The sequence below is a fragment of the Salvelinus namaycush genome, chromosome 7 (genome assembly GCF_016432855.1).
Source record: "Salvelinus namaycush isolate Seneca chromosome 7, SaNama_1.0, whole genome shotgun sequence".
Classification (NCBI taxonomy): domain Eukaryota; kingdom Metazoa; phylum Chordata; class Actinopteri; order Salmoniformes; family Salmonidae; genus Salvelinus; species Salvelinus namaycush.
This window is the reverse complement of record NC_052313.1, coordinates 59049835-59102034: the sequence shown is the minus strand read 5'-3', so window position 1 is coordinate 59102034 and position 52200 is coordinate 59049835. Positions and strand designations below refer to the sequence as shown.

At 42.8% G+C, this 52200-nt stretch overlaps 1 protein-coding gene across 4 annotated transcripts; it reads right to left on the bottom strand.

Moving 5' to 3' along the window:
• Positions 1-13239: 13239 nt before the first annotated feature.
• LOC120051533 (OX-2 membrane glycoprotein-like) lies at positions 13240-41574 on the bottom strand. Of its 4 annotated transcripts, none has more exons than XM_038998465.1 (8): positions 41382-41574; positions 36812-36978; positions 36611-36719; positions 36079-36402; positions 31926-32255; positions 26080-26355; positions 22070-22171; positions 13240-13836 (listed from the first exon to the last, which is right to left on the bottom strand). In XM_038998465.1, exons 3-8 carry the CDS (start codon positions 36684-36686, stop codon positions 13832-13834), a joined length of 1113 nt encoding a protein of 370 aa, XP_038854393.1. In that variant the 5' UTR covers positions 36687-36719; positions 36812-36978; positions 41382-41574; the 3' UTR covers positions 13240-13831. The 4 variants fall into 4 exon arrangements, with proteins under 4 accessions (XP_038854393.1, XP_038854394.1, XP_038854391.1 ...); XM_038998466.1 differs by having other exon boundaries at positions 36611-36692; XM_038998463.1 differs by having other exon boundaries at positions 36812-36888.
• Between the last annotated feature and the right edge of the window lie 10626 nt (positions 41575-52200).

The window sequence follows — 52200 nt, the reverse complement described above, 5'->3', positions numbered from 1 at the left end:
GTGGTTCATCAACATGACTTGGTGTTTTTAAGAGAGTGTTGTGAAAACCCTTTCATGTAAAAGTCAGCATCAAAACACAAAAACTGTTTTTCTCATGCAATTAATAGTTTAGAAATGCAAATGGTTAATAATCCTAAATATTGATTGATGATAAGGACCTATGGATAATATTTTTTTTATAATATTGATAATAGTTCTACCTTTATTTTTTTCAATGCTTTATTTAGACAGATTAGAATCAGGAGGTGCAGGCAGACGGTACATTTTGTTGGAATTTTACCCACTCGCCCACACAGCCACACTGTAAAACAACACGGTCCCGTGTGGCTCAGTTGGTGGAGCTTGGCGCTTGCATCTTGCAACGCCAGGGTTGTGGGTTCATTTCCCACGGGGGGACCAGGATGAATATGTATGAACCATCCAATTTGTAAGTCGCTCTGGATAAGAGCGTCTGCTAAATGACTTAAATGTAAATGTAAGAAATTATTCGTGAGGGAATTGAAATTGAACCCCCCCCCCCCCCCCAAATACATATACTTAATAAAAATGAATGCAAGTTGTGCAGAGCACGAAGAACGGGGTTCAATTCTCCACTCCAACCCTTCAATCTGTTTCTCCCACCTATCTGTATCCTCTCTGTCATTTCATAACTGTCTCAATAAAAAATACCTCAAAAAATATGAAAGTATGCAATCATATCAATGATTTGTTAATTTCATTTCAACAAAATAATGTAAGAATAAATCCAATTTAACATGTTGCTCAAAATGTCAGTATCTTTCATGACTATAACCAAAGAGAGAAAATTAGTGATTGAACTCATTAGAAGTCTGGTTTTAATCACGTTGCATTTTCTATCATGTTTTTTTTTATACTTTATGATTTTTTCACACGATGATTTATGCATGTTTGATGAAATCCAAGTATATTTCTATATTAGTATTGAGCTTGTGCCATGAAGTGTAATGGATCATGATATCTAAACCGTCAGGCAAATTGACGTTCAATGAGGACAGCACCCATTCCCACATTCAAGATTATTAATGGTGGAGATTATTAATGGGAGAGATTATTAATGGTGGAGATTATTAATGGTGGTGTAGAATCCCACATTTTTGCAGTTCAACCTCCAGTTACTGCTGGGGATTTGAACACTGTGCTTGACAATGCCTGCCCAAAACGGTATATAAAAGGCAAATGATCAAATACATAACAACGTTAAACATTAAGACACTTCAGACAAAGGGATCTAATTCTGCACTAGCCAGGATTCAAAACATCAGAATGGAGTTTAGAAGCTTTAAATAGAGGAAACGGCACCAAAAGAGAAGGGATCTAATTCTGCACTAGCCAGGATTCAAAACATCCGAATGGAGTTTAGAAGCTTTAAATAGAGGAAACGGCACCAAAAGAGAAGGGATCTAATTCTGCACTAGCCAGGATTCAAAACATCCGAATGGAGTTTAGAAGCTTTAAATAGAGGAAACGGCACCAAAACAGAAGGGATCTAATTCTGCACTAAACACGACTCGAAACACCAGAATAGTGTTTACAACCTTTTCTGTGAGTGCTCTCAGTCTCTGGCAAGGTGTTGCACAGCACTTGATTAAGTGGTGTTACAACACACCGTGTCGTGTTTCAAAATATCTCAGGATGATGTGTTGCAATACTCCAGCAACGTTAAGGTTTCGTCTCCTTCAATTTGGTGGCAGCTCAGTTGCCACAAGTTTTGGCATTACAAAGTACTTCATTTTAACCGTGTTGATTGATAAATTAAGGTCACTAATTAGTAAGGAACTCCCCTCACCTGCTTGTCTATGGCTTAATTGAAAGGAAAAAACAAAAACCTGCAGACACTAGGCCCTCAATGGAATGAGTTTGACACTCCTGCAGCACAGTATTGTAGATGAGGTGTACCCTAGGTGCACTGGTCATCTGACACCATGATTTAAAAAACAGGAACCACTTAGCTGACTGGCATGTTTAGGCCAGTAATGGGACTTTATGTCACGTTCTGACCTTTATTTCCTTTGTTTTGTCTTTATTTAGTATGGTCAGGGCGTGAGTTGGGGTGGGCAGTCTATGTTTGTATTTCTATGTTTTGCTATTTCTGTGTTTGGCCTGATATGGTTCTCAATCAGAGGCAGCTGTCAATCGTTGTCCCTGATTGGGAACCACATTTAGGTAGCCTGTTTTGTGTTGGGTTTTGTGGGTGGTTGTTTTCAGTCTTCGTGTGTCTGCACCAGACAGAACTGTTTCGGTTGTCACTTTTGTTGTTTTGTATTTTGAGTGTTCACCTTTATTAAAACAAGATGAACAATTACCACGCTGCGCATTGGTCCTCCGATCCTTCTAACTTATCCTCCTCAGACGAGGAAGACGACAGCCGTTACACTTTACCTCTCAATACCATCATGCACATTTTCGGAGACACTCTTATCCAGAGCGACTTACAGTAGTGAGTGCATACATTTTAAAAACTTTCTTTGTGCCATGTTCTACCAACTGAGCTGCATGGAACACATATATGATAATGTTGTGTGTGTGATCACTTGCACCATAAAGGCTGTATTGTGAACACAGTTAACCCCACAAGGCATTGTACTCTGACAAGACTTGTTTCATTTGTTCTTTTTTCTTTTATAGCAATTCTAACCTGAGAATCTGCATTGTCTCCAGGTCTCTCTTGAAAAATAGATTTGTTTAATATCAACGAGAGTAACCTGGTTAAATACATTTGAAATAAGTGTTAACCCTTCCATGGTGCTGCTTGTATAAGACACTGCTTTGCTGTTCTCTCACTGAATGTACTGGAACAGAACTGCAATGATTGCCATTGACTGGCTATTTAAAAGGAGACTTTTTATAAAATGTGTTGTTGCTTTTTTTAATGTATTATTCAAATCTATGATATTTTCTGAACGTTGAACTGTCCTAAATGATAAACTGTACATGACTTAGGATGAAGCTATGTATTATGTTTTGATTAACTGCATCTGAACTGCATATACAGTTAACCTGATTATTAAGCCTATATGTTTTTTCCCAACCCAAACATCAGTGACATTTAAGACACTCAGATAGGGAAGCACCTGTTCCCCTACAAGACCATGCTCCCCCATGCTCAACGTCTCAACGTCCCACTGAATCCAGGAAATGAGCCATTTCAGTTCAAAACAGTGATCCAAAACGTAGACCACGTGGTGATTCTCTGGTCTCAACCACTTCAGTCCCGTGGTGTGAGGTGGACGTAGGTTGTTCCCGCCACCTCTCTGTGGTCTGTGAGTGGAACGAACTGTTGAAGCCTGACTCTGTGATAGCACCCTCCCTCCCCCACACACAGACACCTGGATGGGGTTTTAGGCTGGGTTTCTGTAGAAGCACTTTGTGACATCTGTTGATGTAAAAAGGGCTTTATAAATACATGTGATTGATATGTGTTACACATATCAAGTGCTACACCTACAGCAACACCCAGACTGTGTGGCTGACCCCTGACCCCTGACACTGAGGAGGGGAGGATGTGTAGACCTACACCGACAGTAGACTGTGTGGCTGACTCCTGACCTCTGACACTGAGGAGGGGAGGATGTGTAGACCTACACCGATAGTAGACTGTGTGGCTGACTCCTGACCCCTGACACTGAGGAGGGGAGGATGTGTAGACCTACACCGATAGTAGACTGTGTGGCTGACCCCTGACCCCTGACACTGAGGAGGGGAGGATGTCTAGACCTACACCAGGGGTCGGGAACCTTTTTGACTAAGAGAGCCATGAAAGCAAAAAATTTGGAAATTTATTTCAGTGAGAGCCATATAATATATTTTAAAAGTGAATTCAACTAAATGTCAGTATAATAAGCCTCTGAATTTATTCTTAAATAATGTTGTTATAATACTCACCATTAATGCGACTTCTGGTGCTGCATGGATTTGCTGATGTCTTTGTAGTCTGGTTGGTACTTGGTGAGGTTAAGCTTCATGCAAGCGTTGAGGCTTTCATCCGTTAAACGTGATCGTAGGTTGGACTTGATGTTTTTAAGATGTGAGAATGACTGCTCACATGCATACGTAGATCCAAACATGGTCAATACAGCAATACTCACACGCTGCAGTGTGTGGTATGTGACAGGAAGCGCGTTCCAAGTTTTGAGAATCAGCTGGTCTTCGGGTTGAAGTTTTTTCATTTCTGTCCACATGTGCTTGCTCGCCAACTCCGCTTTCTGTCGTGTGATTCTTTCCAAATCTTCATTCAGTGACTTGAACTTATTCACCCACATGTCTGAGGCCTTCAGGTCAGCCACTTCTGCTTCAAAATCTCTGACGGAGACACCAGGAATGTAACTCAGGTCGGCTGTGTTCAGTGAACACTCGTTTGGAAGGGTGATGAACTTAAAAAGACGAGTGTGCTCACGAAATTCTCCAAAGCGTGCTTTGAAGGACTGTAGGAGACTGGATGTGCAGCGAGCTAGCTGGTGGAGATCAAAGTTTTGAATAGGCTCACTTGCTGTGCATGCATCTTTAAATTGGCTCAGTTTTTCAAAATGTAGTAAACGACCTGTTTCAAGATCCATGATGAAAAGTTCTAGCTTGTTTTCAAAAGCAAACACAGCTTGTTGAAGGGATAACACTGTATTTCCAATGCCTTGCATTTTCACGTTGAGCTGGTTCAGATGTTTAGTCATATCTACGAGATAGTAAAACTTGAGGAGCCACTCAGTTTCGGCTAGCTCAGGATGCTCGATGCCTTTCATTTCAAGGAAAGTCCGGATTTCTTTCAGGCAAGCCGCAAAACGGCTAAGCACCTTCCCTCTTGACAACCAACGCACATTGCTGTGCAAAAGCAGACCAGGATAGTTATTTCAAACTTCATCCAGCAGTGTTTTAAACTGGCGATCATTTAAGGCTCGAGCAACAATAAAGTTGATCACACGAATGACCAGCGACATCACTTCGCCAAACTGCCTGTCACACATCTGAGCACAAAGTGCCTCCTGGTGTAGAATGCAATGGAAACTTAGGATGGGTCTATTTTCATCTTCACGGAGAAGCGCCACAAATCCTTTTTTATTCCCCACCATACACGGAGCACCATCAGTACACACTGAGAGAAGTTTATCCATAGGTAGATTTTTTTCTTGAGCAAACTCCATGAAAGACTTAAATAAATCCTCACCTCTTGTGGACCCTTTTAATGGCAGAACTGCAAGACTTTCTTTGCGCAGTGTGTCACCAACAGCATATCTTGCAATCACGCTGAACTGCGACAAATGGCTCACGTCTGTTGACTCATCCAAAGCCAGGGAAAAGAACGGCGCTGCATTTATGTCCTTCACTTGCGTTTCCTCCACTTTGTTTGCCATCACGATGGTACGATCATGAACAGTTCTTGCCGACAGAGGCATGTCTTGTATCCGTTTAATTATCTTGTCTTTGTTCGGAAGATCATCAAAAAGTTCATTGGCTACATCCAGCATGAACGTTTTAGCTACATCCAGCATGAACGTTTTAGCATACTCGCCATCTGTGAATGGTTTTCCGTTCCTCACTATTGCTAAAGATCCAGCAAAGCTAGCGGAATTATAGTCACCTTGCCGGGTCCATACGCGGAGTTGCTGCTGGCTAGCTTGCACCCTGCTCAGTAGCTCTTGGCACGCTTTCTTTCTGCTGTCTCCCGCAGGTAATTTTGTCATTGCAAATTAGACACACCGCAGAACCTGCTCTCTCCACAAAGGCGAATTCTTCGGTCCATTCGTCCTGAAATGTACGATACTCGTCATCTTTTTTTCTTTTCGCCATCTTCTTCGTCGAAGGGTTAGCTTTGAGCTAATGACCGAGCAGACTGATTCAAAAGGAGGCGTTTACCTGTTTTACCTAGCAACGGCCAACGTAGGCCAGTATCATTTAATTAAAATAATGGACAATTGCTCCTGCAGCCCTGAACAGGACATGAGCAGTGAAAAATCGATGGATGGATTAAAACAAGTGAGAATATTTTGTTTTATCTGCGAGCCAGATGCAATCATCAAAAGAGCCACACCTGGCTCGGGAACCATAGGTTCCCGACCCCTGACCTACACCGATAGTAGACTGTGTGGCTGACCCCTGACACTGAGGAGGGGAGGATGTGTAGACCGACAGTAGACTGTGTGGCTGACCCCTGACCCCTGACACTGAGGAGGGGAGGATGTGTAGACCTACACCGACAGTAGACTGTGTGGCTGACCCCTGACCCCTGACACTGAGGAGGGGAGGATGTGTAGACCGACAATAGACTGTGTGGCTGACCCCTGACCCCTGACACTGAGGGGAGGATGTGTAGACCTACACCGACAGTAGACTGTGTGGCTGACCCCTGACACTGAGGGGAGGATGTGTAGACCTACACCGACAGTAGACTGTGTGGCTGACCCCTGACCCCTGACACTGAGGGGAGGATGTGTAGACCTACACCGACAGTAGACTGTGTGGCTGACCCCTGACCCCTGACACTGAGGGGAGGAGGATGTGTAGACCTACACCGACAGTAGACTGTGTGGCTGACCCCTGACCTCTGACACTGAGGAGGGGAGGATGTGTAGACCTACACCGACAGTAGACTGTGTGGCTGACCCCTGACCTCTGACACTGAGGGGAGGATGTGTAGACCTACACCGACAGTAGACTGTGTGGCTGACTCCTGACCTCTGACACTGAGGAGGGGAGGATGTGTAGAAGTGAGAAAAACAACACCTGAAAAGATTTTGAGCAGAAAACTTGCCATTAACATTTATTTTTAATCACCCTCATAAGGCAATCAATAAAGTCTAGCTGGGGTGTGTGTGCATGTTTGTGTGTGTGTGTTCGTACTATACAAGCACCATAACACGGGTTATTCTCATGTCTCAATTCCCTGTTCTGCTCTCAGGAGGAAGTTGGATATTTCACATACTTCTACAGGTAAACGAGTATGTGTCTGAAAAATGTGCTTAACTGACATCAGAGGACCAAGATTAGAGATCCGAAAACTATATAAATACAAAACAGGTGGACCACCTTAAAGTTGCTTATATTAGAACCACCACTACAGAGTTAATGGCTGTAGGGGGTAATTAAAGGGTTAATTTACAGAAGATGATCTAGAGTGCCCTCTAGTGGATGTATAGCATATAGCACACAATTAGCTAAACCTCCCACTGCTGTTATCTTGTTTCGGACTGATAATATTGTTATGAACGGGTTCAATCCAAATGTATTCATCTAGTTTCAACATAAGACCATGACCTGCTGCTCGGTCTCAGGTTAAGAGGCAGGGTATGACCACTAAAATATGTAGGTCCCACATAAAACCAGGCTTAACCTTTAAGGCATAATGAAGACTTATAGATGCTTCATAAGTCATCCATAAGCCAATGTGATGCTATATAAACGGGTAGAAAAAAGGTTATGCCACATTTGATAAAGAACCAGATGTACAGTCAGACCTGTCACATGACCCTTTGTAGTGCTTATGAAGACTTTACAAATTTATTTCATGTTACGTCAACTCAAATGAAGAAAAAACACATTCAATATAATGATAAATGTCTTTGGTCTGACAGAGTTGGACATAATGATAAATGTCTTTGGTCTGACAGAGTTGGACATAATGATAAATGTCTTTGGTCTAACAGAGTTGGACATAATGATAAATGTCTTTGATCTGATAGAGTTGGACATAATGATAAATGTCTTTGGTCTGACAGAGTTGGACATAATGATAAATGTCTTTGGTCTCACAGAGTTGGACATAATGATAAATGTCTTTGGTCTAACAGAGTTGGACATAATGATAAATGTCTTTGGTCTCACAGAGTTGTGGAGTCAGGGGGACAAAGAACAATCAGTGATGCCAAGTTCCAGAGTCAAGAGGTTCATTCATAGGTAACAAAGGGTTTCCTCCAGATAAGCCTTTGATTTACACTCCTAGTTTAATTATTTGCTTTTAGAACTTTAATAATATTCAGAACATTCTCAAAAATAAACGTTTGTTTGTACGGAATGGATTGTGTTCACTTTCCTGTCATTGTGAAGTGCTCCAGTTTCACCATGCAGTCAACAGAACTAACATACATATCTAGTATTACCATGTGTGGACTCTGGGGGGGGTTACAGTTCCTTCGGAAAGTATTCAGACCCCTTTACTTTTTCCACTTTTTGTTACGTTACAGCTTAGTCCTAAAATTGATTAAATATTTGTTTTTTTCTCATCCATCTACACATAATAACCCATAATGACAAAGCAAAAATAGATATTTAGAATTTTTTGCAAATGTATTACAAATAAAAAACTGAAATATCACATTAACATAAGTATTCAGACCCTTTACTCAGTACTTTGTTGAAGCACTTTTGGCAGCGATTAGAGCATCAAGTCTTCTTTGGTATGACGCTACAAGCTTGGCACACCTGTATTTGGGAAGTTTCTCCCATTCTTCTCTACAGATCCTCTCAAGCTATGTCATGTTTGATGGGGAGTGTTGCTGCACAGCTATTTTCAGGTCTCTCCAGAGATGTTCTATCAGGTTCAAGTCCGGGCTCTGGCTGGGCCACTCAAGGACATTCAGAGACTTGTCCCGAATCCACTCCTGCATTCTCTTGGCTGTGTGCTTAGAGTCGTTGTCCTGTTGGAAGGTAAATCTTCGCCCCCAGTCTGAGGTCCTGAGCGCTCTGGAGCAGGTTTCATCAAGGATCTCTCTGTACCTTGCTCCGTTCATCTTTGCCTCGATCCTGACTAGTCTCCCAGTCCCTGCCGTTGAAAAACATCCCCGCAGCATGGTGCTGCCACCACCATGTTTCACCTTAGAGATGGTGCCAGGTTTCCTCCAGACGTAACACTTGGCATTCAGGCCAAAGAGTTTAAACTTGGTTTCATCAGACCAGAGAATCTTGTTTCTCATGGTCTGAGACTCTTTAGGTTCCTTTTGGTAAACTCCAAGCGGACCATCATGTGCCTTTTACTGAGAAGTGGCTTCTGTCTGGACACTCTACCATAAAGGCCTGATTGGTGGAGTGCTGTAGAGATGGTTGTCCTTCTGGAAGGTTCTCACATCTCCACAGAGGAACTCTAGAGCTCTGTCAGAATGACTATCGGGTTCTTGGTCACCTCCCTGACTAAGGCCCTTCTCCCCCGATTGCTCAGTTTGGCTGGGCAGCTCTAGGAAGAGCTGGCCACCCAACACTCCATTAGTTGCATTATAACCATTCATAGATTTATTGGCATTTGCATTTTAACCATAAATGGACAAAATATCCTATACAACTAAAGCAGACATTCCAACTGAGGCCAGTAGAGCTGTGACAAGATCACACTGTTTAAACACGGTTCTGTTAGGATCCCACTGTTTAAACACTGTTCTGATCCCACTGTTTAAACACTGTTCTGATCCCACTGTTTAAACACTGTTCTGATCCCACTGTTTAAACACTGTTCTGATCCCACTGTTTAAACACTGTTCTATTAAGACAGACCCGGACAAGACAGACCAAAACAGACCAAGACAGACCAAAACAAGACAGACCAAAACAAGACAGATCAAAACAAGACAGACAAGGCCGGACAGGCAAAGACAAGACAGGACAAGACAGACCAAGACAGGAAAGGGACAAGATAGACCAAGACAGGACAGGGAAAGACAAGAAAGGGACAAGACAGACCAAGACAGGTCAAGTCAAGACATGACAGACATGCTGAAGAGAATCACAATTGTAGGCAGGATGAGTGTGTGTGTGTGTGTGTGTGTGTGTGTGTGTGTGTGTGTGTGTGTGTGTGTGTGTGTGTGTGTGTGTGTGTGTTTATGTGTAGGCCCAGTTTCCCTGACTCATATGACTACCTGAAACTGGAGTGCGACTGGGTGTGTGTTTGTTTTGAGGCTATTTCAGAACTTTCAGTGCCACAATAGTCTGGAAAGGAAGTTAGTCACAGAACATTTAAGAGTAGATATGTTTAAAAAGCAGTGCCATTCAGACGGTCCAAGAGAAACAGCATTGAGTCCAAACTGGGCACAAGAGGGGCAGACTGAATGGGCTTGTTGTTAGCTTACCTCCCACAATCTATTCTGACCCTCTGTTTCCAAAGGGATTCTTGTGGTGAAATCCTGGTGAATAATCTTCAAGAACAACACACACTAATTCATACAGGTACACACACCCGTAAACACACCCACACTCAACAAGTATGTTGTGGCTCACTAAGCCCTTCAAAGTAGAAACATCTTCAGAAAGCATAGGTCTGATAAATCTGGCACCTAATGAAATAAGCCTGGCTGGTGCCACGCTTGTATCGTTTGGAGGATGCAAGGGGCACACAAACATCTCTGAAGTCAAGCAAGACTTTCAGATCCTGGTACAAGGAGGAGCGGTTCCAATGGTGAGGTCCACTAATTATCATAAACACATAATACATACTTTAAAAAGCATAGTTTCAAAAGGCAACAGAGTAATTCTGCAACAATTAATTTGATAATGAAGATTAACAGAGTGAAATAAAGAGCATCTCTGGATGGTTTAATTGTCCATGTAGGTCCTGTAATAGTGCATTATATACTGTACATACAGCGCCTTCAGGAAGGATTCACACTCCTTGACTTACTCCACATTTTGTGGTGTTACAGCCTGAATTCAAAAAGGTATTAAATAGATTTTTTCTCTCTGTTACATCTGCTCCTGCCATGCCATCTACTTCTCATCCTGTGTCTCCCTAACCTGCCGCCACTTCCCCAGTGCTCTCTCCCTCTCTGTGTGTGTGTGTGTGTGTGTGTGTGTGTGTGTGTGTGTGTGTGTGTGTGTGTGTGTGTGTGTGTGTGTGTGTGTGTGTGTGTGTGTGTGTGTGTGTGTGTGTGTGAGTGGAGACAGATGTGCTGGAGGCGGAGCAGATCCCCACCAGCTGCAACATGTTCCATAATCAAGGCCTTTACAAATACCCAGCCCTGCCACTTCCACGCTGCTAGTTCGTAGCCTCTGCTCAGTCAGTCTGCGGTTCCAGCTGTTTGTTCCTGCATAGATCTTGTTATCCTCTTGTGCCTGGTTTTCCCTGACTCTGCTTTTCTCTCCGCTACAGTTCCGTTCGCTCTGACTCGTCACTGTCTCCAGTCCCCCGTCTCGTCAGTCCTGCTTCCTGCCCTGGACCCCCGCACTACTGCTTCCTTGGATTCTGCTCTGGACCTGCTTACCCTGCCCCTACTCCCCTTGCCTCAGCCTCAGTTCCTGGATCCCTGCTACCCGCCCGAGCTTCACCCTGGCCTGCACCCCCCCCCCCCCCCCCCGCTTTTCAATAAATACCTTAAATACCTTATCCCAGTCTCCACGTCGGAGTCTGCACTTGGGTTCACCTGCTCCGCGAAACACTCTCTCACCCATCTACACATAATACCCCATAATGACAAAGTGAATATATGTTTATAGACATTTTTTGTAAATGTATTGAAAATGAAATAGAGAAATATGCCATTTACATTAATATTCCCACTCCTGAGTCATTACATGTTAGTATCACCTTGCCAGTGATTACAGCTGTCAGTCTTTCAGGGTCAGTCTAAGAGTTTTGCACACCTGGATTGTACAATATTTGCGCATTATTCTTAAAAAAATTATTCAAGCTTTGTCAAGTTGGTGGTTGATCATTGCTAGACAGCCATTTAAGTCTTTGTGATGTGGTGAGGTTGGACCCAGGTGCAGAGAAGAGACCAGACCGGGAATCAGTTGTTAAGGATAAACATAATACTTTACTGAGAAACGGTAGTCGCAGGATCACAGCATAGGTGATTAGAAGTTGAAATGGTGCTGGATTAGTGGAGGCAGCGCTTGTTTTCTTTTGCGACTTGCGGTAACTCTCTGTGGTTCTAAATCAATAGTTTAGTAGTCTGAAAATGTCTGAAACATGTACTTGTTCTACCATGCTGTAGGTCATGTAACTGTTTGTTATATGCTTTCTGGACTTCACCAGACAGATGTTTCTCTCCGGTTCTGTGGTGAAACAAAGGTGTGGTAGAATTTATTCTGCCACTGTGTCTTCTTATTGTCTCGGCCTTTAGGCCTATATATCACAGTGGCAAGGCATATGAACTAACAGGTTACAGAGCAAACAATGCAATTATCACAACATATACAGTAGGTTGAAAAATTGCCCACCGCTATTGATCCTCAGCTCTTTTTTTTTACCCATCGTCTAATTGGTGCTCTTATTCGTGAGGCATTGGAAATTCTCCCTGGTCTTTGTTGTTGAATCTGTGTTTGAAATTCACTGCTCAACTGAGGGACCTTACATATAATTGTATGTGTGGGGAACAGAGATGAGGTAGTCATTCAAAAATCATGAGTCCATGCAACTTATTACGTGACTTGTTAAGCACATTTTTACTCCTGAACTTATTTTGACTTGCCATAACAAAGAGGTTGAATACTAAATTGACTCAAGACATTTCAGCCTTCATTTTTAATTACTTTGTAATAAGCCAGTGACACAAAATCTCAATGTAATCCATTTTAAATTCAGACTGTAACACAACAACATGTGGGGAACGACAAAGGGGGATACTTTCTGAAGCCGCTGTAGATCTATTCACCAGTAATCCTCAGGCATCATTTAGAAACACACAGCTAAGCTCACTATTAGTGCTGTTTGACACTCCAACAGGAATATTCACAGTGTCGTAAGGGACAGTCGCCTAAAAAGCTATTCTGATTTACCCAACCTGAGATCATAAGCATATTTCATTGACACAATCACGTCAACTTCCATCGTTGTCTCGACTATTTTGGGTAAGCTGATTTGGTGTGACGTTAAACTATAGGATTTGTAATACTGACTTTAGGAAGATGCTGAAGAGTTTATTGCTAATAAACAGTAGTGATTCAATTGTATTCATACATCTGTTGTGAGGTTTAAACAGGCTGAAAAGTATGGAAGCCATTTTCCTGCTATAATTACACCTTCAATTCAAATGGGCAGATGGTAGGAATATGCTGCAATAGGAAAGGCACACAGACATGTGGTCATACCCTGTTGTAAATATGTAAGTTAAATATTGAGCATGAGAAATATATATATTATTTATATTCTAAATGATGTCATATAGCTAACTGTAATATACATGGCAAATTGCAATTGTATTTTAATACTGGAACTCCCATGAAGTCAACTTGTGTGTTTTTGAGTCATAAAATAAAGATATATGTCACACACACATACACATACAACCCCCCCCCCCCCCCCCCCCCAATACAGCAGCAAAATCACACAAACAAATAACAGGAGAACTCCTACACAAAAAAGCAGCCTGGTCCTTAAACACACTGTAACTGTTAAAATACATTACAGTGTGTAATTAGAACGTTTTAGCGAACGTATCATTTAAAAACCTCCTACTTTTAAAGCACTTTGTAATAACGGCCTTTGTCCTAGACTTTTTTTTCTTCATCGAGTGGACCGATTATAGCCTGATCCCAGATCTGTTGAGCCATTGGCGTAACAATGACTATAGGAGTTGGCAAGTCATTACAAACTGATCTGGGACCATTCTCGACAGACTAAACATCAAAGTCACATTTTGATAAGTGTCTTTATATCTACTGTTAATAGAAACATGGCTTTAGTGTTGTTGATGTTGTTGTCACTGGTGGGATGAAGGTTTATGTCCAGTTCACCCAGTGGGGCCTGGAGAAACAGCTGTTGGTGATGTGTAGCACTGTAGTGAGCTGTTCCTTCTAACAGACATGGAGCATATGGTGCTGAGGAGCTGATAGGTCTAGCTGGATGACCAGAACTCTGGCTTCTCATCAAAACAGTCCTTCTTCCACCATTCCAGGTCAAATCTCAATCTGGACGGTGGGAGAGAGAGAGAGTGGGAGGAAAGGGGGCCAGAGAGAGGGGGGAGAGACACAGCGAGAGAGAGAGAGAGACAATTAGACCAAACCAAATCATGAGAAAACAAAAAGATAATTACTTGACACATTGGAAAGAATTAACAAAAAAACAGAGCAAACTAGAATGCTATTTGGCCCTAAACAAAGAGTACACAGTGGCAGAATACCTGACCACTGTGACTGACCCAAACTTAAGGAAAGCTTTGACTATGTACAGACTCAGTGAGCATAGCCTTGCTATTGAGAAAGGCCGCCGTAGGCAGACCTGGCTCTTAAGAGAAGACAGGCTATGTGCACACTGTCCACAAAATGAGGTGGAAACTGAGCTGCACTTCCTAACCTCCTGCCCAATGTATGACTATATTAGAGACACATATTTCCCTCAGATTACACAGATCCACAAAGAATTAAAAAACAAACCCAATTTTGATAAACTCCCATATCTACTGGGTGAAATACCACAGTGTGCCATCACAGCAGCAAGATTTGTAACATGTTGCCACAAGAAAAGGTCAACCAGTGAAGAACAAACACCATTGTAAATACAACCCATATTTATGTTTATTTATTTTCCCTTTTGCACTTCCCTTTTGTACTAACCATTTGCACATCGTTACAACACTGTATATAGACATAATATGACATTTGTAATGTCTTTATTCTTTTGGAACTTCTTTCTGTTCATTTTTATTGTTTATTTCACTTTTGTATATTATCTACCTCACTTGCATTGGCAATGTTAACATATGTTTCCCATGCCAATAAAGCCCCTTGAATTGAATTGAGAGAGAGAGGGTGGGCAGAGAGAGGCGGGAAAGACACACACACAGAGAGACACAGAGAGACACAGAGAGGCAAAGAGAGGCACAGAGAGACATGGAGAGAGATAGAGAGAGAGAGAGAGAGAGAGAGAGAGAGAGAGTGTGTAAGAGGGGGGGTAGAGAGAGAGATATTTAATTCATCATCATATCCAAAAACGAGGTGTTATTGTGCTAGTTCTACCATCATCTACTCCACAGTTTCAACTCCAAAAAACAGTCCCGTCAGTCACTCCCTCTTCCTGACCCTCTAATGTCCTCCTCACAGAAACAGGCAGGCAGCATCATGTGGAGACAGATCACAGTCTGCCGTAGGGCGAGAAGTCTGCCGCAGGGCGAGATATCAACACCTTTGTCTTTGAAAGAATAAAGGCCTACATCGGAGTAGAGACTTCCGCTGGTTTGCTTAAGGAGCAGGACCAAAACTTGTCTTATTATTCTTCCTGAAAGTGATTAAATGTTTAAATGTTCCCTGCCAAAAACATCATAACATCCTGGCCAAGCGTGACACTCGTCCAGACACATTATAGAGCAGTGGAGGCTGGAATGGCATCAAACATCTGGCAACCACGTGTTTGATGTATTTGATACCATTACACTCATTTCGCTCCAGTCATTACCCCGAGCCCGTCCTCCCCATTTAAGGTGCTACCAACTTCCTGTGTTATAGAGGGTGTCTACAGTACACGCATTCCACCCGTTTCCAGGAACAGAGGAAACCCCCAAACACACAACCAGCCCTGAAAGACCACATGCACACTTAGAACTCACCAACTACTTCTCTGATAGAGTTCAGTGTGTCAAATCGGAGGGCCTGTTGTCCGGACCTCTGGCAGTCTCTATGGGGGTGCCACAGGGTTCAATTCTCGGGCCGACTCTTTTCTCTGTATACATCAATGATGTCGCTCTTGCTGCTGGTAATTCTTTGATCCACCTCTACACAGACGACACCATTCTGTATACCTCTGGCCCTTCTTTGGACACTGTGTTAACTAACCTCCAAACGAGCTTCAACGCCATACAACTCTCCTTCCGTGGCCTCCAACTACTCTTAATTAAATGCAAGTAAAACTAAATGCATGCTCTTCAACCGATTGTTGCCCGCACCTGCCCGCCCATCCAGCATCACTACTCTGGACGGTTCTGACTTAGAATATGTGGACAACTACAAATACCTAGGTGTCTGGTTAGACTGCAAACTCTCCTTCCAGACTCACATTAAACATCTCCAATCCAAAATTCAATCTAGAATCGGCTTCTTATTCCGCAACAAAGCATCCTTCACTCATGCTGCCAAACATAACCTCGTAAAACTGACTATCCTACCGATCCTCGACTTCGGCGATGTCATTTACAAAATAGCCTCCAACACTCTACTCAACAAATTGGATGCAGTCTACCACAGTGCCATCCGTTTTGTCACCAAAGCCCCATATACTACCCAACACTGCGACCTGTATGCTCTCGTTGGCTGGCCCTCGCTTCATACTCGTCGCCAAACCCACTGGCTCCAGGTCATCTACAAGTCTCTACTAGGTAAAGCCCCGCCTTATCTCAGCTCACTGGTCACCATAGCAGCACCTACCCGTAGCACACGCTCCAGCAGGTATATCTCACTGGTCACCCCCAAAGCCAATTCTTCCTTCGGTCGCCTCTCCTTCTAGTTCTCTGCTGCCAATGACAGGAACGAACTGCAAAAATCACTGAAACTGGAGACTCATATCTCCCTCACTAACTTTAAGCACCAGCTGTCAGAGTAGCTCACAGATCACTGCACCTGTACATAGCCCATCTGTAAATAGCCCATCCAACTACCTCATCCCCCATACTGTTATTTATTTGATTTATTTTGCTCCTTTGCACCCCTCTACTTGCACATTCATCTTCTGCACATTCTACCATTCCAGTGTTTAATTGCTATATTGTAATTACTTCGCCACTACGGCCTATTTATTGCATTACCTCTCTTAACCTACCTCATTTGCACATGCGGTATTTCGATTTTTCTACTGTTATTATTGATTGTATGTTTGTTTATTCCATGTGTAACTGTGTGTTGTTGTATGTGTCGATCTGCTTTGCTTTATCTTGGCCAGGTCGCAGTTGTAAATGAGAACTTGTTCTCGACTAGCCTACCTGGTTAAATAAAGGTGAAATAATAAATAAATAAAAAGAAGTAAAGCATGGCTGAAATTCCACAGTAGTGTACGTTTGTGAGTGTGTGATAGTCAGTGGTGGTTTATCAGTAAAATAGGCATCAACTTTTTTTTAAACTTTCTTTGCCTTGAAAGGTAAATGAACATGTACAGGCAACCACCAGCAGGTGTCTCCTAACCATCCAATCAGAGGATCTCTAACCAGGTTGCCAGATTGGAGATATATGACCATGCTTAACGGTCAAGATAACGTGAAGGTGATAATGTTATTTCCCTTCTTCTCTTAGACTGTTTCTGAAACGGTCTTCCCTACTTCCCCACAACCAATCAGAGTTTTGCCGACAGTGCTGCACTCATGGCGAGGTAAGGTCGGTTGAGCATGTTTGTGTGCCGGACAGGATATGGTTACTCCCCGCACTTCCTCCTGTGTTGCAGATTAAAAGTGCCCCATGCAACCTCTCCTTTCATCAAATAACGGAAGTTCTTATCTGGACTTTACTTTCTGCATGACTGGCTGAGGCTCATATCCCACAAGATACACATGAAGCTTTTTAACAGTATGTCTGACGACCGGGTCTCCTGCGTGCCACGACTATGTTTTCATACAAACGCTAACTCTGTGTAGACATAAATAGAACTGGAGAATTTGACTGAAATACCTTCAGTTCTGGGTTGGGTTCTATTTCCCAGCTGTAATTGAAGCAGACAGACACCACTTTGGCCCATTGATTTAGTAGAACCATAGTAGAACCACAGAAACCCACTTGTGGTTCCATGCTGCTCCCAGTCTCTCCCCACACATGTCAATAATCTGCTCCACCATCCAGACTAGCCACATCTCTGAGCTCCAAAAGTATTGGGACAGTGACAAATGTTTTGTTGTTTGGGATTTGAAATGATACAATGACTATGAGGTTAAAGTGCAGACTGTCCGCTTTCATTCGAGGGTATTTTTTAATCTATTTCTTTTGAACCCTTTAGAAATTACAGCACTTTTTGTACATAGTCCACCCATTTTAGGGGACCAAAAGTATTGGGACAAATTCACTTGTATGTGTATTAAAGTAGTCAAAAGTTGAGTATTTGGTCCCATATTCCCAGCACACAATGATGACATCAAACTCTGTAACTCTACAAACTTGTGTGGATGCACTTGCTGTTTGTTTTGGTTGTTTCAGATGATTTTGTGCCCAATAGAAATGAATGGTAAATAATGGATTGAGTCACTTTTATTGTAAATAAGAATAGAATGTTTCTTAACACTTCTACATTCATGTGGATGCTACCATGATTAAAGATAATCCTGAACGAATCGGGAATAATGATGAGTGAGAAAGTTAGACACACAAATATCCTATTTTCAAAATGGACAAAGGTAATTGTCAATTATGAGATTATATTAGATCAATTAGAGAAGCCATCTCTCATTCCATCGCAAGTGTTGGTGTAATTTCAGCCGCTGACATACAGTTGTTTGACCTATAATACAACACAGTGGGAGATACATCTGAAATCAGAGATGCAGGTGCCTCTCCTGATACAACCACCTCACAGCAACGTCATAATCAGAACCGTCTTCTGACCCCATCAGGTGATTAATCACGGCACTCTGCACAATGTCATTGAGGGCACAGCCATGAGTGAGGGCCGGGCTAGCATGCGGCAGGAACAGTCTGACAAAAAGAGAGGCGTTGTTATCCACTGGGCAGTTTGTCAGATTTTGGGTTCTTTCTGCCCCCTCTTCCCTCCTCCTGGCCCCTTGTGTGAATCTGGCTCCAAGTAGCGGATTAGAGAAAGTCCTTTCTACTGAGAAACTAGCACTGGACAGCCAGCACAATCACTTGTTGTTCTGTGGGGAGAGGAGAGGAGCACGAACCATAGACAACACTTAAAACAAACTAAATTAGTAAAAATAAATTACCTCTGTGGTGTTTTTTGGCAGGGGTGACAGTGTGTCACCTCTAAGTTCTGTACACACATTAAATCATAGCAAGTTACATTTACTCACACATATTCTATTTACCAATCGGAATATTTCTCATAATGACTTTATGAGAAACAGCTATGCAAAGTAAATTATTACCTCCACAGGTAATTGCAGGTAGTGCACTACTTTAGACCAGGACCCATAGGGCATAGTGCACTACTATAGACCAGGGCCCATAGGGCACTACTTTAGACCAGGACGCATAGGGTACTACTTTAGACCAGGACCCATAGGACATAGGGCACTACTTTAGACCAGGACCCATAGGGCACTACTTTAGACCAGGACGCATAGGGCACTACTTTAGACCAGGATGCATAGGGCACTACTTTAGACCAGGATGCATAGGGCACTACTTTAGACCAGGACCCATAGTGCACTACTTTAGACCAGGACCCATAGGGCACTACTTTAGACCAGGATGCATAGGGCACTACTTTAGACCAGGACGCATAGGACATAGGGCACTACGTTAGACCAGGACGCATAGGACATAGGGCACTACTTTAGACCAGGACCCATAGGGCACTACTTTAGACCAGGACCCATAGGGCACTACTTTAGACCAGGACCCATAGGGCACTACTTTAGACCAGGACCCATAGGGCACTACTTTAGAACAGGACCCATAGGGCACTACTTTAGAACAGGACCCATAGGGTACTACTTTAGACCAGGACCCATAGGGCACTACTTTAGAACAGGACCCATAGGGCACTACTTTAGACCAGGACCCATAGGGCACTACTTTAGACCAGGACCCATAGGGCACTACTTTAGAACAGGACCCATAGGGAATAGGGTGCCATTTGGGACGCATCTGTGGTCTTGAATCCACATCATGATTCAGGGGGTGAACCAACAAGGACATGTCTATGTCTGCCCTCCAGGATGTTGATTTTGGAGCCTTTGCTGGCAGTCTGGAGCAGTCTGAGAAAAGTAACTCAACAGGAAAGAGTGTTGAGTAGTTTGGAGTAGATGAGTACCAGCGAATCTGTCTCCTCAACACATCTACCCACATGGCAGAGGTCTTCCTCATCAGTTCCAGCCTTTCTTAACACATAAGAACACAGCAATGAGGAAGAGCAACATCGTGATGAGAGCTCTGACCGACCAGTGGGTCAGAACTTATGAGTCAAGTCGGACACTTTCATCGGCTATGGAAACTAAAATAATTACTAAACCTACACAGTACGCAAACCATGGACGGTTCGTTCAATGTCCCTTAAACTTTATAAGAGTGCAAAAGAGATCCCACGAATCCGATCAACTTCTAAAATGTCTTGGCCTATCTGTAAGAATTGAGAAATCAAATTGTCCCTATTGCTAAATGCTAGACCACTTCTAAGATATAGCCATGAGCCAACAGAGCCAACACTCATGGACAGTCATTATAATTCCTCCACAACCCTACCTGGCTTATCTTGACACCTCAGTGCCAGATTTAGCAGCAGTGTTTTGCAGACTACACCTCTTTCAGAACATACCACTCACCCCTCCCACCACTGCTTATCATAGACCACAGTAACCCCAGAACCACTGCTTATCATAGACCACAGTAACCCCAGAACCACTGCTTATCATAGACCACAGTAACCCCAGAACCACTTCCCTCTCATTGGCTAAATCTTATCATTAGTGAGCGTAATGAGCCTCTTCAGTTTCAACATGTTGAGACGTAAACATGTTGAAACGGCAGGAGGATTTCTCAGTAGGAAACTGAGTAATACTGTTGTGTTGAATTCCTTGAAGGAACTACCTGAAAGTACTCATACAATTTCCTTTTTAATGCCAGGTAACTACCAATGGAAACTAGTGCTGCCAGAAACTGTCCCCACAGGATTTCACAGTCGGAAATAGAACAACAAAAAAATTGACCTTTCCTGAAATCTCTCTCCTTTGGCCGACCAAAAAGCTAACTTTGACGGCAACTGTTGTCGGTAGAGTGATCTGTTCTGTTTCCTGCATCTACCTGGGAACTGGGAAGTCCTATTATTATTGCCATTTCACCCCACCCTGAAGAGGTCATGGGAAAAGGTGTTAGAGGTCAAGGGTCAAGGGAGCGAAGATGACAGAGGACTGGCGTATCCCCTTTCACTTTCCTGTGGACCTCCCACCTCCATGTTAAAAGATGTCATCACTCTCAAAGAGTTATCCTTTTGAGTCATGTTTCCTTACCTTTGTGACGTTGGTTTTGTGATTTAGGGGGATGGTAACTTTCCATCAGTGTACATTTTGAAGGTCATACTGTTGTGTTTTTGTATCAAGCTTTGTGCCAGCTGTTACTGAGTGTTCTTTAACAACACTGATAGTCGTAGAAGTTTGAGATACTTATTACCAAAGAGATAAAACAATTAGTTTAAATCAACTGTTATTACTACTCTCTACTAAGCCCTAGTGGAGATCCTGAGAGTCCACAGAGATATAATGACGAGGCCTTGACCCCATATTATAAATACTTTATTCATCCCAGAGGGGAAATTTGTTAAATTAAGGTTCAGTTTGTTCCCCATACAGTTAAAGTGATTGACCCAAAACCGCCCCTCCCATGCTAACCAGTGGAAGTTGCAATCAAGATGGAGTCGCAATCAATTAAACATTTGAGCTGCCTTCTACATTGTGTTTATATGACATGGTCCAACCGTGCAAACTCACAGAGCAAGATGTTCACTTTTCACCCTGAGATTGACAGTTGGCTTTTAGAGATCGTAGATCTCAGGGACGTCACATTCCGATGCCAACAAAAAGTCTCCTCTTCATCAAGAACACATGAAACAACCACAGTAGGAGACAGATGACCAGGGTTATGAGAAGCACTCATAACTTGGCAAACATAACCCGGTCACACTGTGTCTGCTGTGTCAGCAGCCTCTGAAGAGGCTTGTTCCCAGGATTCTGAAGGACACTGCTATCATTAGCCTCACCATGGCAACAACACATCCATGGTGTTGGAGACTACACAAAAATAGCAGTAAAGTCCTTTTTGTGACTGTTTACAAAACACCTAGGGAGTGTATTGAGTAGGACACAACATTTGAAACATTGCAGATATAATTACAATGTATATTGAATGGACTGGGTCCTCTATTCTGAATGAGAGAATCGTGTCCCCTCTATATGTTCAGGTTACATGAGAATGTTGCGCCCCACTAAATAAGCCCATGGAGTGTCACCTCTTCGACCAGGAAATAAACTCAAGGAGGATCAGAAGCTGATTGGCTACTCACCGTCTCGGCACAGGAAGCACTTGCAGAGGCACACACACAGACAGCACAGGAGCAGGGCTGCCACACAGGATACTGAGATGATAGTAGTGAGGGCCGGACCAACTGCAACACACACACACAGCATGTTTACCAACAGACATATGACAACCCATGAGATGTGGATGGCGCCGGAGGGGATGGCTGCCGTCTTATCGGCTCAACCAACCATGCGATTTTGTTTGTTTTTTCGCGTTGTTCGTAACTTGTTTAGTACATAATGTTGCTGCTACCGTCTCTTATGACCTAAAAGAGCTTCTGGACATCAGAACTGCGATTACTCACCTCAGATTAAACAAAGAGTTTTTCTTGAGTCGGACGGGAGGGATATACTACAGACACACGAACATGCCCAGATCCCCGTCATTGGCTGGAGAAGGAAACTGAGATTTTGCGGAAAAGGATCAGGGTGTCTTGTGAGGATCAGGCAACGAGTGGCTAATCTGCCTTCTGTCCTGCTACCTAACGTTCAATCGCTGGAAAATAAGTGGGACGAACTGAAAGCACGTATATCCTACCAACGGGACATTAAAAACGGTAATATCTTATCTTTCACAGAGTCATGGCTGAACGACGACATTAAGAACATACAGCTGGCGGGTTATACACTATCGGCAGGATAGAACAGCAGCCTCTGGTAAGACACTTGGCGGGGGCCTATGCTTATTTGCAAACAACAGCTGGTGCACAATATCTAAGGAAGTCCCGAGGTTTTGCTCACCTGAGGTATCTCATGATAAGCTGTAGCCCACACTATCTACCTAGAGATTCTAGACCACCTTTACTCCACACACAGAGATGCGTACAAAGCTCTCCCTTGACCTCAATTTGGCAAATCTGACCATATTTCTATCCTCCTGATTCCTGCTTACAATAAAAAATTAAAGCAGAAAGCACCAGTGACACCAGTGGTCTATAAAAAAAAGTGGTCAGATGAAGCAGATGCTAAACTACAGGACTGTTTTGCTAGCACAGACTGAAATATGTTCTGCGATTCTTCCAATGGCATTGAGGAGTACACCACATCAGTCACTGGCTTTATCAATAAGTGCATCGAGGACGTTGTCCCCACAGTGACTGTACGTACATAGCCCAACCAGAAGCCATGGATTACAGGCAACATTCGCACTGGGCTAAAGGGTAGAGCTGCCGCTTTCAAGGAGCGGGACTCTAACCCAGAAGCTTATAAGAAATCCCGCTATGCCCTCCGACGAACCATCAAACAGGCAAAGCATCAATACATGACATAGATCGAATCATACTACACCGGCTCCGACGCTCGTCAGATGTGGCAGGGCTTGCAAACTATTACAGACTACAAAGGGAAGCACAGAGTTTCCCAGTGACACAAGCCTACCAGACGAGCTAAATAACTTCTATGCTCGCTTCGAGGCAAGTAACACTGAAATATGCATGAGAGCATCAGCTGTTCCGGACGACTGTGTGATCACGCTCTCCGCAGCCGATGTGAGTAAGACCTTTAAACAGGTCAACATTCACAAGGCCACAGGCCCAGACGGACTACCAGGACGTATACTGCGAGCATGTGCTGACCAACTGGCAGGTGTCTTCACTGACATTTTCAACCTCTCCCTGTCCGAGTCTGTAATACCAACATGTTTCAAGCAGACCACCATAGTCCCATTGCCCAAGAACACTCAGGTAACCTGCCTAAATGACTACCGACCCGTAGCACTCACGACTGTAGCCATGAAATGCTTTGAAAGGCTGGTCATGGCTCACATCAACACCATTATCCCATTATCCCAGAACCCCTAGACCCACTCCAATTTGCATACCGCACCAACAGATCCACAGATGATGCAATCTCTATTACACTCCACACTGCCCTTTCATACCTGGACAAAAGGAACACCTATGTGAGAATGCTATTCATTGACTACAGCTCAGCGTTCAACACCATAGTGCCCTCAAAGCTCATCAGTAAGCTAAGGACTCTGGGACTAAAAACCTCCCTCTGCAACTGGATCCTGGACTTCCTGACGGGCCATCCGCAGGTGGTAAGGGCAGGTAACAACACATCCGCCACGCTGATCCTCAACACGGGGGCCCCTCAGGGGTGCGTGCTCAGTCCCCTCCTGTACTCCCTGTTCACTCATGACTGCATGGCCAGGCATGACTCCAACACCATCATTAAGTTTGCTGATGACAACAGTGGTAGGCCTGATCACCGACAACGATGAGACAGCCTATAGGGTGCAGGTCAGAGACCTGACCGTGTTGTGCAAGGACAACAACCTCTCCCTCAATGTGATCAAGACAAAGGAGATGATTGTGGACGACAGGAAAAGGAGGACCGAGCACGCCCCCATTCTCATCGACGGGGCTGTGGTGGAGCAGGTTGAGAGCTTCAAGTTCCTTGGCATCCACATCACCAACAAACTAACATGACCCAAGACAGTCGTGAAGAGGGCACAACAAAACCTATTCCCCCTCAGGAAACTGAAAAGATTTGGCATGGGTCCTTAGATCCTCAAAAGATTTTACAGCTGCACCATCGAGATCATCCTGACGGGTTGCGTCACTGTCTGGTATGGCAACTGCTCGGCCTCCGAACGCAAGACACTACAGAGGGTAGTGTGTACGGCCCAGTACATCACTGGGGCAAGCTTCCTGCCATCCAGGACCTCTATACCAGCTGGTATCAGAGGAAGGTCCTAAAAATCGTCAAAGACTCCAGCCACCCTAGTCATAGACTGTTCTCTCTGCTACCGCATGGCAAGCGGTACCGGAGCGCCAAGTCTAGGTCCAAGAGGCTTCTAAACAGCTTCTACCCCAAGCCATAAGACTCCTGAACAGCTTATCAAATGGCTATCCAGACTATTTACATTGTCAAACCCCCCCCCTTCTACGCTGCTGCTACTCTGTTATCTATGCATAGTCACTTTAATAACTCTACCTACATGTACATATTACCTCAATTACCTCGACACCGGTGCCCCCGCACATTGACTCTGTACCGGTACCCCCTGTATATAACCCCGCTATTGTTATTTACTTATGCTCTATAAATATTTGTTATTCTTATCTCTTTATTTCTTTAAAATCTCTTTATGTATTTTTCTTAAAACTGCATTGTTGGTTAAGGGCTTGTAAGTAAGCATTTCACTGTAAGGTCTACACCTGTTGTATTCGGCGCATGTGACAAATACAATTTGATTTGATAGCATATACCATTGAGCAGACGCATTTATCCAAAATGACTTACAGTACAGTGAGCGCATACATTTTGGTAAACAAATCTGACCCCCCGGGAATGGAAGCCAGGACCCTGGCGTTGCTAGCGTCATGACCAACTGAGCCAGACAGGACCACAATATTGACTTCAAGGACATTAAACTATGCCTCATTTTGACCATAACTCATGATATGAGCTTCACAACAAGAGAGATAGACATACTGTGGAAAAGGCGTGATGCTTATTTTGGTTTTCCACTTCCTGGAAACTGTAGCACTTAATGGTCTATCAAACGAGCCATAATTGTACATAACTAGAATAGCAACTGAAGCTTTCCTAGGAATCACTCCCCCAAATGGATACAATCACAAAACTAGATCAGGACAGTGTTACAATACAGGATTTCAACACACAACTCTACACATGTTGAACCACAATGCAGACCTGGGTTCAAATAGCGGTCCCAAGTCCTGGGCTTGATTGACCTCGCCTGGCGGAATGGACCCAAAACAATAGTCCTAAAAGTGCAAACCCTGCCCACCGCACTCCATGTACGGCATTTGAAAGAAGAAGAAAAAGACTATTTGAACCCAGCACTGTCAGATTGCGAGGGCTGTTAAGCAGACTTGTCTTCATAAGCAGAAAAAATCTGGGTGACATTTTATTAAAAAAGGATCATTAATATACCATTATTAGATCTATAAGACATATATTAATGATTTACTGCTAATATATACATCTTTATTAAGCCAATGTGATTCTCTGAGCTGCTCACCATTGAGGTTGACTGACATGGGCGAGTCCAGGCCTCGGTGGTGCACCATGCATTTGACGGACAGGTCGTGGGGCAGGCCCTCCTGGAGGAGGAGGGTGCTGGTGACCAGGGTGGTGCCGTCCCCCTGGTCGTAAGACGAGGACACGGACGGCCCTAGCGTCCGGTTGTCCCCCTCCACATTCCATACCATCTGGGCTGCAGGACGGGCTGCGGCCGTGCAGTTGGCCTCGATGACCCCGCTGGAGGTCACGTGGGTGATCTCTGGGTTGGGCAGCACTGAGGGAGACATCACACACAATGGATGAGAGATCATGTTTATGGTGAATGACAGTATATACAGTGTAAGGCAGTGGTTCACAACTCCAGTCCTCCAGGACCCCCAACAGTGGTTCTCCAGTGGTGTGGTCTGGCTGGTGTTATCTTGTCTGGTGTAATCTCGTCTGGTGTGGTCTAACTGGTGTTATCTTGTCTGGTGCAATCTCGTCTGGTGTGGTCTAACTGGTGTTATCTCGTCTGGTGTGGTCTGACTGATGTTATCTTGTCTGGTGTTATCTTGTCTGATATTTGTTGTTTTATTGTGCTGTCTGGTGTTGTCTGTCTGGTGTTGTCTTGTCTGGTGTTGTCTTGTCTGGTGTTGTCTTGTCTGGTGTTGTCTTGTCTGGTGCAGTCTGACTGGTGCAGTCTGACTGGTGTTATCTTGTCTGGTGCAGTCTGACTGGTGTTATCTTGTCTGGTGCAGTCAGACTGATGTTATCTTGTCTGATATTTGTTGTTTTATTGTGCTGTCTGGTGTTGGCATTGTGTTAGTTCCTCTGTCTTCATCATGGCATAACAGACTCAGAAACAGGGCATGGCCTCCAACCCTCCAGTCTCCATCTGACACAATGAGACCTCACTATATCAGACTGGACAACATGGAAACAGGACATGGCCTCCAACCCTCCAGTCTCCATCTGACACAATGAGACCTCACTATATCAGACTGGACAACATGGAAACAGGACATGGCCTCCAACCCTCCAGTCTCCATCTGACACAATGAGACTTAACTATATCAGACTGGGCAACATGGAAACAGGACATGGCCTCCAACCCTCCAGTCTCCATCTGACACAATGAGACTTAACTATATCAGACTGGGCAACATGGAAACAGGGCATGGCCTCCAACCCTCCAGTCTCCATCTGACACAATGAGACTTAACTATATCAGACTGGGCAACATGGAAACAGGGCATGGCCTCCAACCCTCCAGTCTCCATCTGACACAATGAGACCTCACTATATCAGACTGGGCAACATGGAAACAGGACATGGCCTCCAACCCTCCAGTCTCCATCTGACACAATGAGACCTCACTATATCAGACTGGACAACATGGAAACAGGGCATGGCCTCCAACCCTCCAGTCTCCATCTGACACAATGAGACCTCACTATATCAGACTGGGCAACATGGAAACAGGACATGGCCTCCAACCCTCCAGTCTCCATCTGACACAATGAGACCTCACTATATCAGACTGGACAACATGGAAACAGGGCATGGCCTCCAACCCTCCAGTCTCCATCTGACACAATGAGACCTCACTATATCAGACTGGGCAACATGGAAACAGGACATGGCCTCCAACCCTCCAGTCTCCATCTGACACAATGAGACCTCACTATATCAGACTGGGCAACATGGAAACAGGGCATGGCCTCCAACCCTCCAGTCTCCATCTGACACAATGAGACCTCACTATATCAGACTGGACAACATGGAAACAGGGCATGGCCTCCAACCCTCCAGTCTCCATCTGACACAATGAGACCTCACTATATCAGACTGGACAACATGGAAACAGGGCATGGCCTCCAACCCTCCAGTCTCCATCTGACACAATGAGACCTCACTATATCAGACTGGACAACATGGAAACAGGGCATGGCCTCCAACCCTCCAGTCTCCATCTGACACAATGAGACCTCACTATATCAGACTGGGCAACATGGAAACAGGACATGGCCTCCAACCCTCCAGTCTCCATCTGACACAATGAGACCTCACTATATCAGACTGGGCAACATGGAAACAGGGCATGGCCTCCAACCCTCCAGTCTCCATCTGACACAATGAGACCTCACTATATCAGACTGGACAACATGGAAACAGGGCATGGCCTCCAACCCTCCAGTCTCCATCTGACACAATGAGACCTCACTATATCAGACTGGACAACATGGAAACAGGGCATGGCCTCCAACCCTCCAGTCTCCATCTGACACAATGAGACCTCACTATATCAGACTGGGCAACATGGAAACAGGGCATGGCCTCCAACCCTCCAGTCTCCATCTGACACAATGAGACCTCACTATATCAGACTGGGCAACATGGAAACAGGACATGGCCTCCAACCCTCCAGTCTCCATCTGACACAATGAGACTTAACTATATCAGACTGGGCAACATGGAAACAGGGCATGGCCTCCAACCCTCCAGTCTCCATCTGACACAATGAGACCTCACTATATCAGACTGGACAACATGGAAACAGGACATGGCCTCCAACCCTCCAGTCTCCATCTGACACAATGAGACCTCACTATATCAGACTGGACAACATGGAAACAGGGCATGGCCTCCAACCCTCCAGTCTCCATCTGACACAATGAGACCTCACTATATCAGACTGGACAACATGGAAACAGGGCATGGCCTCCAACCCTCCAGTCTCCATCTAACACAATGAGACCTCACTATATCAGACTGGACAACATGGAAACAGGACATGGCCTCCAACCCTCCAGTCTCCATCTAACACAATGAGACCTCACTATATCAGACTGGACAACATGGAAACAGGGCATGGCCTCCAACCCTCCAGTCTCCATCTGACACAATGAGACCTCACTATATCAGACTGGACAACATGGAAACAGGGCATGGCCTCCAACCCTCCAGTCTCCATCTGACACAATGAGACCTCACTATATCAGACTGGGCAACATGGAAACAGGGCATGGCCTCCAACCCTCCAGTCTCCATCTGACACAATGAGACCTCACTATATCAGACTGGACAACATGGAAACAGGACATGGCCTCCAACCCTCCAGTCTCCATCTAACACAATGAGACCTCACTATATCAGACTGGGCAACATGGAAACAGGGCATGGCCTCCAACCCTCCAGTCTCCATCTAACACAATGAGACTTAACTATATCAGACTGGGCAACATGGAAACAGGGCATGGCCTCCAACCCTCCAGTCTCCATCTGACACAATGAGACCTCACTATATCAGACTGGGCAACATGGAAACAGGGCATGGCCTCCAACCCTCCAGTCTCCATCTGACACAATGAGACCTCACTATATCAGACTGGACAACATGGAAACAGGACATGGCCTCCAACCCTCCAGTCTCCATCTAACACAATGAGACCTCACTATATCAGACTGGACAACATGGAAACAGGACATGGCCTCCAACCCTCCAGTCTCCATCTGACACAATGAGACCTCACTATATCAGACTGGGCAACATGGAAACAGGGCGTGGCCTCCAACCCTCCAGTCTCCATCTGACACAATGAGACCTCACTATATCAGACTGGGCAACATGGAAACAGGGCATGGCCTCCAACCCTCCAGTCTCCATCTGACACAATGAGACCTCACTATATCAGACTGGGCAACATGGAAACAGGGCATGGCCTCCAACCCTCCAGTCTCCATCTGACACAATGAGACCTCACTATATCAGACTGGACAACATGGAAACAGGACATGGCCTCCAACCCTCCAGTCTCCATCTAACACAATGAGACCTCACTATATCAGACTGGACAACATGGAAACAGGACATGGCCTCCAACCCTCCAGTCTCCATCTGACACAATGAGACCTCACTATATCAGACTGGGCAACATGGAAACAGGGCATGGCCTCCAACCCTCCAGTCTCCATCTGACACAATGAGACCTCACTATATCAGACTGGGCAACATGGAAACAGGACATGGCCTCCAACCCTCCAGTCTCCATCTGACACCTCACTATATCAGACTGGACAACATGGAAACAGGACGGAACGACAGATGGGCATCGGTGCCTGGGTTTACTGCTGTTTTTACAGTGGACAAAAGCAGAGCTGTTCGGATGAGATTGGAGCAGAGGGACTCACACAGAGACATACTGATCAGAGCACCACACACACACACACACACACACACACACACACACACACACACACACACACACACACACACACACACACACACACACACACACACACACACACACACACACACACACAGACAGACAGAGAGGGCCTGTGTCTAGGGAAAACAGTGACCCAGTCATCCCTTGGGTCTCAGCCCATTTAAATCACCTCTTTCCTGTCTCCAGAATCGTCACCCCTCCCTCTAACAACTTTATCACTCCCAAGTCCCAACACTCACATTCTGTAATCAGTCCATAGCCTGCCACACAGCATCTAAGAGGAGTTCTGTAATCAGTCCATAGCCTGCCACACCGCATCTAAGAGGACTTCTGTAATCAGTCCATAGCCAGCCACACCGCATCTAAGAGGAGTTCTGTAATCAGTCCATAGGCAGCCACACAGCATCTAAGAGGCATTCTGTAATCAGTCCATAGCCAGCCACACAGCATCTAAGAGGCATTCTGTAATCAGTCCATAGCCAGCCACACAGCATCTAAGAGGCATTCTGTAATCAGTCCATAGCCAGCCACACAGCATCTAAGAGGCATTCTATCAAAGTCAAATTCTATAACTTCCATTCCATAACTGTGAAATTACAATAGGCAATGTTGAGTCTCCAGTGTGAAATACTCGTATCTATCTCAGTATGCCACCAAGGGCATAACATTTGTGGTTCTTATATTTCAGTGGGCAGAATGCACTAAAACAGCCAAACCCTGTTCCTGGAGAGATACCCTCCTGTAGGTTTATACTCCAACCCTGTTCCTGGAGAGATACCCTCCTGTAGGTTTATACTCCAACCCTGTTCCTGGAGAGATACCCTCCTGTAGGTTTATACTCCAACCCTGTTCCTGGAGAGATAACCTCCTGTAGGTTTATACTCCAACCCTGTTCCTGGAGAGGTACCATCCTCCAGGGTTGGAGTATTTACCCTCCTGTAGGTTTCTCTCCAGGAACAGGGTTGGGCAGCCCTGCACTAAAGGGTAGCCTTCCACTCCTAAAGGGCCCTGGGTTTAATAATTGTACAATAAAGTATCTCCACAGCAGGTCTAAACAGTAGCATTGTGACCCACTCTGGCTCCTCCCACCGGCTACATAAAGCTCTTCCCTTTCCTGTGCTATATCTAGGAAACACACACACACACACTTCTCCCTGTCTGTGTGTGTGTATCATCTTATAATACGACTTCCTTCCTATCTACTATTAGAATGTCTATTATGACAACATCATCCGGGAAACCATCACATTTTTACAGTGTGATTACAGTGTGATTACACATGGCACTTTAATGACCTGGAGTGTATAGACACACACACATCCTCTCATCCAGTCTCAATGGATCTGTTTGGCCTTCAATGAGCACAACAACTGACTACCTTGGGGCACATGGCTACGTTTTCCAACAAACTAAATATAAAGTATACTAGAATAGCTGGGCAGTAGATGGCTGCTACTGGTTTTGAGCCACATCTTTATCAGTGAAGATTGGGAGCAGGAAATTCCAGCAATAAACCATTATCAATTCAAACTTTCCTTACAGCAATAGCCTCAGTGGATAATACTCCCTGAGATATAAGTTCATTTCAACAATACAACCTTCCAAATGACCCCTAATAACCCCCATCCATACACACCATATACAAAGAGGCAGGCCGTGGCGCTCCTGGTGCCTTCTGGGTAGGTGTGGAACTCGCAGGTGTAGCAGCCCTCGTCCTCCGTCTTCACCGGCCTGATGGACAGCTGGGTGTCTCCCAGGGAGGGGTTCAGGGTCATACGTCCCCGATAAGGTTCCTCAATGCTGGGTTGGCCTCGCTTGGCAAAGGAGGCCAACGTGGTCGTGTCGCCCTGCTCTGCAGTCTTTCTCCACAGGATCTGGCGTACCCTGTCTGGGAGGCCGTACCAGCAGGACATGGTGGCCAGCTTCCCGCTGATGGCTGTTTTATTACCCTCGTTGCCCACTTTGACTGGGTCAGACACAGGGAGACAGAGGAAGGTATCAATAGGTGAGCATTGGAATGGGAGGAGCACATTCATAGTGGTGGGTTAGAGAGATAAGACAAAGTGTTTGGAGGCTTACATTTCAGCAAGGCATTTAAATATAGAAATCATTTGGCTCCATTTAAAACCTTACGCACACTACATGACCAAAAGTATGTTGACCCTTGCTCGTCGAACATCTCATTAAAAAATCATGGGCATTAATATGGAGTTGGTCCCCCCTCTGCTGTTATAACAGCCTCCACTCTTCTGGGAAGACTTTCTACTAGATGTTGGAACATTGCTGTGGGAACTTGCTTCCATTCAGCCACAAGAGCATTAGTGAGGTTGGGCACTGATGTTGGGCGATTAGGCCTGGTTCGCAGTAGGCGTTCCAATTCATCCCAAAGGTGTTCAATGGGGTTGAGGTCAGGGCTCTGTACAGGCCAGTCAAGTTCTTCCATACCGATCTCAATAAACCATTTCTGTATGGACCTCGCTTTGTGCACGGGGGCATTGTCATGCTGAAACAGGAAAGGGCCTTCCCCAAACTTTTGCCACAAAGTTGGAAGCACAAAATTGTCTAGAATGTCGTATGTTGTAGCGTTAAGATTTCCCTTCAGTGGATGGTCTTCAGAGATACAGTGGCAAGAGAAAGCATGTAAACCGTTTGGAATTACCTGGATTTCTGAATAAATTGGTCATAAAACTTGATCTGATCTTCATCTAAGACAACAATAGACAGACACAGTCTGCTTAAACTAATAACACACAAATTATTGCATTTTTCTTGTCTATGTTGAATACATAATTTAAACATTGGGAAAAAGTATGTGAACCCCTAGGCTAGTCAGGAGTCAGCTAACCTGGAGTCCAATCAATGAGACAAGATTGGAGATGTTGGTTAGAGCTGCCCTGCCCTATAAAAACACTCACAAAAATGTACAAGAAGCATTGCCAGATGTGAACCATGCCTCGAACAAAGGAGATCTCAGAAGACCTAAGATTAAGAATTGTTGACTTGAATAAAGCTGGAAAGGGTTACAAAAGTATCTCTAAAGTATCTTTGTTGCTACTCTCCCTAGGAGTGGCCGTCCTGCAAAGATGACTGCAAGAGCACAGAGCAGAATGCTCAATGAGGTTAAGAAGAATCCTAGAGTGTCAGCTAAAGACTGACAGAAATGTCTGGAACATGCTAACATCTCTGTTGACGAGTCTTCGATACGTAAAACACTAAACAAGAATGGTGTTCATGGGAGGACACCACCGAAGAAGCCACTGCTGTCCAAAAAAAACATTGCTGCAAGTCTGACATTTGCAAAAGTGCACCTGGATGTTCCACAGCCTACTGACTAAATATTCGGTGGAAAGATTAAACTAAAGTTGAGTTGTTTGGAAGGAACACACAACACTATGTGTGGAGAAAGAAAAGGCACAGCACACCAAAATCAAAACCTCATCCCAACTGTAATGTATAGTGAAGGGAGCATCATGGTTTGGGGCTGCTTTGCTGTCTGGGAAAATGAATTCCCAAATGTATCAAGCCATTTTGCTGGAGAATGTAAGGCTATCTGTCCGCTAATTGAAGCTCAACAGAAGTTGGGTGATGCAACGGGACAACGACCCAAAACACAAGTAAATCAATAGAATTGTTTCAACAGAAAAAAAAGAAAATACGCCTTCTGGAGTGGCCCAGTCCTGACTTCAACCCAGGCCCAGTCCTGACTTCAACCCAGGCCCAGTCCTGACTTCAACCCAGGCCCAGTCCTGACTTCAACCCAGGCCCAGTCCTGACTTCAACCCAGTTGAGATGCTGTGGCATGACCTCAAAAGAGCGGTTCACACCAGACATCCCAAGAATATTGCTGAACTGAAACAGTTTTGTAAAGAGGAATGGTCCACAATTCCTCCTGACCGTTGTGCAGGTCTGATCTGCAACTACAGAAAACGTTTGGTTGAGGTTATTTCTGCCAAAGGAGGGTCAACCAGTTATCAAATCCAAGGGTTCACATACTTTCCCCACCCTACACTGTGAATGTTTACACGGTGTGATCAATTAAGACATGAAAACGTATAATTGTTTGTGTGTTATTAGTTTAAGCAGACTGTATCTATTGTTGTGACTTACATGAAGATCAGATCAAATTTTATATTATATGACCAATTTATTCAGAATTCCAGGTGATTCCAAAGTGTTCACATATTTTTTCTTGCCAATGTATATGAGAGGGGTTGGGGGAAGTTGAAGGATGGGATTAAAAACAAACAAAATATTATTACTGTCAAATACATTGTGTCTGTAAAATGTATATACTGTAGTATGTATACGCTGGAAGAAGAGGCCTAAGTGTTGTTGTCCATTAGTTTATTCCAATTAGGGAAGAGGTAGTAGGGTTAGGGGAAAATAATAAAGGGAAATATATATTTTTTAAGATATTGATATATATATACAAAAATATTTCCCTTCACAGGAACTAAGGGGCCTAGCCCGAACCATGAAAAACAGCCCCAGACCCAAATTTTGAGTTGGCACTATGCATTCGGGCAGGTAGTGTTCTCCTGGCATCCGCCAAGCCCAGATTTGTCCGTCGGACTGCCAGATGGTGAAGCATGATTCATAAATCCAGAGAACGCGTTTCCACTGCTCCATAGTCCCATGGCGCGAGCTTTACACCACTCCAGCCGACGCTTGGCATTGAGCAGGGTGATCTTAGGCTTGTGTGCGGCTGCTCGGTCATGGAAACCCATTTCATGAAGCTCCCGACAAACAGTTATTGTGCTGATGATGCTTCCAGAGGCAGTTTAGAACTTGGTAGTGGGTGTTACAACCGAGGAAAGATGATTATTATGCGCTATGCGTTCAGCACTCCCGTTCTGTGAGCTTGTGTGGCCTACCACTTCGTGGCTGAGCCGTTGTGGCTCCTAGACATTTCCACTACACAATAACAGCACTTACAGTTGACTGGGGCAGCTCTAGCAAGGCAGAAATTTGACCAACTGGCTTGTTGGAAAGGTGGCATCCTATAACGGTGCCACGTTGAAAGTCACTGAGCTCTTCAGTAAGGCCATTCTACTGCCAATGTTTGTCTATGGAGATTTTATGGCTGTGTACTCGATTTTATACACCTGTCAGCAATGGGTGTGGCTGAAATCGTCGAATCAACCAATTTGAAGGGGTGTCCACATACTGCTGTATATATAGTGTATCTTTTGGGGCAGTAATACGACAGAGGGGTAGAGGTGTCCTCTTGTTGTGGTCGTTATAGTTAGAGAAAGGATCGGGGCCCTGGTCTGTTGAGTATGGCTGACCTCAACCCACTTCCTGTTTCTGATTATCCACAACTGATTTATTCCGGGACGGGAGGGCCAAGTGAGCATGCTGACTTTTCATGACCTCACAGAATCAGCAGACAAATCAACTGTGCTGAGAAACATGGGAACTACAAGCCTTGTAAAAATAAACAAATTCACAGGAGGCTTTGTTTTACAATTTAGAAAAATTCAACAATTGGGAATGTGCCAACCCTATGAGGAAGGCCACCTGGTGCTGGAGAGAGAGTATTTGAGGAGGAGAAATTAAGGAAACTATTGCATGCCATAGTCCTGGAATCTACAGTATATCTGGAAGTCCTTGCTAGTGTGACTGACCCGGGTTCAAATCGTGCTCCCCCAAGACAGTGTTAGCATGCTGAGCTAAAGCCTATGCATTACCTCTGGGCACTAATGCAAGTCTTCAGGTCTCAGTCAAGGCTACTCATCACATGAGCGTGGTTTACCAAACCACCTTGTTTAGACTGAGGCCAAACTCACCTTCGATACTGAGGCAGGTCTTTCCCTCCTGTGCTCCGCTGGGGTAGATGTCAAAGATGCAGTGGTAGCAGCCCTCGTCGTTAGGCCCCGCACTCTTGATGGTGATGGCGCTGACGTTGTTGTGCGATGAAGTTAGCTCCACGTTGTCTTGGCGGGAGGTGGTTCTAACCGACTCGCCCGGCTCGTACGCCAAGAGAACCTGCTTGTGTTTGTTCAGCCAGCGGACCTGCTTGACAGTGTCGCCAGTTGCTATGGTGACGTTACAGCCCAGCGTGAAGGGGAGGCCCGCCACAGCGGTCATGCTGGAGGGGGCAATGACCTCACCTGACACATGACAGGAAGTCAATTAACGAGAAGCACTGAAACTCAATACAATTCACTATTTTAAGGTGGTCGACCACATACCAAGTCAAACATGCTTTCTCACTGCAAGGGAAGAGTAGCATTTTCTATTGGAAATATCCACTACTTTGGATTCAACATGGCACCTAAACCTACTGTAACGTAGTGAAATATGTGGAGTGTTGGCTACCTTGTGTCCTGAAAACCACCATCACCAATAGCTGCAGACACAGCATCAGCCACCGAGACAGGGCAGATCCACGCATCTTGGTCTGCAGGAGTGTGTTGCATACAGGTTACTGATAGAGAACATGACTACTGTTAAAAATAGCACCATGGAACATCCACAACTTCAGCATATAAAGTTGAATCTGATTTTGACTTCCCCTACCTGTGATCCAGTGTGTGAGACGTGTTGTCGGTCAGTGTTGTAGCAACCTCATCTTACTGGCAGACGGACTCCTGTAGCTGGATCCAGGAACCACAGGAGGACACAACTCTCTCAACATTGTAACCCTCTATTCAGCATTATAACCAATTATAACAGAGCATTATAACCTACAGTGGCGAGAAAAAAAAGTTTGTGAACCCTTTGGAATTACCTGTACTGATCATTAAATGTGATCTGATCTTCATCTGGGTCACAACAATAGACAAACACGTTCTGCTTAAACTAATAACACACACACACACAATTATACGTTTTCATGTCTTTATTGAACACACCGTGTAAACATTCACAGTGCAGGGTGGGAAAAGTATGTAAACCCTTGGATTTAATAACTGGTTGGCCCTCCTTTGGCAGGAATAACTTCAACCAAACGTTTTCTGTAGTTGTGGATCAGACCTGCACAACGGTCAGGAGGAATTTTGGACCATTCCTCTTTACAAAACTGTTTCAGTTCAGCAATATTCTTGGGATGTCTGGTGTGAACCGCTCTCTTGAGGTCATGCCACAGCATCTCAATCTGGTTGAGGTCAGGACTCTGACTGGGCCACTCCAGAAGGCGTATTTTCTTCTGTTGAAGCCATTCTGTTGTTGATTTACTTCTGTGTTTTGGGTCGTTGTCCCGTTGCATCACCCAACTTCTGTTGAGCTTCAATTGGCGGACAGATAGCCTTACATTCTCCTGCAAAATGTCTTGATAAACTTGGGAATTCATTTTTCCGTCGATGATAGTAAGCTGTCCAGGCCCTGAGGCAGCAAAGCAGCCCCAAACCATGATGCTCCCTCCACCATACTTTACAGTTGGGATGAGGTTTTGATGTTGATGTGCTGTGCCTTTTTTTCCACACATAGTGTTGTGTGTTCCTTCCAAACAACTCAGCTTTAGTTTAATCTGCCCACATAATATCTTGTCAGAAGCACTGTGGAAGATCCAGGTGCACTTTTGCAAACTTCAGATGTGCAGCAATATTTTTTGGGGACAGCAGTGGCTTCTTCCGTGGTGTCCTCCCATGAACACCATTCTTGTTTAGTGTTTTACGTATCATACTCGTCAACAGAGATGTTAGCATGTTCCAGAGATTTCTGTAAGTCTTTAGCTGACACTCTAGGATTCTTCTTAACCTCATTGAGCATTCTGTTCTGTGCTCTTGCAGTCATCTTTGCAGGACGGCCCCTCCTAGGGAGAGTAGCAACAGTGCTGAACTTTCTCCACTTATAGACAATTTGTCTTACCGTGGACTGATGAACATCAAGGCTTTTAGAGATACTTTTGGAACACTTTCCATCTTTATGCAAGTCAACAATTAGGTCTTCTGAGATCTCTCTTGTTCGAGACATGGTTCACATCAGGCATTGCTTCTTGTGAATAGCAAACTCACATTTTGTGAGTGTTTTTATAGGGCAGGGCAGCTCTAACCAACATCTCCAATCTTGTCTCATTGATTGGACTTCAGGTTAACTGACTCCGGACTCCAATTAGCTTTTGGAGAAGTCATTAGCCTAGGGGTTCACATACTTTTTCCAACCTACACTGTGAATATTTAAATTATGTATTCAATATAGACAAGAAAAATTCTATAATTTGTGTGTTATTAGTTTTAGCACACTGTGTTTGTCTGTTGTTGTGACTTAGATGAAGATCAGATCTTATCCAGGTAATTCCAAAGGGTTCACATACTTTTTCTTGCCACTGTATAACGTTGCATTCTAACCTTTGATGTACTGTAGCATTATAACACTCGACTTAGTGGATGAAAACTAAACTGGATAATGGCACGGTAGCTCTAATCAATTGGAGCTTATTTTCAGTAGCATTGCACCGCACCAGGTTGGTTACGCTAAGTGACACAAACAGTGTTGTTAGTCTGAGGGGCTATCGCCATGGGGATTGACTCAACAGATCAACAACAACAGCAGCAGCATATTCATCAGTTCTGTCAGATTATAGGTCTTAACCCCTGTGCTGCACTCTTACTCACTGAGACTGTAATAACCTGGCAAACAGAAGGCCAGCTGTGCTGCACTCCTACCCACTGGGACTATAATCACCTGGCAAACAGAAGGCCAGCTGTGCTGCACTCCTACCCACTGGGACTATAATCACCTGGCAAACAGAAGGCCAGCTGTGCTGCACTCCTACCCACTGGGACTATAATCACCTGGCAAACAGAAGGCCAGCTGTGCTGCACTCCTACCCACTGGGACTATAATCACCTGGCAAACAGAAGGCCAGCTGTGCTGCACCCCTACCCACTGGGACTATAATCACCTGGCAAACAGAAGGCCAGCTGTGCTGCTTTGATGTCTGCAATGCACCAGCCCCCGGTCTCAAAAAAACACATTTGTGCAATCAAACCAGAAGCAAAAATCAGTGAACGAAGCAAGATGAGTCCGTGACAAAAGAAACAGAGGAACCACCATAACAGCCAGTAGTAGCCATGATAGAGCACGGTGGATGTACACGTACAGCAGCCTATAGGATTCAGGCCTACTGTAAAGCACTGTCTGTCTGAGCATGGGCTTAGAGGTCTGCCAGCCAAGCCCAGCGTGGTTCAGCTGCTATAAAAAACACTTGTGGTTAAGCTCCTGTGTCTGCGTTGCCGGGAAATCCACTTGTTTGAGAGCCAGTGGGAGGTTGTGACAAAGCAAGGAGAAACAGCCCTCCAGGCAGAGGGTGTCCCTAAGAGCTGATTTGGGATCCGTTTACACAACCACAATGATTATCCCTTCTCTTGTGGAGGTACATAGCCAAACTGACCTCAGATCAGCTACAGAGGCAACCTCCACTTAGACAATGAAAAAGAAACTGATATAAGCCACACGACCAGATCAGAGCTAACCCACCAGTCTTTTATAGGCAGTTCATTGGGTCTTTTACGACGTAAACCGTCTGGGTTCAAACATGCCGTCTGCCCGTTGGGCAAAGTTTAAAACGGCTCCTCTCTTTTTCCACTATACACATTAAAAAAGTAGTTCTGACATCTTATCGTTAATAAAACATAGTATATGGAGTGAATGTCAACATAGCAACCAGTATTTCAAGATGAAACAGTCCCATAACAGACCCTGGAATCCATGCCCCTCATGCATCTCTTTGAAAAACATGACACAGAAACGCCATTCCTGTATCAAACTGACTTGGATTTCACTGAATATCACAGCATAGATTATTACTGGGCCATGTTTGACTGATTCCATATCAAAGGGTGCATGGCACAGCCAACCAACTTAAAAGTCAACCTGATTGCCACGGAGTAAAGGAAAACCTGGCCTTTCACAGGCAGTAGGCCTATACAAGAATGGAACATGTTAGAGTACACTGGTCCTCAAGGGCCAAACAGTGTGCGCAGAGCGTTAACATCTTCATCAGCTGTTTGTTTAGTTGTCAGTAACAAGGTGTGTGGACTCCCTAATGTCCAAATCAAAGACTGGGGAGTCCAGACTTTCTATGTGATTAGATCACCAGACTTGATTCAATGTAGGCATTTGAGGAGTACAGAGCCTGTTAAGGCTTGTTGATGTACCAACCTATGGGATTTCTGTAATTGTTCTGTTGACGGATTCACTACCATGCAATACCATGATTAGGCAATTTGATTATAATAGGACATTGTTTTGGAGGGGAAAGGGCGGGGGGGGGGGTCTATTGAGCATATAAGGTGATTCATTGACGATATTAATTCAATAAAAGGTTGAGATAAGCCTAGTAGCAATATGTAGGCTAAAAGTTGATCCACATGAGTTGAATGAGGTCCTAGTCAAAAAAAGCAATTGCACAAAATATAATTACAATTTCATCCAACTTCAATATGATGCTATATTTGGCATAATCCTTAATTAAAAACTGCACTGGGATACAAAAATATATAAACATGATATAAACAATTGTTATAACAATATTATTAACGTAATGCTGTGGTGGGAAAGTACTAAATGATCATACTTGAGTAAACGTAAAGATGTTTTAATAGAAAATGACTCAAGTAAAAATAAGTCGCCATGTAAAATACTACTTGAGTGTACAGTAGTGTCATACTTGAGTAAAAGTAAATGCTATACATCAAAATCCTTATATTAAGCAAACCAGAAGGCACGATTTTCTTGTTATTGTTTTTTTACGGACAGTCATGGGCACATCAACACTCAGACATCGACAAACGCAGTATTTGTGTTTAGTGAGTCCGCCAGATCCGAGGCAGTAGGGAAGACAACGCGTTATATTGATAGGTGCGTGAACTGGATCATAATTCTGTCCTGCCTGAGCAGTAAAAGTAAAAAAATATTAAGTACATATAACTACAATAAACGGCTTAAGTAATACTTTAAAGTGTTTTTACTTAAGTAGGCTACTTTACAGCACTGACGTAATGTATAGGCTAACCCTACAGACTTCTCCCACCTTTAGAAAATAATGCAATATATACAACGTTATTATGAACGTATTTATATGCATATTAAACAGAACACAATGTTTTATTTTAACTGGGCCCTATAACAAATGAATACGACTTACCCGTTGAGCAGTGCATGGAGTTAGTGATAATGAGATTTATTTAATTCCGTCCTCTGCAATAACACAATAGTCTACACTTTGACTATCAAACCATGCTTCAAAGGTCATAGCTGAACAGATCGGGTGTGATGCGTTCCGCCTCTACATGAGTGGCGTCAGAGAACAGACTGTCAAGTCAAGCGGACCTATATAGCGGACTGTCTATGGCCTGTCTTGGGTACGCTGTTGGCGATGTTGCATGAGCGCTGCAAAACTATACAAAACCGTTTCTCTACCACACCTCTCCCTAAATTATATTCAGGCGACCCCTAGTGGCAATTGTTTGCAACATTGGCTGGTCTCGAGTGGCAGAAGAATCAGACAATTCGTTTAGGCTTTGCCAGCAGCAGATATGACAATTCCATACATTACAACATTGTTACAGCATTTAATTTATAAAGTGAAGAAATAATAAAACGAGAACGCACACAAAACACACCACAGAGTACATTATGATGACATTGTGTAGGCTATAATATTCCAACACTTAGATTTATAAAAAATTGAAGAATGAAACAACATACACGTCTAGCGTTTCTTCATGACCAAACTGCTAATATATTTACATAGGCTACATATGAACATATTTATACAATAACCCACAGGACTATATGTGTGTCATTAACCATTCAGTCAGCTAATCAGTATCTGTCAGTATCTGTCCGAGACAACTCAACTGTCTACGCGCCATTATGCAGCGTGACCAACGTTAATTCTCTTGAGAGGAATTATGGTGCGTTATTTCATTGTCAATTGGGTGTAGAGATTGTTGACATTACTGTTTAATGTAATATTGTATATTGGCGTATGACGTAAAGGTAACGTAAGGGTAATGGCGGACTGAAGGGATTTATGTAGAGCACCTCAAGATAAAACATAATATTCGAAATATCTGCTAAATTAGACTAAAATATTAGCACTACTTAATCTGGTGAGTGATAACCTTCAATCTGGACAATAACACAAAACAAATCCTAAAACTAGAAACATTTATCGACAAATATTACGAAAACAGGCAACAACCAAACATGACGGAGAGTAAGACAGGGGAACCGATTACAAAACGAAAACGTGACTCTTCTACAGACACTGATGATTTAATATTCTCACCACCGGGAATGGTAAAGGTCGAAACCGATCTGTTAAAATCAATAAATGACAAACTGGGTATACTTGAATTAGTTAGTAAGGATATAAAAGAGTTGAAGGCAAGCCTAGAGATGAGTGATGAAAAAGCTGCGACATTGGAGAAGCAAACACACGCGCTAAAAGGGACAGTCAATAAGATTGAAACCGAAATGAATGGAATTAAAAAGGAGAACACCGTTCTGAAAGAAACCTTACTGGACATACAAACTAGATCCATGAGAGAGAATTTGGTACTTACAGGTATCCAAGAAAAAGAAGGAGAAGTTCCTGAATCTATAGTTAGAGAGTTCCTCCTTACAGCGCTTCAGATTCCACGCGAAGTTATCGACAAAATCCAACTTGAACGCGTTCACCGCTTCGGACAGAGAGGGCAGAGGTACGAACGCCCAATCGTTGCCAAATTTGCTTCATTTAAAGATAAAATAATGGTTAAAAGCCTGGGTAAAAGACTTGCTGGGACCAAAATTGGCATGAATGATCAGTTTCCGAAGGAAATTGCAGAACGGCGCAAAGTTCTGTATCCAATTTTCAAAGAAAATAGATTAAAAGCGAAACGAGTAGCTCTCGTGGTTGATAAACTATATATTGATAACCAGTTGTTCAGAGACACAAAGACTACTCCATGGTTATTTAAAAAATTACAAAGTTCTCATAGACGAGGGAAATAAACACAATTCAAGCCCGGTTACTGATTGTAACAATACAATAAAAAATATAGCTTTTCTATAAATCTTCACATATAACTAATTGAACACACAAGCACTAATTCAACATAGTGAAGATAAAAACTAAGTAAACAGAAGGCACAGTATGTGTGGATGGTATGGTTTGTGTTTATTTTTTATTTTATTTGTTATGTTTGGAAAGTTGAGTGAGTGAGTAATGAAATGGTTGCATATCCCAGAGCCAATGTATTGCTGTGAGCCGGGTATGAGAGGGCTTTCAATGTTGTTAAGATGATGGATATACTTTTATAATGAATTATACGTCTTATTTATTTATTGTCCTATCATGGAGAACTACATTTTTTATTTATTTTTTTATAAATTATATCTAATTATTTATTATCCTATTTTAATGGTACGGTCCATGGCACTATACCCTAGACACCCACCTGAATGACCCAGATACTAAGGAGAAGTCCCTAACTGTTATATGTGCCCGCTGTAAGCGGTCTGTATGCAGCTAAAATGAGGTCAGAGACCAAGAGCAGCACTGCCCCCTCAAGATTCTGAGCCTGCTTGGCAGGGTTGGTCCTGCAAAGCCAAAGCCCCATAAAGGGAGAGCATAATATACAAGGAAATTCTCAAAGCTGCTAATGAGAACCATGACGACCTTGTACCTAGCCGGTGGGGATTCCGGTGGGGTGCCCCCACCCAGGCAGTGGCAGTGCTGGCAACACTAGCTGCAGTAACCCATGGGGAGGGGGTCACACTCGGACATTCAGAGAGGGGGTATATTATTGTGGCCCTGGCGGCACAAAATCAAAGTCGGACTGCATGGAGATGCGTGGGGACATGGTCATGACGGGTGGCCGTATTGTGGGTGTTTCAGGAATAAGGTGTACATTTGACCTCCATTATCTAGGATATGACAATGGTAAATAAATCTCTCAATTTTTGCTAATTTTTTGTGCGGTCTTGCAGGCCTTCTCATGCAGCTGCAACTGCAAGTGCATTTGTAAATCATGACCCATCTTGAGTTGGGCTCTGGGATGGTGCAATTGTTGAGAAAGTGAGCTTATGGTTGTGTGGGGGTAAGGGCTGAGTGTGTGTGGGTGTATGTGTGTATCCCACAACTGTTGCGAAGGAAGAAGTAAAAGATGTTAGGGACAATAGAGGATGATCCACAGATATATATAATACAAATCGAGGTGAGGGCAATGGAAATGCATATGGTAATTGATATTCTTCAATTCGGTAAATGGCACTGTATGCTCTTTTCAAAGAATGGATCCCAGTCGGTTCAGGGCTATGGGATACAGGGGGTCGAGGGTGGTCTACCGGGCATTGGGATGACAAGCCATCTCGAGATGAGGCCTTTTAGCGGGTGGAATAGTAGGGACCAATTGGAGGTTTACTTAGTAGAAATGCAAATATCATGGTACAACTATATAGACACTCAATCATTATGTTACTTTTTAATAGTACGTTTACAAAAATATATTCTGATTAAAAGAATGAAAGGTGTGTCTCATTATGGTAAGTGGTGAAATAAGTATAGCCAGTTACAATTGTAATGGCTTAGCAGATAATAAGAAAAGACGATCAGTATTTACCTGGCTAAAAGAGAAGGATTATAATATCTATTGTTTACAGGAAACCCATTCAACAGTTTTAGATGAAGTTTTGTGGAAAAAGAACTGGGGGGGCAAAATATATTTCTCCCATGGGCAAAGAAATTCAAAAGGGGTGATGGTTTTAATTAACAATAATTTTGATCCAAATGTGCAAATTGTCCAAACAGATCCTCAAGGTAGATGGATTATTTTAAATATGTTATTGGACAATAAACAAATATGGCTTGTTAACCTATACGGTCCGAATAATGATGATCCAAGCTTCTTTGAAAATATATATAAGAATTTATCAACTCTACAAGCAACACTAGACTCTATTATTATAGTGGGAGATTTTAATACGGTCTTAAATACCTCTATAGACCGGAAAGGAAATCACACTACAAACTATCACCCTCAGGCACTTAAGGAAATCATGAATGTCATGGATATATTGGATTTAGTGGATATATGGAGACTTAAATACCCTGATTTAGTGAGATATACATGGCGGAGGCTGAATCAAGCTAGTCGTATTGACTACTTTCTTATACCATTCTCTCTGGCACCAAAAGTTAAAAAAGTGTTGATAGGGGACAGAATGCGGTCGGATCATCACATAATTGGCATATATATTTCTCTTACAGAATTTCCACGTGGGCGAGGATATTGGAAATTTAATCAAAGTCTACTAGATGATAAATTGTTTAGAACTAGGACAGAAGATTTTATAACTGACTTTTTCAGACATAACATAGGTACAGCAGATCCCCTTATTGTATGGGACACTTTTAAGTGTGCCTTTAGAGGCCATGCAATTCAGTACTCATCTATAAAACAAAGGGAATTTAGATCAAAAGAGTCCATATTAACAAAGGAAATTGAAGGACTAACAGTACAGTTAGATAGCAATAAAAACAGTACCATAGAGGCACAGAATAAGTTAGAGGAAAAACAAAAAGAAATGGAGGAACTTATTCAAGAAAGATCCAGTGTAATATATTATAAAAATAAAGCGAACTGGATGGAATATGGGGAAAAATGCACCAAATTCTTTTTCAATCTTCAATATAGAAATGCTACCAAAAAAAATGTATTAAAACTTGTTACAAATGATGGAGTCACGCATGATTCACCAAATGATATTTTGAAAGAGGAAGTAAAGTACTTTAAGAATATGTTTTCGTTTCAGGCTCCTCCATCTCCACTAACTGAAACTAATTGTATGGATTTTTTTCCTATTAATAATGTAAAATTAACATCTGTACAGAAAGACTCATGTGAAGGCCAAATTACAGAGGAGGAACTGCTTGATGCAATTGGGGCCTTTAAGGATGGGAAAACTCCAGGGCTGGATGGCATACCAGTGGAAGTATACAAAACTTTTTTTGATATACTCAAAGGACCATTATTAGCTTGTTTTAACCACTCCTATATAAATGGTAGATTATCAGACACGCAACAAGAAGGTCTGATATCGTTATTACTGAAACAGGACCCAAGTGGTATATATAAAGATCCAGTCCAATTAAAAAATTGGAGACCTCTTACACTTCAGTGTTGTGATGCAAAAATCCTAGCAAAATGCTTGGCGCATAGAATAAAAAAAGTTTTGTCAGATATTATTCATCCTAATCAGACAGGTTTTTTACATGGACGATACATTGGAGATAATATAAGGCAAGTACTGGAAACAATAGAACACTATGAAATATCGGGGACACCAGGTCTGGTTTTCATAGCTGATTTTGAAAAGGCTTTTGATAAAGTACGACTGGAGTTTATATATAAATGCCTAGAATATTTCAATTTTGGGGAATCTCTTATAAAATGGGTTAAAATTATGTATAGTAACCCTAGGTGTAAAATAGTAAATAATGGCTACATCTCAGAAAGTTTTAAACTATCTAGAGGAGTAAAACAAGGTTGTCCACTATCGGCATATCTATTTATTATTGCCATCGAAATGTTAGCTGTTAAAATTAGATCAAACATTAATATTAATGGATTAGAAATCCGTGGCTTAAAAACTAAGGTGTCATTGTACGCTGATGATTCATGTTTTCTTTTAAAACCACAACTAGAGTCTCTCCACGGCCTCATAGAGGATCTAGATACCTTTGCTATCCTCTCTGGATTAAAACCAAATTATGATAAATGTACCATATTACGTATTGGATCACTAAAAAATACACATTTTATATTGCCATGTAGTTTACCAATTAAATGGTCTGACGGAGATGTGGACATACTCGGTATAAAAATCCCAAAAGAAAGAAATGATCTCACTCCAATAAATTTTTATAGAAAGTTAGCAAAAATAGATAAGATCTTGCTACCATGGAAAGGAAAATACTTGTCTATTTGTGGAAAAATCACCCTGATTAACTCTTTAGTCATATCACAGTTTACCTATTTGCTTATGGTTTTGCCTACACCTAGTGACCTGCTTTTTAAATTATATGAACAAAAAATATTCCATTTTATTTGGAACGGCAAGCCAGATAAAATTAAAAGGGCCTATTTATATAACGAATATGAATTCGGAGGGCAGAAATTATTAAATATTAAAGCATTAGACCTCTCACTAAAGGCATCAGTCATACAAAAGTTATACTTAAATCCAAACTGGTTCTCTAGTAAATTGGTACGAATGTCTCATCCTATGTTCAAGAAGGGCCTTTTTCCCTTTATTCAGATTACACCTGCTCACTTTCGGTTGTTTGAAAAGGAAATAATCTCCAAAATATCCTTATTTTTTAAACAAGCCTTAGAAAGTTGGTTGCAATTTCAGTTTAATCCACCTGAAAGGACGGAACAAATAGTACAACAAATATTGTGGTTAAATTCAAATATAGTAATTGATAAAAAAACTGTATTTATCGAAGAAATGTTTAAAAAAGGTATAATTTTTGTGAATGATATCATAAATAGGACTGGTGGAGTTATGTCACACATGCAGCTAACACAGACATATGGAAATGTCTGCTCTACCCAAAATTACAACCAATTAATTGCAGCATTACCACAAAAATGGAAGAGGCAAGTAGAAGGGGAAAAAAGTAAGGAACTTGTATGTCGGCCCTGTATTAAAGAACATAAATGGTTAAAGAAAAGTGTGATAAATAAAAACATATACCAATTTCATTTAAGGACCAAAAAACTGACAGCTGTGCCATATAAATTACAAAATAGTTGGGAAGAGATTTTCGATGTACCCATTCCATGGCACATGGTTTATGAATTGATACGCAAAACAACGCCGGATTCAAAACTTCGAATTTTTCAATTTAAATTACTGTACAAAATTCTTGCAACTAATAGAATGTTATATATATGGGGTATACAATCTTCCCAGCTCTGCAGATTCTGTTGTGAGGAGGCAGAGTCATTAGATCATTTATTTTGGTATTGTCCATATGTAGCTCGTTTTTGGTCACAGGTCCAGGAATGGCTGAAGAATTGCAACATTTGCCTAGAACTAACGCTACAGATAGCAATACTGGGGGATTTGAAAAGCCATAGTCAATCAATCAATAATATAATAATTATTTTAGCAAAAATGTTTATTTTTAATTTACAATCTGTAGAAGCTATGAGAATAGGAAGGTTCAAATCTTTTGTGAAGCATCACAGCACAGTTGAAAAATATATGGCAAATAAAAATCCGAAATGGATGATGTTGGAAGATAGATGGGAAGGGTTGAGTGGAACTGAAGGGTGGGACTAATAACAAGATAAACAATGTAGGGCATACGGGATCTGTGAAATGTGTATAGGTGCGGAGCTTTTGTGAAATAGCACAGTTACAAGTGGAAATAAAATTGGATGGACAACAGAAATAGAGGAAGGACTAAGAACAAACAAGAGAGAACTATTATAAAGTAGTCTGTGTCTGTAAAATAGGTATAAGATGTATAAATTGAAGGTAAAAGCAGAAGTGTTTATTAGTTTACTCCAATTGGGGGAGCGGTGGTAGGGTTGCGGGGAATAATAATAAAGGTATATTCTTTAAAAAAGTATGTATGTCTATATAGGTATGTGTATGTATATATGTATATATGTATGCATGCGTGTATGGATATATATATTTACCCAAAAAAATATGGGGGATTGGAAATGATGCAGACAATTACATTGGAAGCAACATTCTTTCCGCAATATTAAGCTGATCCACCCAAAAAAAAAAAAAAAAAAAACTGTCTCCGAGCCACACAGATGTGTGTGTGACAGTATGATAGTCGCTCGGTAATCCTTTAGAAACGTTTTCATATTGTTCTGTATAAAGAGGGTAATTAACATATTGTTCTGTATAAAGAGGGTAATTAACATATTGTTCTGTATAAACAGGGTCATTAACATATTGTTCTGTATAAAGAGGGTCATTAACATATTGTTCTGTATAAAGAGGGTAATTAAAACAAAATCTCTGTTTAAAAAGGGTAATTAACATGTTGTTGTGTATAAAGAGGGTAATTAACATATTGTTGTGTATAAAGAGGGTCATTAACATATTGTTGTGTGTAAAGAGGGTAATTAACATATTGTGTGTAAAGAGGGTAATTGACATCTTGTTCCGTATGTATGGTAATTAACATATTGTTCTGTATAAATAAGGGTAATTAACATATTGTTCTGTATAAATAAGGGTAATTAACATATTGTTCTGTATAAATACGGGTAATTAACATATTGTTCTGTATAAATACGGGTAATTCACATATTTGTTTTATGAAGTATATAAGTGACATGAGTAACATCAGAACAACAATGCAGGAATGCAACTCATTTGAATGTGTGTCTTATTAGACCTGTGGATTTCAGGGTCATCATGTTGAGGGTTGAGTGTTGATGGTTCTTCCTGTTCTCTCTCATTGGCTGTGGGGTTTGGGCTAAAGACTGATTGTCAAACTTACAAAAACAATGTCAAAGTAAGGTCCATCCATGATTTTTACCATTTACTTTGAGGCAGGTCGTTCCACTGATAGGTCCATCTGGAAAGGTGTTAAACAGACACCTGTAGCAGGACTCATCTCCTATTGACACTCCTCTGATGACGATAGAGCAGTTCTGCAGTCCCTCATCTTCAAACTCCACTTTCCCCTCAAAAGGTAGGTTGACTACTGGTCCAAATCGTTTGCTATAGGAGCCAATGTTCACATTTTGCCCCTGTGTCATTTTTTCCCCAGGTGACTTGCAGCACGTCTTTGGGTTTCATGAGTTCACAGTTTAAGACTGCATTTTCTCCCAGGGATGCTGTGACAACCTGCTGTGTTCTCACCAGATTAGAGAGCCCTGCATGAAGAGAGTTACACATGACTTAAAACTACTACAACACACACACACACTTATAGGATGTGCGTACAGCCCAGTACATCGCTGGGGCCGAGCTCCCTGCCATCCAGGACCTCTATACCAGGCGGTGTCAGAAGAAGGCCCCAACATTTTTTTTAAAGACTCCAGCCACCAAAGCCACAGACTGTTCTCTCTGCTACCGCACGGCAAGCGGTACCAATGCACCAAGTCTGAAACCAACAGGACCCTTAACTGCTTCTACCCCCATGCCATAAGACTTCTAAACAAGACTGCTAAATATCTAATCAAATGGCTACCCGGACTACCTGCTTTGACCCTTTTTTGCACTGACTCTATGCACACACACTGGACTCCACCCACACAGTCACACATACTTACACTGACACCCCAACACACACTGCTGCTACTGTCTTTCTATCCTGTTGCCTAGTCACTTTACCCCAATTACCTTGTACCCTGCACATTGACTGTTGTGGTACTCCTGTTATTCACTGTGGATTTATTCCTTGCGTCACTATTCTTATTTATATTTTAATCTCATCTTAAACTCTGCATTGTTGATAAATTAAATTTAAGTAAGCATTTAATTGTTAGTCTACACCTGTTGTCTACGAAGCATGTGACAAATACAATTAGATTTTATACAATATAGTGGTGTAGTACTCAAAATGGTCAGAAGGGGGAGTACAGAACTAGTCTATAATCTAGTCTAGGTACAGTAGGAGGAAGTTATGAATGAAGAGGCTTTTTTTAACCGACTGCAGTATGGGTTCATGTGTTGAATTATTAAAGTTGAATTAAAATAAACATGATCTGGCGCACAACCAGAGAAAGTTATGTTATGTAGAGGTGCTGACTAACGGCGAATAAACTAAGCTATACAAAAAATAGAGTTCTACACACTCCATACTACATTTATTGGGCAAATCACCAATGTTTCGCATCACTGTGCCTTCTCAGGGTAATGTCATGAATGCTTGAACCAGGTTACGTAGACAACAGTGCAATTAGTGCAACCAATGACAATAGTGAGGAGTGTTGTGATCATATTAAGTTAATTAGAATGATTGAGTGAAACTGTTAAAAAACTGTTTATAGCATATTAAATATATTAAGCTATTGTTATCATATGGAAACAATTAAATATTGTACATAATATTAGCATCAACATCCATTATTGTTTAATTCAATTTCACATATATATTTAAATGTTTCCTATTTCATTAAAAAAATGTGTTTAATGTAATATTTTGGTTCAACCATAATAAGTATCCTCAACAGGGGGAACATATTGGGTATATGCTGATAAGTTGTAGAAAGACTATATCCATTTATACAACTTGCTCATAAGAGTGAGAATTGTTCATAAGAAGAGCCTGAGATCAAAGTCAATATTCAGACCACTAGGGGTCAATGTTTTAAGATAGAATATCCAGTAAGCCTCCCTTTGTAATAGTAGGATCCCGATGGTTACCTCCTCTCCTTGGTAGAGCAACATGCTCAATGCCTGTGTATTTGAGGGAGGAGATGGGATGGTTAGCTTCAACAAAGTGAGCTGCTACTGGATAGTCAATGTTCTGACACCTGATTGAGCTGCGGTGTTCAGCTATGCGTTGTTTTAATTGTCTTTTTGTTTGTCCTACGTGGGCTTTCCCACATGAACAGGGGATGAGATAGATTACTCCCTTGGTCTTGATGAGATGATCCCCCTAACAGGGATGTTGACCTGTATGTGGGTGTCCGATGATGACCTGTATGTGGGTGTCTGATGTTGACCTGTATGTGGGTGTCTGATGTTGACCTGTATGTGGGTGTCTGATGTTGACCTGTATGTGGGTGTCTGATGTGACCTGTATGTGGTGTCTGATGTTGACCTGTATGTGGGTGTCTGTCATGTTGACCTGTATGTGGGTGTCTGATGTTGACTGTATGTGGGTGTCTGATGTTGACCTGTATGTGGGTGTCCGATGTTGACTGTATGTGGGTGTCCGATGTGACCTGTATGGGCGTGTCCGATGTTGACATGTATGTGGGTGT

Coding starts and splice junctions, on each gene's coding strand:
- LOC120051533 (XM_038998465.1), bottom strand. CDS start 36,686: ATGCGTGGATCTGCCCTGTCTCGGTGGCTGATGCTGTGTCTGCAGCTA. Junction 36,403..36,610: donor GGTGGTTTTCAGGACACAAG/GTAGCCAACACT, acceptor GTCATGTGTCAG/GTGAGGTCATTGCCCCCTCC. Junction 22,172..26,079: donor CATGTCAGTCAACCTCAATG/GTGAGCAGCTCA, acceptor TGTGTGTTGCAG/TTGGTCCGGCCCTCACTACT.